The sequence below is a fragment of the Gossypium raimondii genome, chromosome 5 (assembly GCF_025698545.1).
Source record: "Gossypium raimondii isolate GPD5lz chromosome 5, ASM2569854v1, whole genome shotgun sequence".
NCBI lineage: Eukaryota > Viridiplantae > Streptophyta > Magnoliopsida > Malvales > Malvaceae > Gossypium > Gossypium raimondii.
The window spans coordinates 41,897,559-41,969,647 of NC_068569.1; the positions used below are offsets into that span (position 1 = coordinate 41,897,559).

At 33.4% G+C, this 72,089-nt stretch overlaps 3 protein-coding genes and 1 non-coding gene across 4 annotated transcripts; all 4 read right to left on the reverse strand.

Annotated features, from left to right (window-relative positions):
* Positions 1-7,325: 7,325 nt before the first annotated feature.
* On the reverse strand, positions 7,326-7,432 carry LOC128041425 (small nucleolar RNA R71). The gene has a single exon (XR_008196447.1). It is a non-coding gene; the product is annotated as a small nucleolar RNA R71 (small nucleolar RNA).
* A 25,964-nt stretch (positions 7,433-33,396) lies between these two features.
* On the reverse strand, positions 33,397-36,752 carry LOC105766119 (uncharacterized). Its single transcript, XM_012585444.2, has 7 exons — positions 36,229-36,752; positions 35,632-35,772; positions 35,180-35,545; positions 34,460-34,702; positions 34,210-34,302; positions 33,831-34,031; positions 33,397-33,744 (listed from the first exon to the last, which is right to left on the reverse strand). The coding sequence occupies exons 1-7, from the start codon at positions 36,553-36,555 to the stop codon at positions 33,532-33,534; spliced, it is 1,584 nt and encodes a 527-aa protein (XP_012440898.1). The 5' UTR covers positions 36,556-36,752; the 3' UTR covers positions 33,397-33,531.
* A 1,126-nt stretch (positions 36,753-37,878) lies between these two features.
* LOC105766121 (probable galacturonosyltransferase-like 9) lies at positions 37,879-40,661 on the reverse strand. Its single transcript, XM_012585447.2, has one exon. It carries the CDS (start codon positions 39,227-39,229, stop codon positions 38,132-38,134), a length of 1,098 nt encoding a protein of 365 aa, XP_012440901.1. The 5' UTR covers positions 39,230-40,661; the 3' UTR covers positions 37,879-38,131.
* A 132-nt stretch (positions 40,662-40,793) lies between these two features.
* LOC105766120 (pyruvate dehydrogenase E1 component subunit alpha, mitochondrial) lies at positions 40,794-46,691 on the reverse strand. Its single transcript, XM_012585445.2, has 8 exons — positions 45,902-46,691; positions 45,742-45,821; positions 45,171-45,248; positions 42,486-42,581; positions 42,303-42,374; positions 42,160-42,213; positions 41,962-42,027; positions 40,794-41,139 (listed from the first exon to the last, which is right to left on the reverse strand). The coding sequence occupies exons 1-8, from the start codon at positions 46,593-46,595 to the stop codon at positions 41,095-41,097; spliced, it is 1,185 nt and encodes a 394-aa protein (XP_012440899.1). The 5' UTR covers positions 46,596-46,691; the 3' UTR covers positions 40,794-41,094.
* Positions 46,692-72,089: the final 25,398 nt, after the last annotated feature.

Below are 72,089 nucleotides of genomic sequence, written 5' to 3' on the forward strand. Positions count from 1 at the left end.
AGCCTCAAGGACAAACCTTAAATCTACATTATCCCTAACTCCTGAATTTGAGCCTTACATTGTCCTTTCTTGATGAGCCTCTATGTTTGAAGCCTTAAATTGAAATTGAGTTCCATACTCAACCCTTTACAGTCCCTAAACTTTTTATTGCACTATCGAATGGACGTCAGGCCATGGACATAGAGGGTTAGGTAGGAACATTGCAGAGGTTTCTTACAAAAATTACTTGAGTGACTAGTGAAGAGGGGTTGATTTAGCTTGTAAGTGATTCTTATTAAGAATTGTACATAAAAAGAAATAAAAATGTGAAAGAAAGAAAAGTAAGGATCAAAAGCATTATTAGAGAAAAGAACAAGCAAATGAAAAATATCCTCAAACAAATAAATAAAAAAGAAATGAGCATAAAATTTATGTCTCAAAATCATAGTGCACAAAAAACGAGCTAATATCAACCCATCTCTTCAACATTGTTAGACAAATAAGAAAGGTGAGAGAATGAGAAATAAGGGGGTGAGATGAAATTATCACATTTGGGGGGAATTGGGAAGAATGTTGTGTTATACTGTTTATTGTGCTTGGACCGTTTCGAGATAACCTTTCTTTAAATTCGTACCAACCTAAGCCTTAGAACGTTACAAGCCACTACATTCTATGTGACCTTAGCGTCTCCTTTTACAAACCGAAACTTGTAGAAACTTATAGTAAATGAGTAAGTCGATTTCTCTGCTACGTAGATACATCATATATTCATGTCTTATTGTGATGGAATAATGTGTAAATTTTTATTTTCATAAGCTATCTTTACTTCTATTGTCTTCTATCTTTGATATACAATTTGCCAACATATTTCTATTGTCTTCTATCTTTGATATACAATTTGCCAACATATTTCTTTGCTACGGATACGTGGTATGTCGCCGACTGCCACTAGGTATATGCTTCTCCTTGTAGTAGAGAAACAACACATATTACACTTTCACGCGAGTTGCATTCAAGTTGTTGCAAGATGCGTTTAGTGGATTCAATCCAAACTTCAGCTGCGGAAGGATCAACACCTTTCAATCCTAAGAATTCGGTTGCACCGTATCTACGCAACTCTTTAATCAGAGCTCGACGAACAGTACTTGCAGATGCCGTAGCGGATGTGGTTCCAGCCACACAATGAAGAGCATCAGCAATAGCTCTAAGTAACTGTGAATCATCTCTTTCCTCAATATTACCTCGCTCAACGGTAGGTTATTGAGTACTAACTGGATTAACACTTGGTGTTACCGATTCGGTTCCATCTAACTCATTGGAGACATCATCTCTGATATACATCTCTTGATCAACATCGTCATTATAATCATTCGACATTTTCAACTATAAAACAAAAACAATATATGAGTATCCAAATCCCGACTCAATTCAACTAAATTATGGCATGTACCTCTAGACTCAATTCTGAGCTCGATTTAGTTTGAGAATTGGATAAACCTGTAAAGCTCTGATACCACTAAATGTAACACCTATAACTCGTATCCATCGCCAAAATAGGGTTTCAGAGCATTACTGAAGTTTACAGATCAAATAGACAGAAATTTCAAACATTTCATATCATATAATATTCAGGTCAGAAATCAATCAAACTCATACATACTGTCCCTTATTCGAGCCCTCGAGGCTCAAAATACGTGTTAGAAACAAGTTCGGACTAATTTGGAATCCTAGAGAATTTTTTCGGAATACATTAAAAATTTTCAAAGCTGCAGGGTTCACACGGCCGTGTGAAAGAGACAAGCCCGTGTCTTAGGCCATGTGGGCATTCGAAATAGAGACACGCGACCGTGTCTCAGCCCGTGTAACTCTCTAACTTGGGTCACAGGGCCAACCCACATGCCTGTGTTCCAGGCCATGTACCCTTTTGAAATGGCGCCGCACACTCGTGTGCTAGCCGTGCGTCTGGTCATGTGGAACTAAAATATGCCTTAAACAACAATTTTACCATTTCTTACAAGCTCGGCATTAAACAATTCAAAAACCATTCATTTAACCTGTTCAAAACACGATCAAACACATTCAAAACATGTCAAAACAATCATCCTAGGTGCCTAACCAAAGTACCCTCATTGGTACCACATTTATATCATCAAAACATATCATTAAAGCATCATTCAAATCCAAATTATTACTTTCCAAATTCAATACATTTTTGCCTAGTTCATAAGTACTTAAATAGTAACTTAAATTCACATGAACATATCTAGATTTGGTTCAACTTGCAATGCCATAATATGGCTTCAAACACAAACACATGTTTATATATATACCAAACCAATATTTCACTTATAACCTGATTTACAATCAATCCAAAAAATAACTATTATTTAGACACCCTAGGTACATGCCAACACAAAGGATAAACATCACCACATTTGAGTTTGGGATCATTGTTGGATGCTGAAACGGCAATCAAAAGAGAAGTACCTAATCTGCGCACAGAAAAACAAAATCGTACACTGAGTAGAACTCAGTGGTATTTCTATAATCTGAATATTTAAAGATAAGGTAATATAATATGCACATAATAATTATAAGCATAATTGAATATTTAAAACTACATTTATTCATACAATGGCGTTGGCCATTCAATACTCAATTCATAAATACAGCATTTCATACCATACTCAATTCTCATCACTTGCTATATAATAGCTTTTCACAATTTGATCTACATATCATTTAAACAGTAACATTATTCATTTCATATACAATTCATTAGTACATAATTCATGTATCTCATTTTCATATTTCAATTCACTATCCCATTTTCAATTCACATACAATATCATACAATATAAATCATAGTACCATTTTATTTAATCACCCCTATTAACACGACTCAGACTCGAACGGATACACAGATCCAACCAACACACCAGTTTAGCACCCAGTGCCTCATCGTATAAATCTAAAGTAATATGCACACAGCGCTATATACATTTGTCACCCAGTCTCTCGTCGGTTAAACCGAAGTAAATTGGCACCCAGTGCCTCATCGACTCGAAGTCGAAGAAATCCCTAAACATTTCCTATCCTATGGCATGCCATTTATATCTGACTCAACCTAATACAGTTAATAGGGTTCCAATTCACTTTCCAAATACAACCAATATCATATTTGCAGATATATATTCATAATATATGTAAATTCAATCCAATTCAATCAACTTTAATTCAATTCAATATCAAAGTACCAAATATATTTTTCATATAATTCTATGTGCACATGAAATCAATTCAATAATCAAAGTGCCAAATACTCACCTCAACACTTACCATAAGTATTAAATTTAATTATAAAAATTAACAACCAAGTTCGGATTATAGAAATACAAACTAGGAATTCCGAGCTATTCGACGTCGATTTTATCCTTCCCTTTTTTACTCGAGGATTCCGGTACGATGTTAGCTACGGAATTAAAACAATTAAAATTCATCAATATAACACAATTCAATTTCATATTGAATATTTCAATTTTTACTAAATATTTGCCTAAATTTCAATTTATTCCCTAAACCGAGACTAATTTTTGTTCTTCACATTTAATTCTATATTTTCATAAAATTCCACTTTAAAATAAATTTAACTCCATATTTTCACGTAAATCCCTAAATTTTGAATTTTTCACAATTTAGTCCCTACTACTCAAAATTTACAATTTATTCTACAATTTAATCCTTTTTATTTCTAGCTTAAAATCTATCAATTTAATCCTTAATACTAAAATAATTCAACATTAACAACATTTAAAAACTCAATCAATGTTAAAATTTGAACATGGGTCGGTAATACTTAACACCAAGTTTCCAAAATATACAAATTACAAGAAAAGGGACTAAATTGACTAAACAATTAAACTTTGAAAATTTTAGAGCCATTCTTTTCTCCTTTCTCGCTTTTCTTTCTTTCTTTTCCTAATTTGTATAGCTTTCTTTCCTCTTCTTTTTATTCATTCTTTTATTACTTTTGTTTTATTAGAATTATATAATATATATTCTTAATACTTAAGATAACTTTTATTATTATAATATATGTAATAAATTTACACATTTTTACCTAATGTCGTCCTACTAAAGAAACAATGGTATAATTGCTTCCTTATTCCCTTTAATTATTCTTTAATCTATAATTCAACCTAATTACTCTTAATTCAAGCAAATTCAGTTGCGAAACTTAATTAACTACACAACTATCTTCGTAAATATTTATTAAAAATATTTACGAGTCCGATTTACGGGAATAGAGTCTCGAGAATGCACTTTCTACCAACCCTGACTATCGAGTCGTTACAGGCCTTTTTTGGCAATGAAAATTCATTAGAAGATAACTCAAAACAGTGAAAATTGGCTGAGGAGGAGAGAGAGAGACATTAGCTTAGTTTTAGGTTTAGTGTTCTCTAGGTTTCTCTTAGTTTTTCTACAATTTTTCTAAGGTTTTCATTTTCTCTCCATCTTTCTTAGTTTAGACTTTATTTTTCTGCATTTACTTCTTGTTCTTGATGTTCTTAGTGTTAGTTAAGTTAACTATCACTGTAGCTAAGGTTTATGTACACTTTCAGTCCTTATACCTTGGTTTCAAGACACTTTAAGCTTTAGTTTAATGCATTTCGGTTTCTTGTACTTTAAATCTATTAAAGTGTGTTCCTTTTATGTTTATTGTTTTAGGTTTTCTTGTTAAGTGCTTTTAGTTTCAAGTTATTTAAGTTTTCTTGCATAAAAATCTCAACTTTCATATTTTTCTTAAGTTTACTTTCATGGCTGTTTTGTTTTCTATCTCCATGTTCATTTCTTTTACTTTCTGCATGAGTAGCTAAACCTCAAAGGGGGTTGGTTGATAGAGATGTGGGTAAATTGAAATCTTTGGACAAAAGACTAAATCGTAATAAATTAGACTAAATTGAATAGACCTAAAAACTTAGAAAGTGACACCCCTAAGGGAATATCGAGGCAAGTGAGAACGAAAGGTAATAATGTCGAGCACTTGTTCATTAGTCCCGAATTAACCGGTAAGATCAGAAGATAAATCAGAGTTAATTTGTCTAAGTTAGTAAAATTAAAATCCGAAGACAAAATGGAGCCACTTAGTAATTTACCCGATTTAAGTCTATTGTTTGAGGATCGGTGAACCACATCGAAATCAGCCAACCACCATTAGTTATTTACTAAATATTCCCTTATTTTTTTATTCTTTACAATTTAGTCCTTAGAGTAGCATATTTAATTTTCTTGCAATCTTTTCTTGATATGAATTTTTGTACTATAAAATCGTATCAATAGCCGCTAAGAATTTATAGTGTATGCTAGCTATTGCTCAATCGCCATCTCCCTTGGTTTCAATCCTTGGAATACTCTGGTGTTTTATTGTAAAATTATAAATATTACAATTGACCTATACGCTTGCAGTAAAACTGGGGTTTAAAATTTTTTTTATAAATTCATTGTTTTATCAAACATACGCAATGTTGGTCACTTTGCTCTTCTAAATAGTAATGGAAAACGTTCCTTACTATTAGGCATTTGTCCAGCCTCAGAGGATGCCCCATCCTTAAGCGGACATACTATGTTCTAGTGAGGTTTGAGACAATTGGCTGTCATTTAAGACAAATAGACTCATGAGGGATAGACCACCTTATAGGGAAGCCAAAGCTACCCTCAAGCTTCCTTCTCACTCGTATGAACTTATGGTGGTTTGAGTGGATAATTAAGGAGGTACTTTGAACGATAGACTCGTGGTCCTCGCGAGTGCAAAAGTAGACCATCCCAACTGATATCCTCCGGGTAATGACCTATAATTGATAAAAAAATGCTGAAACACGCCCAGGAATGGAGGCTCATAGTATAATGGGAGATGGAAGCTTGCCTCCAATAAGTATAACGGGGGGATGAACCCATTGCAGGAATCACTCAACTAGCAATCTCTAAGGTCGGATGACCTCTGCACATGCGTAGTAGAGGGCTCATTGCCATCCTGAGCCCTCTGATAAGCTATAAAAGTAACATTTTTTAATCTCATTCTTAATACATTTTTAGATGATTAATTATGCAAATTAGTGAATTTAACGCTTCTAATCCTTTAAATTCATGTTTCTATACCTAAGAGAGCATTTGGGTACGAAAGGAGTGAAAAAACGAGCAAAAATTAGACAAATAGAGCTGTTTTCAAGATCCACACGGCCGGGGCATTTTAGAACGACCTGGGCTCACACGGGCTGGCCACACATTTCGTACCCTGCTTCCCAAATAAGCAGAAAAACCCAATTTTTAGGCTTTCTAAGCATTCTAAAGTTTATAAATACCAATTAGAAGAAGACCTAAGGGAGCAATCAGAGAAGATCAAAGAAAACACTCGAAGAACACCATCAGAATCAACTCAGAAGTGGATCTCCATCAAAATCAAATATCTCCTTTTAATTTCTTTCGAAGTTTTATTGAGTTTCTTTATGTCCTGTGGTTATTCTGACTTTGAGATGTTTCTATTCAGGATTATGAACTAAATTCTATAGATACCTAGGGAAGATGAAACTTATGATGAAACCTTTTATTTAATATATGTGTTTACGCGATAAAGACTTGATTCTTGTTCTCAATTATGTATGCTTAATTCTGATTTTAATATTTTCAAAATATTAATTCCTGTTTAATTTGCTTAATTCAGTGGAGTAAAAGGCCCTATTTAAAAGTAGATCTAGCAAAATTGAGTGGTGTTGCATGCAATCGTAGAAATAGGACAACATAAATCTACCGGATTAGAGTTAAATCTAATAGGGGAATCCATATATCGAGTTAATACGACTATAAGGGTTTTAGTTAGAAAGAGATTTCAATTAATCAACCTAGAGTCAATGTTTCTTACCCTCGAAAGAGCTATTAACATGATTTAGGGATTTCTACTAATCAAGAAACAAGTGAATAAATCATTTAATTCATATTCATAATAATAGATGAAGTCTAGGTGGATTATTTCCAGGGTATTGTACAACCCACCATGCTGAAAATAATTTCAAATTGAAGTCTAACACTAATCAGATGATACAACAATTTTTTTAGTTCGATGGTTTACAAGACGAAGATCCAAAAACTCATTTGGCTAATTTTCTTAAAATCTGCGATACTTTCAAGATAACTGGCATCACTGACGACGCCATTCGCCTAAGGTTATTCCCTTTCTAGTTGAGAAATTAAGCTAAACAGTGGTTGAATTCTTTACCACGAGGTTCTGTCACCACATGGGCTCAAATGATGGAAAGTTTTTTCTGAAGTACTTCCCACCGGCTAAGACAGCCAAGTTGATGAACAACATCTCTTCCTTTGTACAGATCGATTTAGAGACGTTATATGATGCATGGGAGAGATATAAGGATTTATTGAGAAGGTGCCCTCACCATGTGTTACCTCTATGGCTACAAGTTCAAACCTTCTACAATGGTTTGAATCCTTCAAAGAGGCAGTTAATTGATGCAACAGTCGGTGGAACTCTGATTAATAAAACACCCGAAACAGCTTATGAATTTATAAAGGATGTGGCACTGAATAATTATCAATGGCAAGTCATGAGGACGAAGCTGATGAAAGCAGTCATTGTTTTTAACTTAGATGCGGTCACCATGTTATCAAATCAAGTAGAACTGTTAAATTAGAAAGCAGCCGAAGATGTTGACGAAGTTTATCTTGACGTCAGAAACCCGCTTTCAAAACATTGAGACAGTATTGAAAAATCAACAAGCATTGATTCAAGGGCTCGAGAAATAAATAGGTCAGTTGGCTAAGCTAATTTCAGAACGACCACAAGGTAGTTTGCCTAGCAATACCGAAACTAACCCAATGGAGCAGCTTCATGTAATTACTATTCGAGATGAAGAAGGGTTAGTTGGATCTGAACAAGAACTGAGGTACGATATTATGGTAAACAACAATAAGTTTAAGGTAAGCTAGAAAGAGAAAAAGTCGGTTGCCAAAGAATATAAAGCTCGAGTTCTATATTCTAAAGCGAAGAAGAGAGACCGCACGAATGAACAATTTGGTGAATTTCTTAAACTTCTGAAAAAATTACATATTAACTTACCGTTTATTGAAGCTCTATCACAGATGCCTAATTACGTCAAATTTTTAAAGAAGCTTTTGGCAAACAAAAGGAAGTTAGATGATTCGTCGACTAATGCAATTTGTTTGGCCATAGTGTAAAATAAACTGCCTAACATATTAAAAGATCTAGGGAGTTTTACTATTCCTTGCTTAATTGGTAGTTTGAATATTAATAATGCTTTAGCTGATTTAGGGGCTGGTATTAACGTCATGCCCTATAAAATGTTCAAGAAATTAGCTCGTGGGAAACCCAAACAAACTAGGATGAGTATTCAATTAGTAGATAGAACCATTAGGTTTCTCAAAGGTATTATTGAATATGTTCTTGTAAAAATTTATAACTTCTTATTCCTAGTTGATTTTGTTGCTTTAGACATGGATGAGGATAGTGAGGTAACTTTAATTTTAGGTCGGTCCTTTTTAGCAACTGCTAGAACTATAATTGATGTTGGTATGGGTGAATTAGTACTTCGTGTAGGTGACAAAAAGATTACTCTCCAAGCTCGTGATTCTGTTAAAAAATATAGTGATCGAGATGATTTTACAAGTGCTGTTAATGTGAGTAACCATGTGAGTCAACCTTCTTTGCAGGAAACCCCTCGAAAAAATGTAATGGAGCCACAATTCATTCCATGCGACAGAAACAGAACGACTTATGAAGAACAAATTTTACAAATTGATGAACTAGATGAATGGCAGACACATGTCAAGGAGAAACCGAAAAAGCACGATGAAAAGCCAGAGCGACACTATGATGAGAATAAGAACATGATGAACCAATTTAAGGTTGGGGACAAGGTACTGCTAGACAAAGTTGATCCATGAATTGCCACTTCAGAGCTTGATGCAAACGGATCAACCCTATGTATGGTACTGAATGTCTTTCCCTACGGTACAGTCGAGGTAACTCATTCTGAATTTGGCACATTTAAGGTAAATAGTACTCGTCTTAAACGTTGTTTTGATAATAGAATTGAGTACGAGAGAGGGGTGCTTCAGCACCACAAACCACCGTAATTGTGTGCGCAAGTAAGTCGAGCTTAGACTTTAGATAAGCGCTTCTTGGGAGGCAACCCGAGTGTCAACACTGCTAATTATTTTAATTTTATTTCATTTTATTTTAGAACTAATTAATTTTCAAACTAAATTGAAAATGTTTTTTGACCCACATAACCTGGACACACGGTCATGTCCTAGGCCGTGTGCACAATAAGGGGTTCGATAGTGAGTTACAAGGCCTGGGGACATGGCCATGTGACCTACACAGCCTGGACACATGGGTGTGTCCTTGGCCGTGTGGATCCTGAGACTTAATTTTTTTAAAAAATTCAAAGGTTACACGGTATAAATTAGTCCAGACGACCATGCAACACAACCGTGTGGCACACACGGCCTGGACACACGGGCATGTCCTACGCCATGTGAACTCTAAAGCTACTCTTTTTGATTTTATTCAAAGTCAAAAAGTTACATGGGCAAGCGACACGGCCGTGTGTGAGACACGGTCGAGCCACACGGGCATGTGGGGTCTCACACGGGTGTGGGAGAAGTGAAGGAACATAAACACAGCCTAGACACATGGGCGTGTTTGAGGCTATGTGAAGACTGGGTTCGTATTTTTTAACACACACGGGCTAAGAAGGAACCACACGAGCGTTTAACAAGGCCCTGTGGCCTAACACAGGCCCTTACATGAACATCTCACCCCTTTTATTCCTCAAACCTTAACTTGTTTTGTTTGTCTTCTTCTCACCCTAAAGTCCCACCTAGCTGTCGTTCACCCACAACCAGTCTTCTTTTCAGCCACCGACACCCCACGTCTATCTCTTCACGTTCATCGTCGACCACCCTCCCTTTTATTCCGTCGTCGAGCACCCATACACACCCCCTTCTCTTTCGTTTCCCCCTTCCTTCCCTATTCACTTAGTCACGCTAATCCTCCCTTTTCTGAGTCACCATCCACAACAGCCCCTCACCCTCACCTTAAGGCCACACACAAACCAGCTCTTCCCCATTTTCCTTTTCCCTCGTTGAGCCGACCACTTCCCCCCTCCCTCGTCGAGTAAACACGCGAAACCACCCCCTATTCCCTCTTTCAAACTGCCCTCACAACTAGCCCCTCACACTGCCCTCCCCTCTCTTCTTCCACGCCACACTACTACCTACCCCACTGCGAACACCCCATCCAACCGCCGTCCACCACCCCTATCGCGCCACGCTGACTACCAGTAGCTCCGGTTACCCCCTATTGTTTGCTTTCTTTATTTTATTTTATTTATTTAGTATTTTATTAATTATTTTATTATTATGCTTCATTTGATTTTTCTTTTATCTAATTTATGATATTTAGTTACTTTATTTAGTCTTATTTTATTCTTATCCGGCTTGTTACATTCGGTTTTCTTATTTCTATGACTATTACTTTTATTTTTAGTTAATATAGTTTGTTTAAAGTACTTCATTATTTTTATTATTTTTGCACTATCCTTTCTTGTTATGGAATTTATTAATTTCGTTTGATTCTTCTTATCATATTTTTTATACTGTTTATTTTTTCTTGTTTCATATTACGCCTTGTCTGCTTTTGGTATTCTTTTAGGATTATTATCTATATTATTTTCGTTATCAATTTTTTTGCTTTCGTCGAGTTGTTGCTAATTGACTTCAATTATTGCATGCGTTATTGGATTGTCTCTATTACGATTGGTTTGTCTATTTGCTTCATTTGGTTTTAATATTTGGTCATCTCTTTTGCAGATTCCTCATGATGAACACACGCAGCAAATCAAATGTCATCGTCCCCACTTCAAAAAAGCGGAAGACCCCTGGCACGAACTCCTCCTCGAGTGCTTCCGCCGAGGCTCGCCACCCATATATCTGATTTTCAGTGGATCCCCAAGAGGACTTATATCAGCTACTTCGACTGCGATTACTCGGTTTAGGCTGTTATATTGATTAGGCCACTTTGGAGTAGGTCTAGTTAACTAATCGTGTGCGCGCCATCATTGCCACAGCCCCGTGGGACCAATTCTTCTATATTATCGAGCCCACATACATGGAGCTCAGAAGAGTTTATGAGTGTCGAGAACTTCCTCCGCCTACATCGGCACATCCACTACTCGCCTTCTTTTTGTGGGATAGACCTTATGGTGAGTACGACATCTTATGACATGAGTTGCTCGAAGGCGACTTCTCTCCCTTCGGCCTTACGGTATATTCATGCCCTCTTCGCTCACACATTGATCGGTAAGAAAGAAAGCACCAGAGTCATCGGTACCACCGATGTGTATTTTCTATGGAGCATGGCCACGGGGTACATTTTTTATTTAGCCTACATCATCGCTCTCGCCTTCTGCCATCAGACAGACTGCAACAGGAAGGGTCCTATCTGTTTAGGCCCTTATGTAACTCACCTCACTCGACACTTCGGCCTCCTCGACACATCGGAGTAGTCCTTTTTGCTTAAACTCGTCGGCCAGATGTCCCCATAGGAAATATCGAGCATAACCCATATGAGGGTGATCGAGCTACTTCGTGGAGTGGATCCTCTTCAGTACCAATTATCTCATTTTGACCCTCAGGATGAGCCCGAGGACTTCACTGATAATGTCCCTTTCCATCACAAGTACCCACCTCATCCTCCATAATTCGAGTCACTGTCCTGTTTCCTCTGCTGCTACCTTAAAAAACCTCTCCGGGTGGTTCACTCACTTCGAGCAACAATGCTTTCAGAGGTTCAACAGTATTGACGTGACATTGCAGTAGATCTGTCGACATCTCCATATCTCCTCTTCAGCACCGACGACTCACGACACTGACACTTCTGATGATGAGGACCATTATGTTTATTTGTTTTCTTTTTATTTTTTTATTTTATGTTTATGTTTATTTTTATTTTTAGTTTTTATTGTTATTTTCGTGGACTTATTTTGTTTATTATCTTTTGAACTATATATTTATCTTTATGGTTATTCCTAATCGAGTTAGTAACCTCTTAACCTTCTTCATTATTTGTGTTTATTTTCTTATTAGTTTGCTCCTAATCATGTACTACATATAGATTTGTCTACAATTCCGCTTTTCACCATTCTAACAATTTCATCCAATATTCGAGGCGCTTTAAGTTTTCTCCCTCTTATGATACTTTGTTTATACTGTGATTATATATTTTTGTACATTCAGGACAATGTACATCTTATGTGTGGGGAGGTTATTTATATAATTATTAGAAAATCTCTCAATTATGTCTTGTATATAAGTAATTTTCTCATACTTCCATTAGAATGAATTTTTGTCGATTTGAAATTTTTGTTAATGTGTTTTAGATTAATTTGTCAATAGTTGTGTATTGGTTGATTTAAACTTGAAGACATGAAAGAATCAAGCATGATAAGTTATTTTTCAAAAATTAAAAATTTTAGTTTGTTTCCCTAAATTGAAGTATTATCTTTAAGTTTGAGATTTGCAAGTTTGACATCAAAAACCACTATTTTTTGTGAGATTTTGAGCCTTAAGAGCATACATTTTTCTTGCTTATTTTATTATTGGTTTTGAGAATGTCAATTTGATTTTTTATTTTAAAACTTGCTTCATTATACATGTCGAGACCACACCTTTTGATTTGATATACTGAGATGATAAAGGCACTTAGGTTTTAACCCACTTATCTCATAAAATGCCTACCTACATAATTAACCCTTAGTGAACCAGGTAAGTTCATACGATATGTTTGTGTTAAATTGTTATGCATTTAGAATTATAATTGTAATGACGTTTAATTGTTTATGATTCGGTATAAAAGGTAAGATAAAGAATTAAATTGAATACGATGAATTGCAAATTCAAATAATGGAATTGAACTTAAATTAGACTAAAATAGGATATGTTATGTGATGAGGTGAGGTGATGATTTAATGAAATGAGCTAACTTGATTTGATTTAGGTTGGTTGATAGTGATAAGGACTAACTTGAATATATAAGAAAAATATGTATGTATATATATGTGTGTAATTGAATGCATATAGATATGATTGATGATGTCATGAGTATGGATGAATGATTTAGTGATGAAAATATATGTGAGTTAAGATGTTGATAGATAATAAATTGAGTAATGAATACCCTATTAACTGTTCGGGTAGAGTTGGATATAGTTGGCATGCCATAGGATAGGAAAATTTTAAGATTACTTCGACTACGAGTCTATGAAGCACTAGGTGCCAATTTGCTTCGGTTGTACCGATGAGACACTAGGTGTCAAACTTATTGATAGCACTGGACGCAAGTATTTGCTTCGGATTTATCCGATGAGGCACTGTGTGCCAAACTAGTGTGTTGATTGGATCCGTGTATCCGCCTGAGTCTGAGTTTTGTTAATAGGGAAATAAATGGTAAAAACGAAATATTTGATATTTGAAATGGAAAATGACGTGAAATGGATTATGAAATTGTGAAATGAGTGGGGAACATTGATTGATTATGTTCATTGAATCCATGAATTTGGAAATTGAGATAGAACATTATCGCGTTGTAACATTTTAGTCACTGAACTGTTAATTGTCATTAATGGTGTAACGGTAAGCTGACATGGCATGTTAAATCATCATTTCTAACAAAAATTTTAGGTTAATTTATACAATCGGTCCCCATATTTTTTTTCGTTTTAAGCAATTTAATTTTTTTCTTTTATGTTCTTTTAACTTTCCTTTTTCTTCTCTATTGTCCATTATCTTCTGCTTCTCTCTGTGTTTTCCTCCCTTATTCATTTCTTTTAACGTAGTTTTCTATATTTTCTATTTGTTAAAACTAGTTCTTATACTTTTATTTTTTAAAACAACTTAATTTTTTCGAGTGAGGCAAGCTTGTGGACTAATTTTAACAAATGAAAATATAGAAAACTACGTTAAAAGAAATGAAGAAGGAGAAATAGAAGAGAATGGAAAAAAGTTAAAAGAACATAAAAGAAAAAAATTGCTCAAAATGAAAAGTGTAAGGACCAATTGTATAATTTAACCTAAAATTTTCGTTTGAAATTATGATTTAACGTGCCATATCAAGTACCATTACACCATTAACGAAAATTAATGACTCAATGATTAAAATGTTACAACACGATAATGTAAGTAATTAAAACGTAACATTTCAAACATAAGTGACTAAAATGTAACTCAAGTAAACAAAAAGACTATTTTGATAGTTTGCCCTTTTAATATTACTCTTTCACCCATAAATTCCTCTTACACGTAAGGTTTCAAAACATGGTATGGAGGCTTCATTTCATTTGATTGATATTTCTTTAGGGTATGATTGGTATACTAAAAATAGTATAATTTTTTTTTAGAAAAAGTGATATTTTTTGGTATTTAAATAATTTTACGTAAAATAGAGATAACGAAACATATCCCTAACAAATAATGAGAATGCATCTTTCAAGAATGGATTTGAGGCATAAACTTTGAGAGTTGTGATTTCAAAACCTTTCCTCAGTGTGGAGGAGATACTTGACATAAACCACAAGGCTTAACATGATTAACACAAATTCTAAAGTTAACCCAAGACATTCCTTTGTTTTTTTTTTGGTATTTCAATCAAATTGCTCAAGCAAGTTATTAGAAAAATTATGCTTTTCCTGTTCAATTATTGCATGCAATATACATGCCAAAAGGAACCCTTTCAGAAGAACAAAACAGCCTACAGCCTATTGGTACGCTTATTAAACAACTTTTTTTTCTCGTAGATAGAATTCTTCAAAAAAAATTACACACGAAATGTTGGAAAATGTGGATAATACATATATAGTAATATTATTACTATCATTAAAGATTAGTTCAGATTAAAAGTGATCTAATTTGGTTAATTTTTATTCGCTTTAGTTATTAAAAAAATATGAGCTAAATATGTGTAGATACTCTAGTAACTAATTTCTAATTAATGATGAACTGATTAGAAATTAAGGTTAATCTGCAAGAGTTATATATATTAAGGTTATAGTCTTCAAATTACACATACATAACTTTTCTAATATCTCATCTTTAAAAAAGAGAGAGTCACCTTCTCAGAATTACTTATGTGCTAATTTGAGAGATCAAAACCATAAGATCTGAAGATTTCAAGAAATTGATGGATTCAGGTACGCTTCCACATCTAGTTTTATTCATAATTTACTCTTGATGATATGACATGATAGATACTGGTTTATTAAGTTTTATATCATATCTTATTTTACGGTTTCTAACAAATGACATCTAAGTCTCCTCATGGCGAACTATGGAGAATAAATTAATTTTCTATTATTTTGAATCGATACGTTTTTTCGGATTTTATGATTTTGATTTGGTATTTCGATTAATTTATGTTAAATCTTTAATTTTGGTATCGAAAATTTTAGAGTTTTAAATGCTTTTAATAATATAATTTTATTATATTTAAATTTGTATCAATCAAAGTTTCCATTCTCAAAGTGACAAGATAACTACTTCAAAACCGTAGAAATCTTGATTATGACATGTTGAAGATCCGATATTTATTGAACATATTAGGTATTGGTTTTGGGCAACAACAATTGAATTTCGTAATGGCAAGCGGTGATGCTTTTTTATTTTTTATTTTATATATTTGAGTTTTTTATGAAGTTAAGAATTTTTTCCTTTTCTTAAACAAAAATGAAAAGGGCGTGGTCCTTAAAGAATGAGATGGTCAAGTTTTGACCAATTTATTTTCATTAAAAATTGTGTAAAGTTTTTTTTCCTTCTAAGGATAGATCTCTTCCCGTGAAATTTTGGTTATAAATGTTCAAATTGTTATAATTTTGTGTATTATATTTAGTTAAGATATAAAAATATATGTTTATGCATTAAACTCTACTGTTGACTTGAGTGCATGATTTACCGAATAATGCATGATTATATTATACATCAATTGAATGTTAGTGAATATAATATATATATATATATATATATATATATGGTTTTAAGTTTTTGTGTATTTATGTTTAAATTATTGATAAATTATTGAAGTTGTTATGTTTCTGGAAATATATTCAAATTTTATGTAAACTCATGAGTATTAAGTTGAATCTTATAAAATTTGATTTTGAATTTTATTATATAATTTTAATAGCTGCTTGTAATTCATCAAAGATTAAGGTATTTGATTTCTCATTCAACAATGAGACAACCTTATTTTGGGTTATTATTATGAACATTTTAAATTTGAATATTGATATGTTGTCAAAATGACCTTTGTTATTGAAATTATTTTATTTTAAAATATAAAAGGTTGTGTGCATGTAACTTAAGCTATGTTAATATTGATTGACCCAAAAGAATGCTAATATTTAACAAAACTACATGTGCAAATGTGGTAATAAACATGTGACGATTATTCAATTTTACATGTACGCAATAAATTGGCCCAAATGAAGATTTATTATTCAATATTTTTTATTGTCATCTTTGATTACTACAATAAGATATCACTTACAAGTTAATATTTTTGTCCAAAGATGAAATATTAATGGAATGTCGATATCTTGAGATGAGATTTACCTTTATTCAAATTATTTTGGTTTAAATTTGGAATATTTTGAAACAAATAAATTCAGATTTTGGCTTTAGGATTTAATTAAGGATGTCTAATATTTTAAATAAATGGATTAGTTGAAACAAAATGTCACCAAAGTGACCTCTTTTATGTAGATTAGTTTATTTAAAATATCAAGATGATTATATATTTTGTGATTCACGCGTTTATTAATTGACCCAAAGGTAAGTTAATATTTAGCGAATTTCAATGACATCTATGGTGATAGATGTGTGACAATTATAAGGTACTCTATGTGAGCAATAAGTTAGTCTAAAGATTGATTCATTGTTTGATAGAATTTATTGTCAATGTTTGATTGCTACAACAATAGTACTATTTTCTATTAATATTACTATCCAAAGACTTGATATTAATGTTGTGTTTGGTATCTTGAGATGAGATTAGCCACTATCTTGAATTTATTGTTTACTTATGAATATTCATGTGAGCTTGTTTTTATCTATTTTGTTCTATATTAAGCTAGTTCATCTTCTACTGCAACAATATCTGCTAATATAAATTCTATACCCATGCTTAATGGGACTAATTTCAAGGAATGAAAAAGGCACTTACTTATAGTGCTTGGTTGTATGGACATAGACCTTACACTAAGGGAGGAACAACCTGCACCTCTCATTGCAGTATAGAAGGGATTTTGAGAGGTGAGATCGTTCAAACTGCATGAGTCTAATGATCATGAGTACAACATTTCAGAAGCCTTTAGGGGCACAAAATTTGAAGAGATTACTCAGGCCAAGGATTCCTTGACGAAATTAAGAAACATTTTTTCCAAAAAAAATAAGGTTGAAATGACATCACTTCAAACTTCTTTGATATCAATGAAGTATAAGGGTCAAGAAAATGTAAGGGAGTACATTATGAAGATGTTCCATGTTGCTTCAAGATTAAAGGAACTTAAGATCAAACTTTCTAAGGAATTGATTGTTCTTATGGTTTTGGTATCGCTTCCTACACAATTTAACCAATTTAAAATTAGTTACAACTGTTAAAAGGAAAAATGGACTCTAAATGAGCTCATTTCTCATTATGTGCAAGAGGAAGAAATGTTGAAACATGATAAGTCTAAAAGTGCTCATTTGGCCAGTGCCTCTAAAGATAGCAACTTATATTTCGAATAGATTACCCACTAAAATAGCTGCAAAAACACCTTATAAGCTTTGGATAAGTCGAAAGCCTAGTTTGAAGCACTTTCACATTTAAGGATGTTTAGTTGACGCAAGACCTTATAAGCCACATGAAAAGAAATTGGACTCCAAAATAGTGAGCACCTACTTTATTGGTTATTCTAAGTGATCTAAGGGCTATAAGTTTTATGGTCCCACAACCAGGAATATTTTTGAGACGGGAATTGTAACATTTTTGAGGATGTTGATAAATAAAAACACATACTTCTATTTTGTTATCATATTTATCTTAATTTTTACTCTTTTTATTTTTTATTTTATAACATGTTATCAATGCGATATTCTAAGAAAAATCCCCTTAGAAAATAATTGAATCCATGCAACAAAGTATTTTTCCACTTTACCTTAACCATCCGCCTAACGTCGATGGAAGGTTTTGATCTCGCACTTAACCTTCGTCTCTAACCAATCAACTATTGTAGCATTCTTAACATTAAATGCCAAATTTTTTTTATATAAAAGTATATATGGTATGTTTTTTTCATAATTTTTTTATTTTGGGTAGAAATGCTCCTTTTTAAGGTTTCTTTTAGATTAGGTTATATTATGCATAATATTTGAATGCTTAAAGGTTTGATTATTGAATTTTCATTACTAAATATGCTTAAAACTTGAAATTTGATTGAAATTGTATTTGAATTTTGATGGGCTTGAAACTTTGATTTATGATATTGAATTTGATTGGCAAAGAAAATAACATAAAGTTCAATATCAATGTAATTACTTCTAATTATTTGAATTTGTTGTATAAAAATCTTGTAGTAGATAAGAATTTATACTCTCGATGCATTGGTTGATATATATTGGAAGTCTATTACAGATCTAGATAAACTACAATGATTTTAAAGTTGTAGATATGCATGTTAGAATGATAATTGTGGCAAGTGTTATATGAAAAATTGAATTGATTGTGATCATTTCCATGATCTTCCTTCACCATAATCTCCATAAAGGATTGAAAGCATAATATTTGATGTATAGTATCTACTTGAATTATGGAATAATTTTAAGAGAAATATTTGACCATTGGAATATGATAATTCTATCTAAAGCTCATTATGATTGGATGCACTTGAAGTTGCAATATCTAAAATTGAGAAGTGAGTATAACTTTGTAGTATTTAGAATAAGTTCTCAATTAAAATTATGTGGAGGAGAATATCACTGAAGAGAACTTGTTAGAGAAAATTTTTTTAACCTTTCATGCTTCAAATGTGCTCCTACACTAGCACTACCATGAAAAAAGTTTTAAGATATATTCTGAGTTGATATCATGTTATGACGAGCTAGTAAATGAAAAATCATAAATGTCTTACTAAATTTGCTTCATTCCTTGAAGTGAATAGAACAATGTATAATAAATTCTAAAGACGTAATCTTGGACGTAGATGTAGTAAATGGGTCTATAATAGTAAAAAAAAAAGGAGTGATCATAATAATCTTTCTCACCACTAGAAGTGAAAAAATGAAAATAATACGAAGACTGAGAATAAGATTGATGTTGGAATTCAGATTAATAGCTCCATAGTAAGTTTCAACTTTTAATTTTTGTGCATTTAAGGTATGCTCATACTCTTTGCTTAATTTTGCACATATATATGTGCAAAGAAATAATTCATTTGTGTGCATTTTGAAAATTGATAAATTTTATTTGCAACAAATGTATGTGTCTTCCACTTTTATTTTATTGTATTGAGGCTAATGTACTATATTTGGCTGCTTCAAATATAACATTCAAGAATTTTTCTATTTGACATTTATAATTACCTCCAGACTTATTAATTTGATATTTTCTTCAATACAATACTAGTATATTTGTTTGCATAGTATTGCCCTATAACACCCTATACCTGACCCGATCACCAGATTCGGGTACTAGATGCTACACCAAATGAAATGACTTAAACGGTACTTCTATTTCGGATTTAATTACATACTTTAATAACTCAAAATTTTGAGAGCCTAAATAATACAAAACTCGCACACAACTAGTGAGTAATCCTTACAACCCTAATTCCAACATTTATTTACAATATTTGGATTTATACTCGAATATGGACATAATCGACTTAAACCCTAAGGCAAGACCTTTATGGGCGCCCCTCTATATAATGTGAACAACTACAACACACCACTTATTTCAGCAGAAACAGGCTTGGTCCCTCTTGATGCCCATATCTTTACCTAATTCTGCACTAAAGTAATAATTTCATAAGGTCAAAAGAATTTAGTGAGATCTGCACATAGCTTCTTGTTAAAAAGGAAAGTAGATTAATTTAAGATATTCTAGTTGTAAGATTATTGTAATTATATAATAATTAACTTGTATAGATTAGGAAATGATTAAATTACTCCTAGATTGTTGTGCTGCTATTACCTATATATAAGTGTTGTATCACAATTGTAAAAAGATAAGAGATAACATTATTTTCTTATTTCCCATCTAGTTTCTATTTGGTATTAGAGCTGGATTTTTTTCCTAGCTCTTATAAAACCCTAAAAATATTTTTAGCAATTCTTAGCCATGTCAACAACTTCATTAAACTCTACTTTCTCATCTGCCCAACCAAAATATATTAGAAATCATGTTTCCAACTCTAAATCGCATTTTATTCAAATCACCAATATCAAATTAAATGGTGATAATTTTTTGCATTGGTATCGATCCATCCGAATGTATATTCGAGGGTGAGGAAAGATTGGCTACCTGATAGGAGATAAGGAAGCACCAACAAAGGAGAACCCCTCTTATGCTTTTTGGGACGTTAAAAATTCCATGATTATAACATGGCTTGTAAATTCCATGGAGGAAGATATCAGTTCCAACTATATGTGCTATTCTACAGCCAAAGAACTCTGGGATAATGTTAATCAGATGTATTATGATTTGGGAAATCAATCCCAAATTTATGAGTTGACTATAAAACTTGGAGAGATTCATCAAGGAGAGGACACCGTTACCAAATGTTTCAATTCATTAAAATGATTATGGAAAAATTTGGATTTGTTTAATGATTATGAATGAAAGTCTCTAGAAGATTGCAAAAACTATAAAAATATGGTAGAAGATCATTGCATTTACAAATTTCTTGCCAGATTAAATGTTGAATTTGATAAAGTAAGAGGGAGAATTATAGGTCGGCAGACTCTATCTCCCATTGGTGAAGTATTTGTAGAAGTTAAAAGAGAAGAAAGTCACAGAAACATGATGCTTGGAAAAAGGGAGACTATTGTACCATTTGAGAGGTCAACCCTAATGATTTTTGATGCTAATAAAGCCCAACTAAGGTAGCAAGGACAAAAGTCTTAAGTGTGGTGTGATTTCTACAAAAAAAACCACGGCATACTCAAGAAAGCTGCTGAAAAATTCTTGGAAAACCAACAAATTGAAAGAGTAAAAGATCCAGCGATAAGCCTAATAGTGCTTTTTCCTCTACAAGTGAAGCTGAGACAGGTCTGTTCAATAAAGAGCAACTAAATCAACTTCTAAAACTGCTAAAATCCAACTCCTTATCTGGCATTCCTAGTGCTTCTCTCGTTCATACAGGTAGCAACTCTAATGCTCTATCTTGAAGTCAAAATTTTTTGCCATGGATCATTGATTCAGGAGCTTTTGATCACATGACTTCTCTGTCACACTTGTTTGATACCTATTCACCTTATTCTATGAAAGAAAAAGTTAGAGTTGCAGACAATAATTTTTCGTCTATTGATGGAAAAGAAAGATAAAAATTTCAAAGGATAAACATATTCAATTTGTTCTGAATGTTCCTAATTTTTCTAGCAACCTATTATCAGTCAACAAATTAACTAAAAATTCTAATTGTTATGTTGTTTTATTTTATTCTTATTGTGAGGTTTGGGACCGAAACTCGGGGAGGATGATTGGCAGTGCTATCGCATATATTATTTTGATGATTATTGTTCTATGAATAAAACAAATCAAGGCTTGAGTGGTATTAGCTCAAGTTCTGTTCATGACCAAATTATGCTTTGGCATCATAGATTAGGACATCCTAGTTTTTCCTATCTAAAATACTTGTTTCCAGATTTGTTTAAAAATTTGAATTGTTCTTATTTTCAACGTGAGAGTTGTGTTTTATCTAAAAGTCATCATGCAACTTATCTTACAAAACCATATTCTGCATCAAAACCATTTTACCTAATTCATAGCGATGCATGGGGACCTTCCAAGGTTAACACCATGTCTGGAAAAAAATGGTTTATAAATTTTATTGATGATCATACTTGCCTATGTTGGGTCTACTTGATTCATGAAAAATCAAAAGTAAAGAATGTGTTTTAAGAATTTTATAAAATGATTGAAAACCAATTTTAGTCTAAAAGCAACATTCTTCATTCTGGTAATGGAACTAAATATTTCAATGATTTTTTGGGAAATTCTTTTTAAAAAAAAAGACATTTTACATCATTCTACTTATCGTGATACTCCTCAACAGAATGGAATTGCAGAAAGAAAAAATAAAAATTTACTTGAAGTGGCTCGTGCCATTATGTTTTCTATGCAAGTTCCAAAATATTTGTGGGGAGAAGCTATTTTGACTGCATCATATCTTATCAATAGGTTGCCTACTTGTGTTCTAAAATTTTTCACACTTTAGATCATTTTAAAAGTTTTTTCTCCTGTGTGTAGAATATATTCAAATTTACCATTAAAAATATTTGGCTGTACTGTTTTTGTTCACATACCTAACATGTTTAGCTCTAAACTTGATTCGAGAACAGAAAAATGTGTTTTCATTGGGTATGCTCCAAACAAGAAAGGTTATAAATGTTGCAATCCAGTAACTAAATATTTTTTTGTAAGCATGGATGTCACATTTTTTGAAAACCAACCTTATTTTCCTACAGAAATTTTTCAGGGGTAGCAAGAAAGAGAAGTGAAAAATTTTTGAGAAAATTCTATACTCTTGCCAAATCCTATTTTTAATGATTTATCATCATCTCTAGAAAGAGGAAATCAAGATGTTAGGCATAAGGAACATCCTAATCTATTACATAAGTCATGAACAGGGGAAGAAATACTACAAAAGGACAAAATCTATTCTGAACCTGAGCTCTTGGTTTATTCACGGAAAAAGACAAAAAAAGGGTTATGAGTTGTTGATTATTCTACCACAAAACCATTCAAAATCCTTGGGGGAAAGTTCTACACTTGATTTTTGTAATCTTGATCCTATTGCGACTTCTCCACCTTTTCTGTTTCTGTCTCTAATTCTGATTCATCTATTTCTATCAAACATTTTGATCTTAACATCCCTATAACCCTTAGAAAGGGAACTCGAACATGTACCCTACATCCTATTAGTAATTATTTATCCTACCGTAGGCTTTCAACTCGTCATAGTGCATTGTTAGTAAATTGTCTAACGTGCTTGTTCCAAGAACAATTTTGGAGGATTTAGATGATTCAAATTTGAAGTTAGCAATTATGGAGGAAATGAATGCTTTGAAGAATAATGGTACTTGAGAGATAGTAAATTTACCCAAAGATAAACAAATTGTGGGATGTAAATGGGTATTCAACGTGAAATGCAATGCTGATGGAAATGTAGAAAGGTATAAGGCGAGGCTCATTGCTAAAGGGTTCACCCAAATCTTTGGCCTTGATTATCAAGAAACTTTTGCTCCCGTTGCGAAACTCATTTCAATTCGAGTTTTATTGTGCTTGGCTGTGAATCAAAGTTGGCCCTTAAACCAATTGGATATTAAGAATGCTTTTCTAAATGGGGATTTAGAAGAAGAAGTCTACATGAGTTTACCCTTGGGTTTTGATAAAGGGTCAGAAGAAAATAAGGTTTGCCAGTTAAGAAAGTCTTTATATGGACTCAAATAGTCACCTAGAGCCTACTTATTGTTGAAGTCAAGTAGATCATACGATGTTTTACAAGCATTCAATTATAGGAAAAATATATATTTTTATTATGTATCTAGATGACATAATTTTGATAGGCGATGATCATATTAAACTAAAGAAGGCAAAGAAAGGATTGGCTAAACAATTTGAGATAAAAGACCCGAGAGCACTCAAATATTTCCTTGGGATGGATTTCTCTCAATCTAAAGAAGGTATTTTTGTTTCTCAACACAAATATATTCTTAACTTGCTTAAGGAGACAGGTTGCTTGGATTTAAACCAGCTGAAACCCTATTTGAACCCACCTTAAAATTGGAGCATGCTGAAGGTGAAAATGTGGTGAATGTTGACAAGTTTCAGAGACTCGTTGTGAGGTTACTTTACTTATCCCATACATGTCTAGATATTACATTTATTGTAAGTAAATTAATTCAGTACATGCATTCACCAAGACAAGATCATTTTGAAGCTGTATACAAAATTCTAAGATATCTAAAGGGGACTACTGGTAAGGGGTTGTTGTTTAAAAGGCATGAACATTTTTTGGTCGAAGTCTACACTTATGCAGATTGGGCTTGAAGCACTATTTATTGAAAGTCTACATCAGGTTATTGTACTTTCGTTAGAGGAAATTTAATCACTTGGAGAAGTAAAAAGCAAAATGTGGTAGCTAGAAGTAGTGTCGAAGCTGAATTTAGAACAGTTGCCCATGGTATTTGTGAAATTTTGTGGATTAAAAAGCTAATGGAAGATTTAAGAATTCCATGTTCTTTTCCCATAAAAGTCTACCGCGATAACAAGGCTGCAATTTTAATTTCTCACAACCTTGTTCTTCATTATCGAACGAAACATGTAGAAATTGATAAGCATTTTATCAAAGAAAAACTTAAAAAGGGACTGGTTTGTATGTCATAAGTATCAATGACTAAACAAATTCCAGACATACTTACAAATGGATTGCACAATAAGCAATTTGATCACTTAATTGGCAAGCTGGCAATGGAAGATATTTTTAAACCAGCTTGAAGGGGAGTGTTAAAAAGGAAAGTAGATTAATTTAAGATATGCTACTTGTAAGATTATTGTAATTATTGAATACTTAACTTGTATAGATTAGGAAATGATTAAATTACTCCTAAATTGTTGTGCTGCTATTACCTATATATAGGTATTGTATCACAATTGTAAAAAGATAAAATACTATTCTTTTATTATTTCCCATCTAGTTTCTATTCTTGTAAGTCTATACCTACATAGTTCTTGAGAAAATAAAGCATCTGGCTTAAAATCAAGCTCCCTAGTTTTCATAGGAGAATTTGCCATCTCATTTAGTAAGACCAGTGCCTTCATTACCCTAAGCCATTTATTGGTGGGCAGGATCCTTGATACTCATATGTATTACTCCAGACTAGCGATACTCAACATTTTTCAATAATTGCTGAAACATGAGTCTTTGCCAAAACATGATCTATACTCAACATTCTCTTCTCCTCGGGACACTGATGCCTACAACACTTTTTCAGTCCCTTTCTTATGGGGGTTTCATTAGACTTGCAGCTCTAGCTTGGGGTAAATAATCAAAATCATTATAACTTTTCATGGTCTTGATGGACTCTCGCCCTTCACCAGCCTTGGCGGACTCCATTAGTCATTCAACCTTGGGTTGACACTTTCTTCCCAGAAGACTCTGGTAGGTTTTCCCAAACTCATGTTTACTTGGTGGTTGACCTAATATTTTGCCCAATTTCACATCCCCTCAAACAGTGTGGGATCCGCATCTCTCTTGGTAGTTTAAACTGAACATAATATGTATACCTCCCTACCGAGGAGTCACTTCCTCTTTTTAACGTTTTTACTTTGAGACATTTTTGAACCATTCTTATCATCGTCTTTGGAAAATTTTTTATTGGTATACTTATCTGTGGAATTTCCTAGTGTAACCCCGTGTTTTTTATCCCGGTGGTCTACCCCGTTTTTATTATCTTGACGGACTACTCCGCGTTTATTGTTTTGGCAGACTTTATTGGTCGCCATAACTGAGATATGGTTTTACAACTTTAACCTATTGGAGGTGTCACCCCAAAAGGACTTTACCGCCCTCACAGCGTCGCCTCATAGAGCCTGTTAACTGCCGTAGTGGTGTTGGTCTATGAAACCTTATAACTATCGAAATTGATTCATCTCGTATCTATCTTGATACACGAACACCGAAGTGTCCCTTACACAAGGCCTAGAGCTTCACACATCACGGTTTGATCCCAACAATTTCAAATTGCGAAATCTTAACGGAATCACCTTATTTTTCCATCCTAGCTTCATTTAATCTTGTCAATCATTTTCCCTACACCAAGCATATCAAGAAAATTATCATTCTATGTTCGACATGCTAGCTACTAATTATCAACCTTTTATTATTGAGCAATCAACAAACAAACGACAACCTCACACAGAAATTTGCACATGCACAACCTACTACTTCTTCAAGTACATACACATAAGTGGTGCTAGTAAATCACAAAACATCATCTATCATCCAGAGGTAAGGTACATAAACTCACCTTGCTTCCTTATGCTTAACAACTTAGTTTTTCCCAAATGCCAAGGCCTCTTTTGTCTTGGCAGTTAAGTATAACAACCACTTATCGATTATCTTGAAGGCATTCAAACCTTAAAAACTCAGAATTCATCATTGTAGGAAACTTTTAAGAGTTCGTACCCTATATCTTTCTTTAATCCATAAGTACAGAGAGGTAAAGAAACTTACCAGTTCCCCAATTTCTCTACTACAAATCTTCAATTCACACGACTGATGTGGCATGCAAAGTTGCCTTTAGCTAAATCTTCTCCGTCTTTAGAGCAACTGAAGAAGATGGTGCTACGAGAAGGAAGATGTGTAGGCAAAATTGAGAAGTTCTATCTCCACACTCACAAACACATATATTCATGATCCTTTGGTACGATCTTTATCAATCGCCACAACCATTCATTCTTAATCATTTTTCTCCCACTATAGAACCAACTAGTTCCATTCTAACTGAACCAAAATTGAGATCCAATATTCACAATTTAGCTTCTGAATTATTTTGAAGTTTCCAGTGGAGTTCAGAGATTTTCTAATCCTTCTAATTTACCCCTAACTTCCTTGAAATTTGGGTCAGTAGAAATAACCGGGTGTTATAACTCCCATTCCATTAAAGAAAATTTCGTCTTAAAAAATTCCTCTCCTACTTATGTTTTGAAATGGGATCCAAATTAACTCTCCTTTTCTCTTAAATAATTTCTTGCATTCCTAGAGGCAGACACCCCCACCATTCCAAACGATCTTGTCATTAACCTATCGTGAATTCTCCTAACATTTATAGTGTCATTTTGAGCTACTTTTGCTCAAATGGGAAATGGGGGGGTTATCATTTCTCCGTATAGGGTGAATAATTACTCAATAATTTTCGCACAACTATTTTAGGTAGATTCCTAGTTTGACATACATCATTTGGTGAGCATTCTCGCTTTCTGGTCACCGAAGGGTTTAAGAAATCCCTCTCGATAACTAATAGGTGTCAACCCCTGGTTAGGAGACCAGAACCATTTCTTGAAATTTGAAATTTAACTTCCTACGAACGTTTGGACACTTAAAATTCTGGTATACAAAGAAAAGGAACTTTATTTCACTATATTTCAGGCTTCCTCTCCTGAATCTTCATGTTAATCTAGTTCCTCTTTAAAACCTTTAGCTGTCTTTCTTCCCTTCCTCCTCTTGCCTCCTACAACTTCCTCACTCAAGTTTACATCTCTAAGGCATTACCTACCTTCCAAGTGACTTTTCCTTAATCCTTTTCATCTTCTATAGCTTATGACAACCTCATCATGTCTCGATTTAGGTCATCTTTAGGAGGAAGAAGAATGGACTACCATGATTGGAGTCAGAGGGTGATGGTCACTAAACTAACTATAAATACGACAAAGGCAAGTGCACCTATCGAACAATAGTATAGCTATGGTGAGTAGGGAATATCGTATCCACGAGGACTAAAAGTTCTAGTAATTATCGTCTTCTTATTATCTAGCTGACAAATTAGGGTGATGTATTTTAATCTAAAATTACTAAACTTATTTATCTAAGAGCACAACAGAGAATAAGTCAAGGAAATAATTGAATAATAACTGATAAGATAGACAATACCCAGGAAATAATCCACCTAGACTTTACCTATTATTATGAATCTGAATTAAAAGATTTATTTACTTGTGTCTTGATCTGTAGAAATCACTAAATTATGTTAATATCTCTTTCGAGAGTAAGAACAACTGACCCTAGGTTGATTAATTGAAATATCTTTCTAAGTAAATCCCCTATCATTGCATTAACTCGATCTATGGATTCCCCTATTAGATTTAACTCTAATATGGTAGATTTATGTCATCCTATTTCTACGATTGCATGCAACTCCACTGAATTATGCTAGATGTACTCTTAAACAGGGCCTTTTGCTCCATTGTATTAAGTACATTAAACATGAATTAATATCCCAGAAATATTAAAACAAGAATTAAGCATACATAATTGAGAACAAGAATCAAGTATTTATCGCGTAAAAATAGATATTAAATAAAAAGATTCATCATAGGTTTCATCTTCCCTAGGTATCTAGGGAATTTAGTTCATAATCCTGAATAGAAGCATCTCAAGGTCAAAATAAACACAGGACATAAAGAAACTCAATAAAACTTCGAAAGAAATTAAAAGGAGATCTTCGATCTTGATGGAGATCCGCTTCTAAGTTGATTCCAATGGTGTTCTTCGAGTGTTTTCTTTGATCTTTTCTGATTGCTCTCTTAGGTCCTCTTCTAATTGGTATTTATAGGCTTTAGAATGCTCAGAAAGCCTATAAATTGGGTTTTTCAGCGTATTTATGAAGCAGGTGCGAAATCAACACGAGCTAGCACAAGGGTGTGTGGCTCATAAAAATAGCTCTATTTGTCCAATTTTATCTAGTTTTTTGCTCCTTTCGCTCCCAAATGCTCTCCTAAGTATAGAAACATGAATTTAGAGGATTAGGAGAATCAAATTCACTAATTTTCATAATTAATCATCCAAAAATGCATTAATAATGAGATTAAAATATGTTACTTTTATAGCTTATCAAATATCCCCACACTTAAGAGTTCGCTTGTCCTCAAGAAAAATCCTCAACTCACATTAAAATTAATTTTTCTCAACTTGTAATTCAATCAATAATGTCTCAAAATAATTCATAAATAATCATGCATTGACAATTCAACTAAAAGAGCACTAAAGTCAAACAATCCAAGCTAACATTTTTAAACACGAAAACATAGGTATCTCCTCTTTTCTAAGTAATTACCTTTAATTTAAAATAAAAAAGAATCAACATTCTCACTAAAGATTCACTCAAATCACTAAAAGTGTTTAAGGTTCAAGAATAAACACTCAATAGTCAAATAAGAAAAGTCATTACCATAGGCTTTCATGAAAATCAAGTCTCCACCACTATAAAATGATATTGTACACAAATCAAAAGGTTTTTTAAAGGTTGTAATGGGGCTTAGGTTAAGGGTGTGAAGAAAGGCCAAAAAAACTTGGTTATAATCGAGATCGAATTGAATTACGAAACTAGAAAAAAAATAAACAAATGCTGAATTAAAAATAAGTGCATAAATGAAGAACTATTCAAGAATAAAAATGAGGTTCTTTTCAAAATATGAATTTAACTGTTAAAACTCAATCAACATAGAACTAAATAATAATCAATATATATTTTTTGATTTTCTTCTTCTTTTCTTTTTTTACAAGAACAATAAGAAATAATTCAGTAGATCAACCAGAAAAGCATAGCTAGGCAATTAACCAAACCAAATCTCGACAACAATCAAACAACTCTCTAAGGACTGATCATCAATTTGTCATTTCCTCTATTTTCACCAATTTGGTCCAATTTCCGATCTATTAATAATAAATCAATTCAATTTATCAATTCTAAGTATCTTATCTCATCCTATTATAAGTATATATAAGTTTAATTTTATTATTTTAATGCCCCTAAACTTTTGCATTTTTTCAATTTAGTCTCTAAAACCGAACTTATTATATCTTCCAAATTTGAACTTCAAATTTTAAACCCGCTTCAATTCTGTCCATATAGAGCCTCCTATTATCACAATTTACAAAATTTTCATATCAATTTCAATATATTCACAATTTAGTCCTTAACTCAAAACTAATCAAATTTACTTAACAAATTAATCCTATTTCATTTCTATGCTCTAAAATCTACCATAAATTTTTTTTAAAACTTCAAATAACGTCAATGATAATTTTTTAAATCTTTGACAATTTTGAAAACAGAAATATGGATTAACTGAACCTAGTTGCAACATTCTCAAAAATATAAAATTTACTAAAAATGAACTTTAAATTAGCTTACATGCACGGCTTTAAAGCTTGAAGAAATTAGGATATGGCTTCTTCTATTCTTTCTTTCTTCGAATGTTGAAAACAAAGGGGTGGGGAAGATGACAAAAATGTTGTTGTGTTTAACATATATTATAATAACTTTTATTTAATTAATTAAACACATATTTTAGCTTAAATTAATGCCAACCGTCCCACTTTCTATCACTTTAATCCCTTAACTAAACTTAATTAATCCCTTGATCAAATAAAATTCCATAAAAAATTAAATTTTTACAATTTTTAAAATTTAGTCTTTTTTCCTCAATTACTAACCATTCACTAAAATTTTAGGACCAAACTTCAATTCACCTATATAAAAGCTCCTTAAATATTTAATAAAAATATTTACGACTCGATTTATAAAAACGAGGTCCCAATACCTCATTTTCCAAAACCACTTGACTTTCGGTACGCACCACTTATACCTTAACTAATTAATCAATTAATAAAATTTATTAAATCACGATTCACTATATTTAACTCATAAATATTAATTAAATATATCTATAAATTCTCTCATCAAAATTGTGGCCCAAAACTACTGTTTCAACACCACTAAAAAATAAATTATTATAAAATATATACTACATGTTTTGGACAGCCAAAGAGGGATGTTGTCCATTCGGATTATTCTTTGAATTTGTACATTTATGAATATTGGAGTGCATGTACGACACTATTCTAGAAGCATCATTAATTATCATTTGTGGTCATTGGTTTACTTGGTTTATCCTATAAATAGTGCTTCATTGTAAGATTTTATAGACCCTTTGACAAAATTATAATATTGTGAGAATTATTCTCTTTGTTCTTTGGAATATACATTCGAATTTATTAAGACTTTGTCTCGTGGCATTTAAACTATCTTGATCTTATCATTCCCCTTCTCATCTCTATTTAGAGTGTGGCGATCAATTATACCGACGGTTCCTAACTCTTTATAGTTAGAGGGTCTCAGTATTATGTTTTTATAATTTTTCGATTCCTTTGCAACTTTATAGAAAATGGGTCATGATCTTCTATATCGTTGGTTCTTTTTTGAGTTCATTATGTGTCGAAGGTCCTACCTTTAGTTATCTAATTACTTTAATTTTTGTTTTTACTTATTTTCATATATGTTAGAAACGGTTGGGCACACAAGTGATCTTGTAATCACCCAACGGTTATGAGCTCACATCATTTCTTGATATCATCTTTTGGCAATACTCTCACTCACCTCGATATTTCATTTACTAGTTTCTTTCCTATGGGTTTAGTTAGATGATCGGCAAAATTTAAATTTGACTTCACATAATCAATTGATATTGCTCCATCTTTTTATAGTCGCTTGATCATATCATGCCTTAGACAAATATGTCTATTTTTACCATTGAAAGTTTTATTCTTTACAATGACTATTATCGATTGACAATCACAATGCATGGAAATAAAAGTTGTTGGCTTTGTGCCCAATGGAATATTTTCTAAGAAGGTTTTCAACCACTGTGTCTCATTACTAGCCAACTTCAGAGCAATAAACTTTGACTCCATGGTAGAGTTTCCTATAATAGTTTGTTTGACCCCAAGCTTGAGCATTGAATGTTCGAGTCAAAATATGACTTGTATTTTAAACGGGTCTTTTTTTTTACCGTAGCCTATTTTTCAAGTTGAATATTTTTATCCAAACTCTCTCAAAGTTCGAGTCGGCCTTTGAACTTGATCGAATAACCTGACCCATGAATAGATCTACATTTGATAAAGAGATTTTTTTTTTAAAATGAACTTTTTGTTCTATTATTTTTCCCTCATTATATTTTTATTCCTAATAATGAGATTTGTATTGGATTTTAATATTCATTTAACTCACTATATATCAATCTAAATTTCATTACAATCAAAATTAACAGTTTCTTAAAAAAATTAAAATAATTTGTTAGAAAATGTATATAAATGTGTGTATTTCATAATATACTACAGAATATTTTCAATTTTTCCGATTCATCAACAAGGATGATGCCTTCAATAACCTTGAGCTCCCCCTCCTTTTGAATTTTCACATTTTTTTGTTGAATTTTATGTAATTTTTAAAATTATATTATTTTATGGTTTCAGCCCGGACTATAAGAGTTGTTTTAACTTAGCAATATGTCATGTTTTATGTGTTTTAAAAATAATTTAAAATTTTATTTTTACATTTTTTAAATTTCCTCCTTTATCGATTTTTTGTATTTTTAAAATAAATGTACCTTTAGGGCAAATTGAATTTTAAAATTTTAGAATTTTAAAATTTCTGTTTCTGGTTTTTTTTTGTTATTTTAAAATTTTCCATCTTCCTTATTTGCACCTTTAGAGGCAAATTGAAGCAAAAAATATTGAAGAATTAAAGTGGTAATTAGATACAACTTTGAAGGCTAAATCAGCATTTAACTTATTTGGGTTTTTGAACTTCAAAAGAACGGATCATATATGAATTTGACATAGATTTGTTTTGGTTAATTAATTTGAATTGAGTTATACAATTGGTTGTAATGGTAAATTGTTGATATAGTTTTAACTTAAAAAAAATACTAATAGGTGATTGGAAGAAGATGAGTGGAGTTTAACTCAAATGATGATTTCCATGTAAATAGATCCGATTTTTCGGGCTGAACAATACCGTATCTTATATCTAAAACAAGAACATGTCTTAATCAACAATATGCCAGAAGGTAGACTCGATTCAATTTTAGATTAAACCGACTTGATTTTTGAAAACATTATGTGAAAGAATTTAAATCAGACGTGTACTCCAATTACAAGTTCAAACTCCGCCTTTTTCTAATATTGTAATATCTTATTTATTATTTTTATTACATAAAATTTAACAGATTTAAAACTGAAAAACAAAATTGGACATATTTTTGAACTGAGCCTAGCTTGGAAATTTTGACACATCAATAACGTATTCCAACCCATAAATACCTCTGATATTCTTTAAATTCTTTATTTAACGACTGGCATGAGAAATGAGCAACTCAATTTCAAGAGTTTGCTCAATTGTGATAACTCCAGATATTGGGCAGAACACAATATGGGCCCGGGCTTCAAAGATTTTAGGGGCCAATTTGCGACTACCTCCATCACACAAATTATGTTACTAACACTGAAAGTACTATTTACAGAAATTGAGTGGCCGCATATATAATATATAGTGCAGGTACAGTGAGGATTTTTCCAGAAAGGCGTCTTTGCATTTAATACAAGCATGAGTGGGAGAGCGATAAACGACAAATAGATTGCTATCAGACTTTTAACATCTCGTAGGCCTATCATAAATGGGAGGTAAGGATGGGCAATTTTCATTCATATTGGCATATGGTTCTAAGCTGTTATAAAATGGCAACTCCATCCAATACTCGCCCAGAATCTGACAGAATGGGAGCCGGCCATCCCCATTGTTACACCAACTAGGCAGGTTCGTTTGGTTGTTCTCAAATATCTTAAGCATGTACGCATCACGGATCTGTAAATAATAACTCATGTCAAACCTTATCAGTTCAAGTCAAAAGAATATCGACATGGAAAGATGACCAAACTGCTGATACTTACAGTGAATTCAGTTACTTGAATCGAGTTTGAAAGGGGACCGAAGACCCCAGCCTCTTTATACATCTCAAGAATAAAGGCAACACATGTTGTTGATTTCCCATCACTGTAGACCCATTCATCTTGTTCCGGGATAGTGAGTAATTGATCAAAGGTTATCCCGCGCCTTTCAGTCTCCTCTAATATTCTATACAGATCCAAATCCTACAATTCCACCATAAAAGATTATATCTAATGTACTTATATCTTCCTATGTCATACTTCACTAGAAGTCCAAAATCATTTATTAGAGAGACTAAGAAAGAGAGCAGGAAAAGAGGAATCACTATTTCTCAGAGTATAGTTATAAATTTATAAAAGGAAGGACAATTATGCACAATACCTCAGTCCCTAACCGCTTATTCAACGCTTCATTCCACATATTTGCAGCATATGCTGGCTGCACTCTAGTCCACATAGACATGACAGAAATGACCTGCAATAAAAAATCTTGTTAGGACTTGCTAAACAAGTCATTTAGCAAGCTCAGTATCTCAATGTTTTTTGGCAGTAAAACCATCTGCTGCTTATCCTGAATACGACTATGGAAGAGCATCGTCAGGATGTGCAGAATGATCAGAGAAGATGCCTACCAAGTGAGCATCAAGAGGTGGAGGATAGTTGTCAGCTACAGTGTCTATCCAACTAAATATCATGTTGTGATAACCATATGGCTTGCCTGACATGCTCCGAGCATACTCCCATGCTGCGGTGGAGTTGAACTTTGCACGTATATCTGGATGTAAAGGAAGCAAGGCTATCTGTGGATTAGAATTGTCCTTCAGTGACAGCTCCCACCATTCATCCCATGGAATAACCACTATAATTTCTTCACCCTGCAAAATTCATGCAAGCTAATGGCATAAGGAAGAAATCCCAACTTTGTATTTTTAATTCTGGTATCTTCATAAATCTTCCTTCCTGGGCATTAAATACGCTACAAAATCATACTAACATCTCAGGACCTCCCACCATTCTAATCGAAAACAGTCCCAACATACCCTTAACCCAACCAAAGGAAGAAGGGGATTGATCAGAGCAAAATGTTAACTTGAACAGTGCGATCAAAACCTGACAATAGTTACAAGGTGATGATACATCATAAAATAACAAGGTGTTAAAACCATAAGTTATTGAACCCAGGACAACATTTAAATACTTTTAAATTCAATAACTTTCTTTGGTTGAGCAGTATATGCATAATTTTTTTCTGACTAGACATTGTAAGACTAATGAAGAGAAAAGGAAGCAAAGCACAACAAATAAATAGAAGTTATTAACAATCGGCAATCAATGTGTTATTTATAGCATACCTTTTCATTTTCATGCCCTGATTCAGCAACCCATAGATTACCCATGTCATCCTTCAAGCAAACCGCAGTATGACCAGCAAATGCTCCAGTCACCCATTTTTCTAATGTCTCAAATCCTCCCCACCTACCACGGATCTTTGACACAACCAAAAAGTCACCAGAATGCACATCTTCTGGATTTACCACTGTGCGCCATGGCTTAGGACGCTTTTCAAATGAAGCACCCATGTGTGTTTTCAAAAAAGCGAGATTGGCATTCTGACCCCAGACAGTATTTGAAAACAGAGGCAATACATCAACTAAAGAAAGCAATGTGCCAAGCATTCCAGATGGCATTAGAAATACTGAGATTCCATGCTCCTTTACCTGAAAAAAAATATAATCAGACTGTCATTTCCATGCATTAAACAAGTTTTCAGCGATACTCAAAGACCAACTTAATCGAAACATACATATTCCAATTCAGCAGCTTCTTCCCAAGAATCAAATTTCAATGTGTGCTCTCGAGCAGAAAAGTAGTAATCCCAAGTAATCCTATAAGGTGTTGCAAAGACATAAAGATCCATACAAGTCCAGCTGTGCGCTTCAGATGTCTGTAAAAGAAAATTTTTACAGTTCAAGCGAAAATCAGAAAGCCAAAATTAACCATAGTATGTAAAATAATCACCCTCGTCTCTGAACCAAGACTAAAGAGAAGAGATACCGACCAGAATTTCAATTTGGGGTTTTTAGTCTACTAAGGAAAATTAAAGGATTTCAAGTTTAAATAAACAACTTAAAGTTGCTAAAACTTATTCAAATACCAGCACCTATAGTCTACTAAACATAAACAAGTAGCCTTAAATAAACTCCATAACTCATAACTAGGAAGAAACACAAAGGAAATTGATTCAAGTGAATATTCTAAAGCAACTAAACTAAATGTAATTAAACTCAAACAACAACAATAAACTGAGGATTAATGACACGAAAATAAGTAACTAACTTGTCAATAAAGAGGCTTCAATTACAACCACAGTCATAATGATCAACAGGTCAAAAATACGAACCGTGAGGTGAAGCACACCACCGCCCAATCCCGAATCGTCGCGATCGCTATTGGTGAACTCGAGACGAGCCTCGTTTCCATGAAAGCAAGATCCTTTCCAATCAATTGAGCCATTGTTCGGGGTCACGGAGCCGACAAAAGCCGGCAACAAGTCAACGGCGGAATGAAGAGTGTTCAAGACCGGCCAAGATACCTGGCGCGGAAGCACCGGGAGAACATCATTGACCCTAAAGGGGACTTTGAAAGCTTGACCGAAATCAACGCCAAACCCTAACCCTAAAACACAGAAAAATAAGGATAAGAGGAAAGGATTGAAGAATCGAGGCATGGGAAAGAAAGAAGGGATGATGGGGTTGGGGTTGGGGTTGGGATTGGGATTGGGATTGGGATTAAGGATGGCAGAGAGATAGAGAGATGAAATTTGCCCTAAAATTTGAGAGCCATTAGAGTTGGATATTGAGGGAGAAAGGTCCGTTTTGGTGGTTGGGGGAATTATTGAGGTAGCATTTTAACTTTGACTTTTGTTTTGGTTGACGACGATGAGGAATAAGGAGAAACGGGATACGTTTCGTTTTACCCACGGTTTTACGCTAACGTGGCGAAAGGATATAAGAGCCTTTACAAACAATAACAAAATATCCTAAATCGATTTCCAAACGGAATTTTCATTATTTTGTTTTTTTCTTCTTTTTGCCGTTTCCAATTTCCAGCCTGAAAATACGAATTTGAGCATTATCTCAACTTTTCTTTATACTATTTTTTATAATTAATTGCAATTAGATTGATTTTATTTATTAATAAAAAACATATTAGGATAATTTTTTATTTATGAAAATATGAATATCATTATCAAAAATCTATGTTTACATAAAATGTCTTTAAGTGTAATGAGTGAAAGGTTAAGATAGGTCGAGTAATTTGTCCAAGTCCAAAGGTTTTTTCGAAAAGTGAAGAGGTAGGTTTGAAAAATTAGTTTGACAAAAAAAAAAAGCTCATTTCTAAAGGGGACAGATCTCGAGCAGAATTTTTTAGCTCAAATCCGACCCCATTCGAATCACATGGATATATTTTTTTTGTAATTTTAATTTGTTGGGAAAGATTTATTTTAATATTTTTAAAATTTTTAATGTTTTATATTTTTTAATTTCATTTTTACATAAAAAAAAATTGTTACGGTCGGATCGGGTCGAGTCGAATTCGGATTTAACATTTTTAATATAAATCAGATATAAATAAAATTTTAAGCTCATTTTTTAGACCGAATTTATTGAACCTCGACCTAAAAAATAAGCCTAAAATTTTGCATCTAACCCTAGTTAGAATCATAATTATTAAACCAAAAACTAGTACTACCGCCATTCCTAAGTCCTTGGTTTTACTAGAGTCAATATGTTTGGCTTTCATTCCCTTCAATTTGTTCTGATATCCCAATTAACTTTGCAAATATTGTTTGGTAATTTGTATTGATTGTGTCAATATCTTATTGCCTGAAAAAAAAAAAGATTTATTGAGATTGAGGAGGCCGGACTAGTAGATGAAGATGGGTTCAATCACATTGACTCGTTTCTTGAAATACCCAAACTGAAATCCATATGACTATTCCATCTTCCCCAGCGCACTAGGGTCCGTGCAAACCTATTAGCCTCCCATCTGTACCTAATTTTCCAAGAAACCATTCATTCGATGAAATCCAAGAAAGGAAATGCTTTGAATTAGAAAAGCTCTGATTTTCTTCAATTTTCCTTTTCACCCAAGAAAAGCTGCAGGAAATTGAAATTCAGAAAAAATTCAAAGGGAAACTAAGGAGGTAGGGTTATTCATCTCTCGCTCAGTTCGATTATGTACAACAAACAAATATAAATCACGGAAATCACCATTGTTTCTAGAAGTGAAAAAATGAGAAATCAAAACAAATAACTGGGGTATTCAAAGAAATTGGCAAAAGCAGAAGGAAAAGATTGGTGTTTGATTAAATTCCCTTTGTAAAGATCATAGGATTCCCAAATATGATCAAGAGGGCATGGGCTTCCACCATCCAGTCGAACCCATGGCTTCCCTTTCCCACTCCAATGCAACAAGCTGACCGGACCCGGATGCAACGAACGACATGAACCTCGTATATTGTCCCCTCCAAGCCCATGTTGGTTCCATCTATGATCAATGCCTTCTACATTCCCAGCAAATACCAGCAAATAGGGTGGCAATGAGCCCAACTCGTATATCTTTTTTTTCCTTTGTATTTCCATCCAATTCTCTATTCTTTTCCTGTAATTCCCTTCTCTCCAACGCACTAAATCCATTACCATTACTCCCGTGTTGAAATAACACGGCTTTCTCGACCGGAAAACCCGGGATATTACCGGGTCCGACCAAAACCCGGCCGTGAAATACTTGGTGAAGTTTGCATGGCAGTATTCGGGTGCGCCGATGACTCGAGAATTGGTCAACGTTGTGTTCCAGAGTTTGAGGATGTCATCGACGAGGACCAGGTCTGAGTCGAGATAAATGACTCGGCCTACTTGGAGATCCAACATGTCCCCGAGGTAGTTCCGAGCGTAGTTCAGTGGGTTCTCGAGGGCTTGCCGGATTGAAGAAGAGATCAAGTTGATCACTGTGTCTTCACGGAAGATGTAGATTCTGAAGTTGAGTGAAGGGAATGTGGAGCGAACGAGTTTGCTCAAGACTCTTGGACTCGCGGGGTCGAACTCGGCGGCAATGAAGTGAAAGAAGATGTTTTCAGGACACGAAGCGTGGCGGACGACGGAGTGGACGGCGGCGATCGAACCACGCAAGTATTCAAAGTCTAAAGTCATTGCCACTTGGACTAAATTGCGGTCGCCGGAGGAAACTGGACACTCCACTCCGTTACGGTAATACGGTGCCTCCGGAAACCGGAACCCCAACCCATCTCCTCCGACTGTGGTCCGAATAGCAAGACAAAACGATACCGTGAGCAAGAAATGAAGAAGTAAAAGGGCGGCCGCATATAAAATAAAACGCATTATTCTTCAAAAAAGAAAAAACCCAAGAAAAAGAGAGACCGTTTCTTTCTCAACTTTCAGTCGAAAAATAAGAAGATTATGGTCTTCGGCTTCATTGTAAGCGAAAACGTAGCTTATTGAAGGATCATTATTATTACCCAAAAGGAGTGTTTGGAATTTTTTCCTGCCCAAGGGTTGGGTCTTTTGTGTTTTAAATGACAAATGCGGAAACTGGTGATGGAAGCAAAGAATGGGATGTTGCACCATCGGAGATTTCTTCAAATATTCTTTTTTATGCTTTGTTTCGGAATATGTAGATTTGGGCAAATATTTTTCATTCTTTTTTTAAATCAAGATTCTGTTGGTTGGGACGTTGATGGCCTTTTAAAATGAGATAATTTTTTTAACAAACGTTTTTTTTCCCTCTTCCATTCTGTTATCCTTCAAGTGTTCATATATCTGCATTTTGCTAAATGGGACCTCCCCTCGTCAACCTAAAAGCAAGGAGGTTGGGGTTAATCAAGCCGTTTTAGTTTAAAAAGGATACTTGGCGCCAACAGGATTCCCTATCAGTAAAACCCAAACTGAGCCGTTCGATCTTTGCGTAAAGAGGTCTAGAGTGGCAGGCAGCTATGGAATGGGGTTCAGGCAAAGTACAAACTTATCATTTCTTACACACCTACGCTCAAGCAGTCAAGCTTCCTCTTTTTCTGTGGAAATTAAGCCTTCCTTTGGATTTAAACAGAACACAGTGCGTTGAAACGTTTCACCGTGTTGGAGCTGACTAGAGCTTTTAGCACCAGTGGAGATAAAGCTGTCCAACGCAGCAAAAACGTCTCACTGTGCTGGAAGCAAGACATCCAAACAGCCAAGCAATTCACTGTGGTGCAGTGAAATTGAAAATTAAGGTAAAAATTTTCAACGCATCGTGTTGTGCTTGAATCCAAAGGAAGAACGCATTGTGTTGTGTTTGAATCCAAATGAAGCCTAAGTAATAACTATCTTCCCAGTAAAGACCAGGATATATTAATACTAGATGTGCTGTGCCAACAGAGCTGTGAGACCTATGATCACATTCACATGTTCACGGACCGCATCTTTGCCCAGCTTGTTTGGTGCGCTGCTAAATTAGAACTTGGGATTGATGGTTTCTCCATATTCCAAAATTGGATCCCATGAGAACAATTTTTCGACTAGCTACTGGCTTGTATTCAAATCCGTCGAGGAGTTAGTGACCACTTGTGAGAAAGACTTCTTCAGCACTAACCAACCCCCTGGTGATCTCTATCAATCATGAGATTAACAGCACGCCCGGTTTGATACTCACCTTACAGGAACATAAGAAGCTACGGAGGTATATGGCAACTCAAGCCAACCGGGGACCGCCTCTGCTTATAGTAGTGAATGTTCGTATCTTTGATGACTGTTAAGACTTGTAAAATCGGGAAACATTATATTAAAAGATTCCTCGTTGATTCAATTTTCATGGAGCGACATGGATCATTAATTTCAGGTAAAGTTAATAAAGAATGAATCTGACGAAACTTACCTTTGAGCTATAAATGAGAGCATAAAAGCTCCTCCATTTGAAGAAAAGAATATTTATGCATTGCTTCTCTCAGAAATGCAACCTATTTAATCAAATCATAGGTAATGTAAAACCGTGGGATAAACCACAACATTTACACATAACAACTCAGTCCATAATCTATAGAGAGGAACCAAATAAAGTACTCTATACAAATACAAATAGAAGTGCAAAATCAAATTGATAGCCGGGAAATCAGATCACCTTCCCTAGCTGCTTTATTTCTTTTCAGTCTTGCAAGATTGATTGGTGGGCAACGAGTTAAAAATTAATGAACTCACTCCAGAGAAGTCTCAAACTATGGAAGTGTAGCTCTTACTTCTTTCCTATCTGCTCCAAATGACTGCGGACGAAACAAAATGATAATAATAATATTAAATCAGACTGAGACCATTCCAGTGACCTTTGGATCATTCATTCATTTATTGAACAGGTTGAATCAGATTATTCAGTTACAAAATAATATTAAATATGAATATTCATGCATTGCTTCTCTCACAAATGCAACCTATTTATTGAACATTTAGTCGCTGAACTTTTTCTTGGTCCATATTAGTCTTGAAACTTAAAATTTTTTCCCAATTTGTCCCTGAACTTGGATTCGAAATCATGTCACATCATTGCCTAAACTTTTTTTAAAAACATTTAAAACATTTTATATTTTTTTAATAATTATCTTTGTGCTTTTTCAAGATTTTATATATATTTTTAAAAATTTTCAAGTAATGTTCTCAGAGTATCATGTCATCACTTTAATGGAATATAAGTTTGGGGACCAAATTGGGAAGAGTTATCAAGTTCCGGGACTAATGATTCAAGGATCAAATTGTGAAAAATTACAAGTTAAGAGACTAAATGTTGCTTTATTCCTAAATAAGTATTTAATTTAATAAATATGGGTACCAAGAAGTTACAAGTTCAAATTTAATCACTTACAAAAATAATTTTAATTAAAAATCAATTTCTTATCATTCTTTTTCAAATTATTATCAGTTGAATGGACTTGCTAGAAGGATACGGTTCTTATCTCACAGTAAGCAATCATTTAAGCAACATTCATTCAATATAGAAATTCAAAATTTACTGACGAATTAAGAAACCTTAGCGAAGATAATGATAGGCAAATAATATAAATGTATTTATATCTTAAGCAAATGATTCTGACCTCAACACCCAAACCTTTCGCATACACGTTTGTGAAGAGTTCAGAAGGTTCAGGCATTGGACTTTCCTGAAAAAGAAAAAAGAAGAATTTTAGTATCCACAAATAACTAAACAAAACTTCAAAATAACAATAGTAAACATAAAATACAAATAAACTCATTAAAAAAACTCAGAATGAAAGCAGCAAAAAATTTCTAACCTTAGCTTGAGCAATTGCATCATCTACTTCTTTTCTCACTTCCTTTTCAACATCCTGAAATTTTTTCCATATTTTGATATTTTCACTACCCATAACAATACATAACATTTTAATGCTGATAGTTCCAAAAGTGACTCAAATACCTTCAACTCTTTTTCAGTAGCTAGATCATGAGACAATATCAGCTTCCTGATTCTTTCAATTGGATCACGCTCCTAGAAACATACATCAATGTCAGTTTTGTATTACTTGATTAAATTACAAGAATAAATGTTTAATATTTAACAAATAAGTCCTTGAGAAAGTAACATGAATTGTGTATCAACCTGTCTAACACCACTAATCTCATCACGTGTTCGATAGGTGCTTCCAGGATCAGACATGGAGTGGCCATGATACCTGTATGTGTCCATTTCAAGAATCTGCATACAAGCAACAGAAATCAAAATATGTCAATTATGCAATGAAATATTGAAAGTAGCATGAAATTTCCAACAGGAAGTAGAAGCAAATAAACATGCCTCGTCATTACTAAAAACATTCTTGAACTTCAGAATCATATATCTTTGGTATAAAGTGAATTTTTCACAACTTTAAACCTATGTCATTCAGACTCGGGTATGTGTCTGACATGTTTATGTTGAATTTTGAAGTTTCTCTATATATTTTGCGGGCCCTTGGAGGGTCATATCCTCATAAGTCATATCTATTCACAAATAAGCATTGAAAATGGGCATCGGCAATAAGTACTTCAAGAAAAATGAAGAGTTTAAGCAATATAGCTTTAAACACATTTGTGAGTTACAGGAGTAAGGACCTAAAATTCCAGTTGATGATAATTTACAGCATCTTCTTGCTTTGAATTACAAGTCACTAGCATTTATTTTTCTGAAAAAGAGAAGGGGGAAAGAACTGAAAATGACTAATTAATACCCAGCCAAAAACCAGGTACAGATGCCCCATTAATTAAGAATAGAGAGCCACAGAATAATTTCCCATGGCAAGCACCTAATGTACTTTTCTGTCTAGCAAGCATATTTGAAGTTACTGATTTATCCTATAAGCATCAATTAATTTTAGGATACTGCTACTTTTAGCTTTTATATGCGGGAATGAAAAAACAAATCCCATAACACAAATTCCATAACAGTTATGCCTCAAAATATTCTTTTTTCTCAGACAAACAGGTTGTCCCTGCAAACAACTTTTCATCAGATATAAGCATCAAAGTCGTCTTATCATCCAATCAGTGACTGCCATACCATAATCTCCTTGTGGCATCATAAAGAAGCTGTTGACAGTAAGCATCTGACATTGGAATGCATGATTCCCATAAAACTCGTGTAACATGACATTGCTACTTATCCTTTCTATAAAAGTTTCCAAGTTAAGCTTGCCATTGACCACAAATTTAGACCCATTTTTTAGGTGTCATGAAGATTTCTCAAGCAACTTTACAGCCAGGAAAACTTCTCCAGAAATTCTCTGATGTTTGTTCCGGATAAGCACTGCAGAGTTTCAGCTCACCTAAAACGCTATTCATCTAGAACCAGGTTAAATATAACCAACATGCAGGTAAAAAGATGACTTCTGGCAATTCAGTGCCACAATCGAGATCCATAAGTTAACCAGGCTTCAGAAAATTCCTCTAAGCCTATAAATGGTGGGATTTGCACATACTAGCCAAAATAGATAAGTTTTGGCTTACTCTTTTGTAGAGATAAACTTTCTAATTTAAGTAGGATTAGTTTAACCTTCCAGGTTACAACTCTGACAGCATGTACATCTACAAAGCTCCAATAGCTACAAAACAAAGATTTTTCCTCCTTAATACTACTTATCCGAAAGGCTTCGGATAAAGCACGTCATTAATAAGACCAGTGAGAGAAATGGAAAGCAAATAAGAGAAGGTTATTAAGTCCATCTTTATAGAAAATCCTAAAAGGAGAAGATAAGCTAACTATCAACTTGATCCACTTTTAAAATCTCTCCAAGTATATGCCTAATCCATAGCCAAAAAGTGGTCATATTTCTTTAATTGTAATTTCATCTCATTTTTCTCTCACTTCTCTCAATATGTAAATAACTGAAGGACATAGAAATTTGCTTGTTTCAGTTTCCATTTTCTCTCTTAGGCTCTCCAAATAACTTACAACCAAACTTCTGCTTCATTTCCCTTACCTATTCCTCCCTTGAGAAACCAAACATGTTATTATTAAAACAGGACAGTACCATTAGATAGGCACTCATACCCACCCCAGTTTAACAAGTGCTTTGCATAGGTCTATTCTGTTATGTGCTGATATCTTGTATTTTAGCCCTCTTGAAATTCAATCTCAAGGAGTGACCTTCCCATCTTAAGGCTTGGTATATGATACAAGCATTCATGTTGCACTATCTGTCAGGATTAAACTACTAGAAAGCTGATATCTTGTGTTTTAGCACTCTTCCAATCAAGTCTCAATGAGTGCCCTTTTTCCCATCTTAAGGCTTCGGATGTGATACAAGCATTCATTTTGCATTACATAAAGATGAAACTTATTAGCACTCTGAATCTTAAAGATGTTATGTAGGACTGTTGCAAGAAGAAAATAGTTTGAAGTAAGCAAAATTTCCCAAGGAAGAGTTTTACTCCCAGCTTGCTCTTCGTAGGTAATAAACTAAAAGATTGATTGATCGGAAAAAGGTTTCTAAATGAAACATGTGACTTCTCAGTCGAAGTGAGCATATTAACCATAGAGGAACTAAGACTTCTATTATAATGTAAATCATGTAGGAGAAATAGAACTTGCTTGCTACATAGTAGAGAAATTTGATTATTTAAAAGCAGTAAGTGTAAACAAGATAATACAAATTGAACAAATATTAAGATCTTACAAAAAGTAAAGAGTAAAAAAGAAATTCAAAGTTTCTCTGAAGCAGAAGTGGTCAAATTCACACCATTATGAAAAATGGCCGGCACAAGAAACTGAAAACAATAAAAAAGTCAGGAGCTGGATGAATAAACTTACAATTGGTCCATTCTTCAAGGCATGCTCTTTGGCAAACTTGCAAGCTTGCTTCACAGCAAGGGCATCCATGCCATCCACCTATAGGATAAGAAGCATATGACAACTAGAACTAAAGTGCAATATCACAAAATACATTTATTGTCTATCATCCAGGAAAGGAACTTCAAACATATATTACCTCAAGTCTACAAATAAAATATAAAATAAAAAATTACATCCTTATAGCTGAAAAAGGTTTTCTCTCAGTAGGTCTACTAGAAAACTCTCTGTTTGCATCAAACCCTGAACTTTAGAAGAAAACAAACTTTTATATTAAGAACCAAATAGTATAACTATCTAAGCAGTAAAAAGCCCTTGAGATCCCATTTAAGTTCTAATCTAAAAGGATTATCAAAACAAAGCCATAGACCTCCGTTTTAAATCAGCATAAGTACTTTCACGTAGCGCAAAATCACAACTATCACAGTTTTTCCGCATACAGTACTACGACATCTACAGTTTCACATAGCTCAAGAACCAACAAATTGCAACTTAACAAAACCATTGTCTCAACAAACCAACTAATTCTCACCTTCAAACCAGGAACATAATCCCCACGTTTGTAGTACGCTGGACTCTTCGCGGCTCTCCACTCTGCTGTCCCCATACCATCTGTACATTACAATTAAATAAGAAAATCTACCAAAAAACTGAATATCATAAATCAAAAATATTGCATTTCAATTGCTCACAGTGATTGTTCTCGCAGACTAGAATTGCAGGCAGATCCCAAAGCGCAGAGATATTCAATGCCTCAAACAACTGCCCTTGATTAGCGGCCCCATCACCGTACAAAGCAAAAGTCACGGTTTCGTCTTTAGAATACTTTTGCGCAAAAGCCAAGCCACATCCTAACGGAACCTGAGCTCCAACAATCCCGTGACCGCCATAAAAATTCGAATCCTTCTTGTAAAAATGCATCGAACCTCCTTTGCCTTTAGAGCAACCAGCCTGGCGTCCCATCAGCTCAGCAAAAACTTCCAGCAGGGTTCCACCGCGACTGACGAACGTGCAGTGGTCGCGGTAGGCAGTTATGATGCAGTCCTTTTTGGTAATGGCGGCTTCCATGCCAACGGCGACGGCTTCTTGCCCGTCGTATAGATGACAGAAACCACGGATAAGCTTAGCCTTGTAGAGTGAATCGGCAGCGATCTCCATCCGACGCATCAGCGCCATGTCTCGGAAAAAGGTAAGGAGCTCCTTCGGATTGGTCTCGACGGAACGTGAGGGAGCTTCGCACTGGTGAGAGGTGAAAGGGACAGAGGTCTCGACGGTCAAGGGAGAGTTATCGCCGGAGATAGGGCGTCGGAGGGAAAGAGCCGACGAGAGGGGTTTAAGAAGACTAGAGGAGCGGGAAGCAGAAGCGCCGAGGTGTGATAGAGCCATCTCGACCGTCGGATTAGGAGACGTAGGTTGGTCCAAACTAAGGATGCGAGTGGTATTTAAGGAATACAGAGAGAGCAAAGAAGATGAAGGCTATAAAATAAAGAAAATTGTTCTTTCAATTGTTCTTATATAACTATTATGGTCTTATTCTTCTCTCAGTCCTTATACGCTTTGGATATTTGAAATTTAGTCTTCTAACCTAGGATAATATGGTTTAATTCGGTCGGTTTTTAATTTCTTAACTATTCATCATAATCCAGTTCGACTAATTCAGTTCTCTATTTTTCATATTAATTTTTATTTCGAATTTTTAAGTTTATTTTAATAAAATGTGTTTTGTTTTAAGATTTTTAATACTATTTGACAAAATTTTAAAGTCTTTTCATAAATATTTCTAAAAACAATACTTTTTCAAGAACTTTTAAATTATTTTTATTATTTTAAATATAAAATATTTTTATATCATAAAACTAAAACTAATTATATATTAAATAAAAATGAAATTTGATTCGGTTTGATTTGATTTGATTTAATGATAATATTTAGAATTCTTTAGTGATAATATTTAGGATTATTTAGTGATAATATTTAGGATTATCTTTCGCATTTAATAAATTCTCTCTTTTTTTTTCCTCCTACGTCTTTGCCATTCAATTATGTTGTTTCATCCTTTCTTCTCTTTTGATTTCAACCTTTTGGTTTAATTGCCTTCCAAGGCCTTGTCCCTTCCCACTTTCCACAATTCTATTTAAACTATTTATTTTCAAGTATGATTCTTTTCATGATTAACTAAATCCTTTTTAGCCTTAGTCCGGTTATCACTTCGACAAAATAATCGTGAGATATGAGCCCACACTAAATACTTCGCAACTTGGTATTCACTATCATTTCGGTATATGGGATAGTATAAATTCGTCCCTCAAAGTTGATTTGATTTCAATTCAAAAAGCGTGCGTTAGGTTAGAATCGTTTAACGTACAGTTGGGAAATTGAGTTGGCGATGCTATATTCAAAATTCCGCTAACAAATTAGCGTGTTCAATTGGAAAAAGCTAATTGGATTTCGTCAAGGGAGACAGTGATCAAATTCAAACGACCCATACGGTTAAAGTCGTTAATTTGAATTGAGATTTTGAGAGTGCAAGGCTGTCGAAGTCTTAAATTACGGATACGTGCAACGTGGTTGGAAATTTGACAAGGGTTCATTTGCAGCTGATACCGGGATTGACTACGAGAGGAAGAGTTGGCGGTTTGAAGAGAATCTATTTCAAGGATCAATTCAAGATTGGAGTACACCGAGGCTAAGGCTAAACTTAAAATATTTTATTTCCTTAAATTTATTTTTTTTTACAACTTTGAACTTGTTTTTATTTTATTTTATTACACTTCGTATTTCCTTATTATCTTAATCAATTTAAACCCCCCATTTTTATTTCTTTTTTTTAGCACTACTACGCACAGGTCGTGGGCACGACTGTGATCGCAACAGCAAATTTGGTCACAAGAAAAGGCGAAATTAAATAATTAGTCCCTATGGATTCGACCCTATTGCTCTATATTTCATTTCACTATTATATTTGTCATAGAAATTTATATTTGGTCGTTTGATGCCCATCAATCATTTTACATAAAAAGTAATAAATATCAATACTAAGGTATTTTTGTTTTTCATGTTTTCAATAAAAACATTTTATACAAAGTAACAAATATTTTCTAAGCAATGTTATTAGAGTTAATTACACCAAACATCCCTAAACTATGAGTTTCATTTTAAATTGGTTCCTAAACTTTAAATCATTCTAATTACATCCCTAAATTATTGAAGTCATATGAATTAAGTCCTTTGTTATTCAAAGTGACTATTAAATAACACTCAGATCTTATGTGGCATAATTTAAAATAAAAATTTAAGAAAAATGAATATTGTAAATAGATGTTTTAAAAGTCTTAGTTTTGAGGTTTACAAAATTTGTACGAAAACTTTATAGTTCACTCTTTTTGTTTAGTTTTACCTTATTTTTAGTTTTTACTTTTGAAATTTATGCGACAATGTTCTATATCTTTAAATTTTTATTTTAAATTTAGTTACGTAAAATCGACGTGTCATTAAGTCATTTAATGATTTAATTAACAATTTTAATAACAAAAGGGCTCGATTGATATAACAACACTAATTTGGAGATGTAATTAAACGTTTTGAAGTTTGAGGATTAATTTAGAATGAGAAGCATAGTTTGAGAATGCCTAGTGCAATTAACTCATGCTATTATATAACTATTATGGTTTAATTTTTCTCTCGGTCCTTATACTCTTTAGATTTTTTAAATTTAATCTTTTCACTTTCAATTTCAAAAATCTAGTCTCATTCTATTTTGTGATTTAAAATTGAAGACTAATTAACAACAATGTTAATTGGTTTCTACTAAATTTCAATTATGTTATAATTAGAACTTTGTGAAAAGATTTAACAAATATATTTATTAAAATTCATATAAAATTTGATTCTTTAGTTATAATAGTAAAGTTAATTATTTATCATACATCGTGTTTTTGAGATCAAATATCATTATGATCAATTTTTATAGATTTATTATATTTAAAAACAATAATACTCTTAAATTTATATGAGATAATATTTTAATAAATTCATAATTGAGTTAGTGCTCATTGACCCGTAACATCAACTCAAGAAAATATTTAGAGTAAATTTAGATAAATATTATATATTTAATTTAATAAAAATATAGTAACAACTGTAGCAATTAGACTTTTAATTTTTAAATTAAAAGTAGTGAGAAAATAAAATATTAACAGGAGTTAAACATGAAAGAAAAAAGAAGTCTAGAAAGGCAACAGGCAATTGGCGAATGAAGATGTTGAATTTATTTATTTAAATTTGAATGAGAGTGAGTTTAGTGATGCCATTCGCTGCTGGCTGCTGCACCATGGCACATCTATCACTCTAAAATCCTTTTAATCATTGAACCAACTAGAGCAGAGTGGTGGGTCTGAGCAACTCCATCTTTTATATTTTCTTTTTCCAATTCGAGCATAATATTAGGCTTAGCTGGGTCTATTTGAATTATTCGGTTCTAATATAAACCTTTTTTTTTTCTTTTTTGGAGAAGCTTTATTGATTAGGTAATGTTTAATACCATTTCATTAGATTCCAATGAATAGTAGAAGGGTAATCTTCCACTATGACTTGGCAGCAACATGGTTAATTTGTCTTCTACCATAACCCCGTTCCAATGCTTTGTTTGCTGCAAGTGTCTCTCGGCCGTGCATGCATCTATAGCTTCATCTATTTTTGAGATTGCAATAGCCATCACAAATCCTTCATAGTATTTGATAAACTACCATCAGGGCGAAACCAGGGGGCTGGCAGGGCCCCGGCCCCCTGAAATAGAAAAATTTCTATTTAAGCCTTTAGAAATTTTTAAAATTTTAAATTAGTAAAGGTAAAATTGCACTTTGGCCCCTTTAAAAATGATAAAAATTTGATTTAATCCTTTAAAAATTATAAACATAGAGGCTATTAAAATGGTGAAATTGTATTTTTACTATCGTAAAACTTACAATTTAATTTCGCCCCCCTCGAAAAAAATTTTCTAGCTTCACCCCTAACTCCAGTACCACGTAATCTTGTATTTAGATAAAAAGCCGCATTGAAATTCTTGTCGGAGGCAGCTCCTGTTAGTGTTAGTTGCATCGCTCATTATAGTTCACTTTGGATCTAGATATTAAGCAAAACTGCTTTACATGTTGGCATATTTTGACCAAAAAATCTTATTAGTTTCTTTCATCTCTTTGAAGATTTTGAGCAGCAATATGCGATATTAAAATTGGTTTGTGATTGGTAAAGATACATGATCAAGTAAGAATATTTTCAAAGACTTCTAGTGAGATCCAACATCCATATTTGAAGAGATGTTATTTCTATAGAAGTTCTATTGCTAAAGATCTCTTCTTCTTGTATGCCTTAAGAAAATCAATTGGAGCACAGTTACATTGCTACCTTTTGATTACACTAATTAGGGGATTATAAATCTACAATTGCCTATTTAAAGAAGACTTGTTTATATGTCTATGTACGAATTAGAAAGAACACTTATTTGTTCATTATAAGAATTTGTATTAAGGTTAAATTGATCGTAAACAAACAATTTTGATGTTCAATTTGTAACTAAGCTTTTAAGGGGAAAGTCTTAGTGGGAAAAATGATTTTAGTGGATGCATAGGAGTAAGGTTGCAACTTAGTGAGTAGGTTGAACTTAGATTACAACCTGCACTATTGATTCATATTGTATTATATTCTCTAGACAAGGCCCCATAGATGTAGGAAAGGGTTCCTGACCGCATACTAATGTACAACACCGATAAGAGAATTAGCACAAAATATAGAGATTTAAAAGCGGCTTTGACTACAAGTATGACATGTCAGTTGTAATATTTGTAAGTGTACAATGGGACACTTGTAATATTTGTAAATGTACAATGAAACACTTAGAGCAGTCCAAGGATCGAACCCAAAGGAGATCGGGTGATAAGGTGAATGGACAACAATTAAGCATGCTAATGACTAAGTAGTATATTACGACAATCCATAAAATGAGGTGAATTAAGCTAAATTATATTTAAAATAACTAAATCAAATAAATACTAAAATCACAAAAGTATTAACCAGATAAAATAGTGTAGTTGATTAATATCAATGTTGATAATTAACTCTCGTATTAGGGATCTAAATTTCTCAAACTCCTAATTGGTCCAATTTTATCTCTCAAACACCATTTTACCCAATTATATAATTTAGTCCAATTTATCTCTTGACCTCATTAGACTAAATCAGGAATATCAAAGTTGTTCACAATAAGATCTCTTCTAAGTATCACCTATCTAAATGTTCCCTTAGATTCATCAATTCAAGGTTTTGAAGTTTATTGATTTAATCTAATTTTCACAATCTAGTTCCTAACCCTAAAATTAATCATTCAACATTTCAGTCAATCAACCACAATAAAGTTTAGTTCCTACTCATCATCAAAACATAAAACCCTAACCAAGTTCATGCTCAAATGAATCATCAAATAATCACAAAAAAGATAAGGGTTAAGAAATGCTTAGTAAATCTTGAAGAGGTTTTTGATGGAATTGATGACAGGCAAGAATAATCCATAATTCAAATTAATACTTTTTGCAACTTTGAATAACCAAAACATTTAAATCTATCAAATACCATGAAGAAAAACCCAAAATGACACAAGAGGCCCTTGTACCTTTTTTATTTAAAGAAAAGTGCAAAAAAATAAAGAAAATGGCAAAATAGATCTAACCTAGAAAAGGAAAAACCTAGGAATCTAAAATGATTGAAGGAACAAAAAGATGATGATAGGAATATTGAATGTCTAGATTTTTGTGCCATAAAGAGGCTTTAAATAACCTGACACTACAACCCTCATATTGACAAAATTGCCTTTCAAAATGTGATGACTTAAGCTTGTTTGGAAAAATAATTGCCCTAGCAAATTTTCACTTGTTAGGCTTTAGTGTCACGACACCCAAGCTTTAGTGTCTTGACCTTTACAACAATTGACTCAAAGAAGGCTTGAAGCGTACTTAGTGTCGTGACATTGGCTAGTTGGTGTCACAACCTGGACCACAATCTACTTGATCCCCTTCATTTTGATGTTTGGCTTGAAATTGCAACCTTGAAAGCTTGAAGTCATGACCTTAAGGCACAATGTCGCAACATCTACAACTGTAACACCCCAAAATATGACCTACGAGTTTTAGGGATATTTTAGGAATTTTAGTCTTAGAGTGTTCAAAATTTTGCGACAATGTATATCGGTAATGTTTTCGTCTATGGCTTTTAAAAAATTAAATCAATTTCTAAAAATTAGTTTTAAATACCTTTAATTTTGAAAAAAAAACTGATTTGTAAAAGAGTCAAAACTTAGAGTTTTTAAAAGGCAATTAGACCAGATTTTAAAATCCAACCTAAAAACCCCATTTATAGTTTTTTTTTCACGTTAGTCTTCTTCTCCTCTTATACTTGTGCCATCCATAGTTCTCCCAACTTTCCCAATTGATTTTGAATTCCAAATTCTAATTCCTTTTGATTTATATCATCTCTTAAGTTATAAATCCCCATAGAAGTTAAGAAAAACACCCAAAACACCATAGTTTTCTCCATTGTTAAGCTTTCGAATTTTCGCTCAAACTCTTAGATTTTCGTCAACTAAGGTAAAGATTCGATTCCTTGTGAGTTTCTAATGTTATCTAGCCTTTAAAATTGAATTTTTAGCCATTAAATTGTATGTTTTGAATAAAAGCTGAAAATTGAGTCGTTAATAGTGGATTTCAAGATTTTGAGTAAAAATGTGGTTTCAAAGTGTTTTTCAATTAGTTTTGACATGATTAAGAGGTTTCTAAACTTTTTTTGAAGTTTCATTAAATATTTCTTGAGTTTTAATGAATTTTCAAAAAATAGCCATAAACATGTCGAAAAAGCCGATACTATGAACTGAGTAGTTTTGTGTAGTTTAAAAGTTGGGAATTAGTTGTAGGTGAATTATAAGATGAACGAATTTTGTTTTAGGTGAAAAGATTGAGTATAGACCGAGATATTCAAATTTAAAGTTTGTTATGTTAAAGGTTTCAATTACATGAGAACTTAGTTTAGACTTTTGTTTTTTATTGCTTGTGGTAAGTCTTTGGCTGATTTTTGAATGTATATCGTGTGGTTATTATGTATGAAGCATTAGAACCATTAGAGCCTTCTACGAGTAAGGCAAAAGGGGTAAGGAAAAACTAGTTTAAGCTTTCGGCAATTAGGCGAAAGCATGATCAGTGAGTGTTTGGAATCGCTGCTAGTAGACACGATTCATAGTGTTAAATGGGAGCTTAGGAATAGCCTAAACCTTTATCCTAAGTTTTGAGTGTAAAATTTCTATTTCCCTTATTTTATTTTGGTAAATTATGTGATTATAAGAATATTTATGGATTGGTTATTATGATACGATATTGCGATATGAGAAATGTGTGATGACTATTATGAATTGTATTGTGTTGTGGGCATATTAAATATGCCAAACAATAGTGATGATATTGTGTTAGCAATATAAATGTGCAGTGAAAGTGTGCATAAATCGGTAAATATGTATGTGTTGAATTATGAAATGTGATGCTAATGTAGCAAGTTATGTATGTGATAAATTGATTTTAATGCACTCATATGTGGTTGGATACGTGATGGCTCAATGAGCATTATTGTGGCACTTTAAGTGAAATTAAATGTGAATTAGATAAGCATTCATTGTGGATATGTTGGAGAGTGTTAGCTTTATGCTTCACTTTTTGGATATGTTTGACGTTATGAGTCATTTGGTGTGTTGGATATCCATGTATCTGATGTGTGATGATAGAGTCCACTTTTATGTTTCATAGCCTCAAGTGCCAAATTATCGTTTAAATGTGATCTTATTTATTGTGATAATGCGATGGGTGATGGATGCAAAAACATGTGAATAATATGCTAAATAAGTTTATTAAAGTTTCATGAAAATGCTATTATGTTCTCATAGTAAATTGTGTATGTAATTGTAGTTTCGGTTGTTTTCATTTAACTTATGAATACTTTTGAGTATCTAAACTAGACTTGTGAGTTATTTAAGTATGTAAACATTGTTTAGTCTTGATGAATTATTGTTAAATGAATTATATATATATAAGCGAGTTGAGTGTAATTGCATGTAGGAGTATATGTTAGTTTTATGATTTAATGAAACGTGAACATATTAATTTGACTTGATTAGAATCGTTGTGAGTGTATTATAGTATGCTTTTGTTTAACCTTTGATTTTGTGTGTACATTGTGGTTATTTTGAGCATTCTTTGAGCTTGTTAAGCTCAACCACTCCTTTTAAACCCTTGCAGAGTAGTTAAGTGTCAGTGTGAGCGGTGTGGTTCCAAGGGGTGATCCAAGCAAGTCCTTTTTCTATTATTTCGTAGGTGTTATTATTATTTGTTTTCGTTTTGGGAATAAGGCAGTGTGGTAGAATTTTACTGATATTTTCCATGATGTTTTGGATGCCTCCATAGACTATTTATTCCTAAGTTTATGATATTCATTTCGTATTATGTTGATTATTGCTCAGACTTACTTTCGATGTTTGAGATTGTTATTATGGTCGTTTTGATGTTTATTTGATGATGGTATGATAGCATGATGAATTGGTACAAGTTGGAATGGCTTATGTGCTCAAAAATATTGTATTTTTCTAGTCTGAAGTAGAGGTGTCAATATTCGTGTTGTAAAAAATGATACCTCTATGATTTTGAAATGTGCAGGAAGTCAAAATTATAAATTAGTATCGATATCATATCACGAGTATCGATACTCAGGGTAATTTTATCGATACTTTTGCAAAGGTACCGATGTTTTTTGAGACTTTGATTTTTGACAAAAAATAGAATACTGATTTGGTACTGGTTTTACAAACGATATCAATACTGTACCAAGAAAATATTGATACCATTGTCCTAGTATTGATACCTACGTGACATGCTTTGATATTTTGCTAAGTCGTCCTAATGCATGTTTAATTATTATTACAAGTTTATTTAAAGTATGTTTGGCATGTTCTAATTGTAACACCCCTAACCCGTATCTGTTGCCGAATTAGGGTTATGGAGTACTACCAATCAATTAGAAACCTTTAAACATCATAACATTCAATAAATTCAAAAATATCATAAACCATTCATTCTCATACATTTCATCCATAAACCGAGCCCTTGAGGCCTTAAAAATATTTTGGGAGCAATTCGGGACTAATTTGAAACAAAATCAGAAATTCAAGAAAAAGAAGCAAAATCTGAAAACAGAGGACACACGACTATGTGGCTAGGCCGTGTGTGATACGAACTCGCTCGAGGACTCAGCCAATTCCAAACGAGATCCACTTGAGCTGCCAATTGGACCAATCACTCGAGCACGAGCTAAACGATTTAAAGAGTCAATATTGGTTTTAGTTGATCGAGTTTGGAAGGAAACCATAAATGGATTCGTCAATCAAGTGTTGGACGATCCAACAAGGGACTTTTACAATTTATTCGAAGCTGAATTCAACTTAGCTAGCTAATTCAGTTGCTAAGATTTAGACATTTTAAATATTTAGCTTGTTTAATTAAATTTTAGTTTCCTACAGATTTAATTACATGCTTGATGGTTTTTGATGATTGAATCTATTAATTTTGTCATTCGGCCTTTATTATGTCCTAGCATGCTACATATTTAATTCATGTTCTTTGTTTGTCTATTAACTGTCTTTCGTTTTTGGACAGACTTAATGTGTGCTATTAAGTTAAATTCTTAAATATGTCTTAGTTTAATACATAATTATTTGTGTGTTTAAATGGTCTTGTTAATGCTTTAACTGGGTGTTTCATTTGTCTTGGCGGGTAACTAAACATGCGAATGGATTGCATGCATATGCAGCTGGACGTACATGCACCATGCTGATTCATTGAAGCTCATTCATTAATGTGGAGCATGCACCCGATTGTGCATGAATTTCAGGAGCTATTTTTCAGTTGGACATTCATGTATCTTTCAGATTCAATGAAGCTACTTTAATGAAGAACATGCATCTGATTGTGCATGAATGTTGGGAGCTGTTTTTAGCTGGACATACATGTATCTTCCAGATTCAACGAAGCTACTTTAAAGAAGAACATGCACCCGATTGTGCATGTATGTTGAGAGCTTGTTGGTACATTCATTCAGCTAAATTATTCATGAATTTCAACCAACAGTTGTGAGTTGATCAGCTAACATATCAAGAGACCATTTGGTGCTTACTGTTCACACTCCAAGTCTCTTCATAATCGAGTTTTCACACCCAAAGGCCATTAGGCTGCCCTCAAATACATTCACCAGCTGACTCCTTATTCTGTGCACCACCAGCCATAAACTTCATTCACCAAGCAAAGCTTCTTTCAGCTCATTCATTAAAGCTATAAACCAAGGTTGTTCGACACCTCAATTGATTGAGTTCATTGGATTGTTTTAGCTGGTTATTAAGTTATCTTAGCTAAATTCCTTTGCATTTAATTTATGTCTATTCGGCTGGATAACCATCTACCTATAAATAGTTCCTTTGTAAACATTTTGTAAGTTAGTTGATTTTGACATTTTATGAAATATATAAACTTTATGAGTTGTTCACTCTCATTATTCTTCGAGATTCAATTTGACTTATCTAGTTTAGCTAGTGGCGTCAAACTTGTTTCTTTCTTGAACTTATCACTCTCCGAGTGTGGCGTTAAACCTTATACCGTTTGGTTCCTATCTTGCTAGATAGTGGGTCACGGTCCTATCCAACTATCCATCATCCACCTTAAGACTTATAAGAATTGAGTCCCTAATCACTATTACGGGTTCATTCTTGTTTTAAGTTCGTTGAAAACATCCTTCCATCATTCTATCTTTACTTTTATCTGTTGTTTTAAACTATCTTCTTTAAAATATAACCTTTGGTTAAACCGAAACGAAAACTACTTAATTTTACGATCGGGTATTTCAATGACTCAATTACATCTCGTAAGCGAGTTCGTATCAGTGTAGAACCTCCCAGGCCGGGTAAATTTTGAGCAAGGGATACACGGCCGTGTCCCAACCCGTGTAACTCTCTAAGTAGGGTCACACGGCTGTGTCACACGCCCATGTGCCAGGCCGTGTAACTCCCTGAGTTGCTCCACACACCCATGTGCCAGGTCATGTGTTAGACTATGTAACTCACTAACTTGCATACAAAGGACTATCAGTTGACACACGGTCATGTCGTAAGGCCGTGTGCCTCACACGGCTGAGTCACACGCCCGTGTCTCAGGCTGTGTGAACCCAAAATGAACTATTTCTTGCTCAATTTCACTCCCTTTTTGCATAGGTACCTACCCACTTCAAATACACATATGGAAAGTGCAATTCAACTTCAAACACACTCTAACATAATCACATATTCACTCTATGCATTAAACATTTAGCAACCTTGACACCTTAATGTGTTCCATCACAATTCATTCCCAACTTGTAGCTACAAGCACTTCTATATCTATAAACATACATCCATTTCATTATAAGCTCATGTTGACTCATAGCATACCATTTTACACTATGACCTTTCAAACACATTTAAGTAATAATAGTTCACAAGTTGATCAAGTGCATAACATATCATAACATATACCAAAACCGAGAAATTAAGTCTACCAAGATTCCCAGATAGTGTGATTCCTAGCATTGACCCGTTCTTCTTAGCCATCAAAATGTGATCTAAAAAATGAACAAATTATAGGTAAGCTTAAATGAAATGTGATCTACAACCCTTAAATTGATAAAAATTCCTTTCAAAATATGGATGACTTGAGCTTGTTTGGAAAAATAATTGCCCTAGCAAATTTTCACTCGTTAGGCTTTAGTGTCGCGACACCCAAGCTTTGGTGTATAGACCTCTACAACAATTGACTCAAAGAAGGCTTGAAGAGCACTTAGTGTTGTGACATTGGCTAGTTGGTGTCACGACCTGAACCCCAATCTACTTGATCCCCTTCATTTTGATGTTTGTCTTGAAGTTGCAACCTTGAAAGATTGAAGTCACGACCTTAAGGCACAATGTCGCGACATCTACAATAATCCACTTCAAGTTGAGATTTGGTGAAGTCCAACTCCTTCATGGTAATGGAAAGGTTAGTGTCGCGACACATAGGCTCCACTATCGTGACCTCGGCCATAGTAAAGGTCCTTATTGATGCTTTGCCTGAATCACCTCCCTATACAAGCTCGAATTAACTATTAGACTTCTAATGGCATAGTTTTGACGGTTTAGTTCTCAAAAGTGATAAAATGTAATAAAAGCTAACATTGAAACTAAAATCTAAGAATCGATAAAAAGCATTAAAAAAACTTTTAAACTACTTGAAAACAAGTTCATTAAGTATATGAAAAAGCCTAATTTGACGTATCAAATTTTGATAGGTCAGTTCCAAACTATGTAACTAATTCTTGTGTTTATCTCTTTTACTTTACTATTTGATTTTGACTCTCATACTCCTCATCATTGTCTCCAATACCCTTTTTGGGATAGGATCGACCACTTGGAGATGTTAGGCTTATTGAATGTGTTAGAAGAATTCTCATATCACTATTTGGTTTTGGACTAGAATGACGCCTCTCGATCCTACCCTCTAGGTCCTACTGACTCTGTAGCATCAATGAAGCCTCGAGGCAACTTCTAGCGATATGAATCCATCTTCCTTTAAACATTCATGACTTTAACCCAATTCAACCGTAAATCATCATGTTATGTTGTTATCTCATATTTTAATATTAATGAGCATTACCGCAGATGTGCTAGGAAAATGAATTCTTCCAATCATGACTACCAAAAGTTCATATACCTATTACACATATACAACAATTTACTACAACTTTCAGATTTAAGATCCATTTTTAAAATCATATTCACAGAACCCAATATTACACTTATCTCAGGCACAAGCCATAATAACTCAAAATTGCTAAGATAATTTCTTATGTATTAAATAGATTCTATACAAGTACAATTTTTTCAAAAGTCTGCTCCAAGTAACAAGGTCTTAACATTACTCCATCACTATTCACAGATCTTAAACTTTTCCCTTCTATCCCTATGCATAATCACACTTGAGTAGTAGTGTAAATTTAAGTCTTGCAAGGCTACACACTATCATGGATTGTATTCACACACCCAAACTTGTCACATACGACAAATCACATAGTTCCTTCTCAATGTTCTACACACTTAGTTACAAGTTTTCTAGCTCAAGAGGTGCCTCTTGGTGCATTTCATAATCACCAAATGTGTTTTGAACATCAATTGTTTCAACAGGTGTTCTCATATTGCCATTTTGATGTGGCCAATACTCCTTTACTGAAAACATTTTTCTTATTATTTTAACTGAAAGATTGAATATCTAAGAATAAAGGAAAATATTTAAAATAAAATAAAATATTACAACAGGCTTGTTACAACTCATTACAATATAAAAGTTGGTTAAAGATAGACTCTTAAGGCGTAACCCTAAACTATGCCATTATCCCACTGTATGCAATAATCCACTTTGCTGCTACCTTGGCATGTTCTTAGCCTATCCCTCACAACGAATTCAAACAACTTCCAAACCTGAAAACAAACACAAATCTTGTATGTTTAAGATAACTTAGTGAGCTTTATTACAAAAATACCTTGGAAGATTGTTTATAAGATTGAAAGAACATCAGTGCGCCAGCTACTCTTCTAGACCACTTACTTCCATTTCAAGCTGAAACTATCACAGTTTCGGCATACACTTACACGCCAATTATCATACTCTTAACATACCAATTCTTTCTTAACTGTCTAATTCAAAATCCTTCTAAAAGTTTCATAAATCATAGGTACTTCTCAAGAGAACTATACCTTCAGAGCCCAATTCATACAGACCATCTCTTAGCACACACACTTACTCCAGAATAGTTATGCACATATATTAATCGCTGGAGGATACATACACATTTTAGCAAATACTTCTGTAGATCTGAATACCATCAAACTCACAATGATAATATACCACATAGATAATTTAGATGAATTCGACAATAACTTTATCACAAGACCCCAAATACAAAGGATAACAATAACTCAGATTTAATTCAATTTCAGAAAAAGGGCATAATACAACTCAGATATGGCAGATTCCAGATAACTTAGATTTAATTATTACATAACATAGATGAACTCACATTAACAATTTCTTATGTTTCTTATAACTATGAATATGCCTAATTCGACAATAACTTTATCACAAGACCCCAAATACAAAGGATAACAATAACTCAGATTTAATTAAATTTCAGAAAAAGGGCATAATACAACTCAGATATGGCAGATTCCAGATAACTTAGATTTAATTATTACATAACATAGATGAACTCACATTAACAATTTCTTATGTTTCTTATAACTATGAATACGCCTAATTTTAACACTAACAGAATATCACTGTAGACACCCTTTTTAAACACACAGAAACATACTTCTTTCTAAGAACTTTCTTAACTTATTCGATTACTTCACAGATCTAATTCAACCAAAATAACCTCAGGCATATCATAACCTTATCTTAGCAATATTTATTACAAAGTGATCAAAATTATCCATAACTTACCAAAAGAGCAGATTATTATGTCTTACCAAACTGACTTAGCTGAGCATGCCACAAGGGTCAACTAAAATAAGCCATAAAGGCTTCATACAGGATAACATGTTTACTATCTCGGTGGACTATCATAGAAGGTGCCATGGGTTTCTTCCTCATGGACTTAAACATAATTTCATGTATCGTGATCTGTCATTTCGATTCATACATTATCAAAGGCTACACCATGAACCTACATACAAACATATCTTGCCATGGGTCTTTGCCACATGGACTTATACACAAATTCATGTATCGTGATATGCCATTCCAGTCTTCATCTTATTGGAGGCTACACCATGACTGATTCCAAATCATATTAAGATGCCATAGGTCTGAACATCATGGTCATACTCTTGTTTTCATAACGTGATTTGACAGTCTAGTTTGCAATATAACTGCCCTACCAGAGGCATCACAAAGGAACATTTGCTCAGTACTCACTTACCTAGATGATCACATTTTTTTTGGTTTATACAACTCATCTATTAGACCTTACTTGCGTGCTTACCAGACATTATTCTTTTAACAAAACCTTATACATATCATCATTTCACTTTTCTCATCTTTACTAAACTCATACTCTTACCAATTTTTGTAGACATCATCATTCCATATATATATTTCTTATTTGAACAATTCATATGAAAGAGTCAAAATAGAGACTCACTTGACACTCACCTACTGTGGTTCAAAACTCTAGACTCAACCATCCTTCTCGAACTAGTAGCAAAAAATACTTACATAATATAGGATTAAAACTCATTTACATACAAATTACCATCATCTTAATCATTGATAACCCCTATGCAAAACTTTATACTTACAACTTACTGTTTATATACCACATATAGACTTACTCTTTCAAAACATCTAAAATGTAGAGCTATAATACTTAATTAGAGATGGAATGATCATTGATAAAACCAAGAATTCTCAACTTCTAGCTTAATGAGGAAAAGATATCATTGGATTTAAAGAAAAAGAATCAAAAAATAGCATTGAAGGAAGAAGAAGAACCCTTCTCACACATATATATGATCCATCCTATTTAGTGGAACTTAACAAGTGTCACATCTTCAGAATTTGTCTTTCTTAATGGCCTACAATTTTCAAGAGAAACATAAATGAGAATCCTACATTTACAAATATCATACTAATCTATCCAGTTGATTCCTAACTAGGTTACTTTTCAACCTAACACAGTACTTTAGAAAAATAAGGTATACTATACCGTTGGGAATAACTCATATCATACTTACCCCTTTTCGCTTAACACAATCTTTTCCTTTAAATAGAAAAATATCCTGAAATAAAATCTTCACTTACTTATATGGCGGTTACTATACGCCTACACGTATACGCAAAAGTAAGTAATTTGGCAGATTATACTTTGCCAAACAAATTATTTTACTAGAATATGCCTAAATCTTGGACTCGCTAGACTTGGGATGTGACAAGTAGGTAGGTTTCTTAGTCATGTCAATTATGATATACACTTATCAAACCATGTCATACTTGTTGGGATCTAATGCCCTTAATGTAATGACCATCATATATGTGCGTTGAAATAAACAATATATATAAATTAAAAGTGTGGTTTTACTGCAAGTTTATAGGTCAAGTTGTAATATAGAAATTTTCAATGATAGACAGAAGTATTCTAAGGACCGTACCCAAGGGATTGTCAAATTGGTAAATGCGATCGTCCAATTAATTATTAATAGAGTAATTATTAATTTAATTGATTCGAGAATTATTAATGCAGTCAAATAGAATATTGTATTAAGACTAATTCTAAATTAACAACTAAAAAAATACTAATCTAACTTTCTTCTTTCTTGCTTAAAACTATGCAAATAATGAAACAATGGTCGATTGATTTGTCAATTGCTAAATAAGCCAAAAACCTAACCCGATCATATTGTTTGCCATTCCTAACTAAGAATATCCTCTCGGTCTCATCCTAACTAGGAATTACCACCTAAGTTCTCGTCTCGGTCTCACCTAGGCATGTACGTCTACTCTTGGTCTCACTACTCGGCACAATCATACCAAAATATCTAATGATAAACTCTCTTTTTGGTCTAGTTTATCTAAATATTCCACTATAGGCGTCAATTCTAGTGTATTGAGCATTTCAGTATAAAAAATCAACCAAGCAATCAAGCCTAGTCATTAACTTAATTTAAAAACTAACTCATTAATTGACCAATAAGCATATTAGCTCATAATCAAACTCTAATTTCAAACAAGCATTTTATCAAACATATGATAAGCATACTATCAAAAATAAAAGTTGAGAAAATGCTCATTAATCGATGTGAATCCAATGTAGTTCAAGAGTTTGATCGATCTTTGATACGGCCACGCCCCGGAAACGTCCTTGGTTCAGCTCACTTGAGCTCAAGTCAGTTCATTCGAGCTCAAGTCAGCTCATTCGAGCTCGTTATTAGCTCTTTAGCTCAATTAATTTTAATTGCTGGAATTTTGGGCATTTAAATTAAGCATTTATTTAAGTTTACTACAGCTCATAAGTGTGGCCTAAATTAGTACAAGTATTTAATATGTTATGTTTAGCTGAATTGAATGTGTCTAGATTTCATTAAGTTTGTTTGAATGTAATACATGTTTTAATTATGCCTAGCCGAATTAATGTGTCTTGTTTAGTTATAAATTAATTTGTTCCAATGTTAATTAGTATGTTCACATTATGTTTTAAATTAGTTCAGCTGAATTTGTTTAATTTAATTAAGTTCATGTGTGTTGTTTTGGTGCAGCCGAATTTGAAGATACATTGGACAGATTCATACATATAGATTCATGCATAGGAAGATGTATTTGCAGCTGGTACATTTCATGCATTGAAGCTGATTAATTTTGGCACTCTCCAAGGCAACCATTCGGCCAAGAGTCAGCAAGCTTTAACTCTCCAAAGGCTTGGTCGATTCTCTTTCCAAAACAGCATCAATTGTTTTCACACCAGCTGTTCACACCATGGCTGTTCGGTTCAGTTTGTTCACACCATGAGGCTTTCCAAAACCGTCCATTCACACCTAAAATGGCTGCTCAAGTGCCCTCTTTAGTTCTGGTAATTTTTCAGCAAGAGTTGCTTATTGAATGCCCCATTTAAGCCATCAGCCGAATGTAGATGCTGTTATGAATTTCTTAAATTCATTTACTTAGTTTGGAAGTTATTCATTGGTCCCCATTCAGCCGAACCTTGACCAGCTCATTCATGAATTCAAGCTGAAGATTAGTTAATTGTTTTGCTTAGTTTTTAAGCTTTGAATTGTCCATTCGGCTACTAGACATTAGGCTATAAATAGTTGTTGTTTTTCATTGTAAAAGAAATTTTTGGCCAGAGTATTGAATGAACTTTGTTTAAAGAGTGAGTTTTCTCCTCTCTAAATTCGTACGAGTTTCAATCTGACTTATCTAGCGAGCTAGTGGTGTCTATCATTCTCTTCTTGAACTTATCACCTTATTTTGGTGTGGCGTTCAACCCTTCTACAATTTCGCAAATCCACCTTAACCAAATAGAAACCGGGGTGACACTCTTTAGTGTTGAATTGTTTCTGGAGTTAAGTCCATTTTTCCATTCCCACAAATTATCCCAAATTAACTATCCTTTGATTCCTTTATTAAACCGAACCTACATCTTTCTAAACCTTCTATCATTACAAAATTCACTTTGTAAGCTTCCGCAAAATTTTAAAACAAATTTACACCTTTTTTGCTGCTAGAACTTCTCTTCGTCGACGATCGGGCAAACTTTGTGAAACGACTCGATTATCCCGGGCCAGATCGCATCATTTGGTATCAGGGCTTGCAAAACAAGGAGCACCGACGTTCGTGTTAATCCCAGAGTAGGTTCGTACCGTGAAAAAAATCAAATAAAATCAAGTTGTAATTTTTTTTTCTCTTTGTATATCATCTATTGTAATTGAAAAAAAGAAGAGAGGAAATTACGAAAAAAATTGAGAATAAAAAAAAAGAGTACGAAGTAAAAAACATAAATTTGAAGTATAAGAAAAAAAAAGTGAAAATTTTGCACCTTTTTGGCTGCTAGAACTTCTCCTTGTCGACGATCGGGCAAGCTTTGTGAAACGACTCGATTATCCCGGCCCGGATCGCATCAATCTCTATTCACAAAGCTTCTACAAAAGAGAAGAAATAAAAGTCTACAACAAAAACAAAACAAAAAAAAAATAAAGAAATATAACTCTAGTACTAAAGTAAGAAAAGTAAAAATAAAACTGTCTAATTGTCTACTATAATCTAATTATTGTTGGCTGATAAAATGTGATATATAAAGTAGAAATATATTAAAATGATTAATTACACAAATTCCCCTAGTAATACATCCATTAAGGCAAGCTTGACCAACTTTTCCCCTTGATTTCCCTTCATTATTTCAGCAGATTTTCTTAGTTACAAGCTTGATGTCACGACACTAAGGGTAGGAAGTCGTAGTGCTCCTACTCAAAAAGCTTGGGATCGTGAGACTCCATAGCTCCGAGGTTGCAACATTGGGTTTCTCCTTGGCAACTTCTTGGCATGGTGGAAGGGTAGAGGTTGTAGTACAACTAGGTGATGTCGTGAAACTACAAAACAGAAGACTTGGTGTTGTGACATTAGAATCTTGAGGTTGTAATGCCGAAGCTGCTCACTAGTGTCCTACCATTTTCTTCCCCATTTGAACCCCTACAAGTGCCTTAGCAACACGTTAAGCTCGAATGGACAAATAATTGATGTCTTTATTCAAAATAACATAAAAATAACTAAAAAGTTCATTCAACATAAATTCTAAATGAAGTATGAAAAAGTGACAAAAAGACTCAAAACATCTCTCGAAAGCAAGCTCATTAGGTATGAAAAGCGCTTAATTTGTCATATCAAAATACGATGTATCATGTAGTAATTTCGTCTATATGTACTTTTATTTTTTGAAAATATTGGTTAATTAAAATATCCATTAGTTTCATTAACATCTTTGTATCCTACCCTCCACAAGTTTTACATTCAAAGTAAAATGAAAATAAATATTGGCTCACTAATTATCTAACGTTTAACTAATACAAAAAGACGACTTATATTAGTAAATAATTTAAACATGTCCTTAGTCTAATCGAAATTGAGCAAATCGATTGAAAGACTAATAAGTCGTCTATCAAGTTCAATTGGGGAGATACCTTGTCTTGGGTATTAGAGTGGATGACTCCCAAAAGATAAAGACATTGATGTCACTAACAGGACTGACAGTACATCGGACGAGACGCAAGTAGAATAGATCCTAAATTCATTTATGGATTTATTCACTTGTGACGTTCATAGTGTGTCATACCTTAATCCTAAGTGGATGATGTGCTATGTATGTGTGACTCATATACTTTGATGTAAATAAAAACCTGAGTTCAAATAGATAAGGAATCAAAAGCTGGTACATTAGATATACAATTTTACAATATGTAGCATAAGTTCACAATAGTGGAACTCATATCGCAATAAAGGGTAAATGATATCCTCTAATCGGTATTACATGAAAGATGAAAGTAAATGTAGTCACTGGTGATTTATCTTTGTGATAAATGATTTGATTACTATTTGATAGTACAAGACATTTCATGAAGGAAGGTGTAATGATTACCATGAGATAAAATAGGATCATATTAGGAGAACAAATTTATCCCAAAGAGATTAATGATGTTTTATGAGGGTAATGGTGAGTCCTCATCATATGATTATTTGGGGCTATATCTTACTTACATATGCTTAGTTTCTTGAGTATTTTTTTTATATATTTTAGATTCATTTTAGTTTGCTTGAGTTTTTTATGTTTGATGTGGCGCCCGAAACCCGATCAAAATAAACCAACCCGAATTCAGAATGTCACATTAAACACACAATAAAACCAACCATCACACCATCAAATCATGCTTAATCAAGTACTTTGAAACATGCAAGCCTAAATCATGCTTCAACTAACACAACTTACAATTTAGGGTAAAACCGTCATTTTGCACACCATAAGCAAAAACTCATAATTCATGGAATTTAGTCCTATTAGTGTCTTTGGCATTTAGTTTTAAACCATTTTGATAAAATTCAGCTTAAAACAACCCTTAAACTCATTTAATTGCAAATCGAAGTTTAAGGACTAAATCGTAAAATTTATAAAATATCAAAATAAAACATTTTAAGAAATTGGAGTTACCATACTGAAATTAAATGTACAAAACCAAGTCATGTAAATTTTCAAAACATTTTGTGTTGTTTAAAACCTCCAATTTTATTATTTAAAATTTAAGACTTATTAGCAAAGGTTTCAAAACATGCCCAGACCACTCAGCAGCCATGTTGAGACGACACGAAAAACCAGGTTACAACGTCACCTGGGAATGATTGCTCGTCTCGACGATGCGATAAATGGCACCCTGACGTCGGCTTCACGTCACAACGACATTGTGGCTCGTCACGATGAGACATTGTAGTTTATTGCAGAAAAATTGCAACATATGCATTTGATATTTTGACACTCAACTAGACATACCATTTTGAGATTTCATGTTAGTAGAATCATGTTTGGGAATTGGGAGAGAGTGCTCATGCCCTAATTTTTGAGATTATCTATGCGTTTTTGAGAAAAAAATGAGGTATTGGTTTGTTGGTTAAGTGTTAGTGAAATGTTCCTTGAAACCGAAGTTCAAATCCCTTCTCTCTCACCATTTTTATGATTTTGCAAATTTTGCCTTAAAACCTAGTATGTGACATGCCTTGTTTTTAAACTAAATATTGCAAAATTATTTCAAGAATGAGGAAGAAGCCTAATGGTTAAAAGAAATATGAGAAAGCATGTAAATTAAATGAGGTCCCAAGTTCGAATCCTTTCTCTTCCAAAATAATTCAATTTTGCAAATCCCCTTTTTATTTTATGTGTGCGCCATCCATACCCTTGAACCCTAAGTATCAATACAAATTTTTATTTTATTTTTCAGCCTTTAATTTAATTGTTCCCTACCCTAGCCGTTCACCCTCTTCTTCTCCTCTTTTCTCTTCAAATTTTCTTTCTTTCTCCCATTGTTGTGGTTGCCTACACCTCTCATTTTACCATCTCTTTATTCTTATTTTGCATCAAGATTGTGGACCATATCCTTTACTATGTTGCTTCCATTTATCCTCATCTAAATCAACCCCAAATCTGAAATCTTGAACCCCAAGATTGATCCCAAACATTGCCATGAAAGTTTCATTGTTGTTTCTCTCAACTAGCTTGGGTAAGATCTCTTTTCTCTTCAATTTCTTGAATAATATTTTCAATTAAAAACCAAAATTTCAATATCTTGAATTTGGTGGATTTTAAATTATTTCAAATTTATTTTTTCAGATTTTAATGACATCTCAAACCTTTTAAAACTTTAGCCCCAATTTTGGCCACCATGGGTGGTGGTGCGTGCGCCTGTGTGTAAGAAAGGGGGCTATTTTTTTCTTGGGTCTTCCCCATATTTTTCCAACTTTAATTTGTGTTCTTTAATCCTCCTAATCAGCCTTTAATCACATGTTAATTAGGATGATCAATTAGCCAATCGGATCCCACAAATCGTGAAGCGTAAGTGCAATTAAGGATAACTAGTTTATTATTTCGACATAGTTGTTGGGTAAATGTTATTAATTGATTAAATGAAGGAATTTAATAATTAATTAGATAATAATTTTCTAGTATATTATTGAATTATGTGCTGACCTAGATGCCCCAAATCATCTGTAAAGGCGAAGAACGATTGTACGTACGGTTCGCATCGATACAGTGTAAGGAATCTAACTAGTTTGGATTCATAAAATAGTTATAATTTCAATGATTGGTTTGAACTCATAAGTGGGTGTTGGAGGGCTTATTTAGTGGTAAATTAATTTAATTTATACTGAATTTTGGTTTAGGTTCATTTAAGGAATTATTAAGAAAAATTGGAAGATTCGCTAGTGTGCTGCGAGGAAGCGAAAATTAAGGTGTTGGTCCTAAACTCATAAAATTGTTTGAAAATGTTAAATAGCATGTTATATTTGATAAATTAGATTGCTGATTGGATTGGATTAATAGCCAAGTTATCGATTTTTTGAGTGGCCGAACCAGGTATGTTTCGAGCCTTAAAAGATTGACATGTTGGCAAAATTGCTAGTTTGAGAGTATGAATGTTTGATTGAGTTTGTAATTGCATATTTGAGTTATGAGATATGAGAATGTTTGACTGAATGATATAATGTATTGAGATATTAAACTTATGTATGATTTAAATGCATGAGATATTTTTTATATTGTGTACTGAAAAGGGTGCTATCTATGCACAATGAAAATCTGTAAAGTATGTGAAGTTGAATGATAATCCTTGATACCAACACAATGGTAATTTGAAAGATTGGAACACTGTTTCCATTTACTGAAAGTATGTGATTATTGAGGACATGCTGAGAATATCAAATTAATGTGAAAAGTATTGAGATATGATTATTTATGAGATTGTGTGACATATTACATATGCATTGGGTTGGGATTTTATGGTTGACGGAGGAGTTCCGTGGAGTACCGGCGGCATATTAAGTCTGCATTATTCGTAGTCAGTGCACTGCACCTGGAGTATTGAGGGGAATGGTGATTTATCGCATTTTTATTGGCAGCTTGTCTACATTTTTATTGGCATAATTTTTTGCATATTGTTATCGGTGGTTTTAACCACAATGGGCTTAAGCCCATAATGTTTTGGAGTTCGGATGATGAGTTTTGGGGAAGTCGTAGTGTGTAGTGGATGGTATGGGTAGGAACCTCTTTGCATTGCATCATGCTCACGACATATATGAAGATTATTGATTTATGATATGTGTTGTATTGTGTTGTATTGAATGTTATCAAAATTAATGATTCTTACTCGAATGAATGATGTCCCATGCTCATACACCGTTTGTCATCAATTTGATAATGGCTATGTAATGTTTTGAAATTCCTATGATGGTTCTGTTTTTTTTTCTGTTAATGCTAATATGTTTCACTATATTCAATACTTATGTTTTTGTCCATTTAAATAATTGCTCGACTCACATTGAGCTTTTCATAAGCTCACCCCCAATAGTGCTTAACTTTTCAGGTAAACCTTGAAATTAGGATCGAACTCGGTATACAGAGAATCTCCTTGGACCTCAGACTATTCTTAATAAGTATTATTAAGTCTTTATTGGTTTTGATTTGTAATTTTTAATTATTTTTGGTCTGTGGCTTGGTAACTTTTTTTGGGGATTTTTGCATGTATGGATTACTCAAGCATAATAACCGGATAATGCATGATATCAGACTTAAGTAAATTTTGATATTGTTACCTAGTTTCCACTGCATTGCAAAGGAACCATTTTTGAAAAACAAATCGATAAGCCAACTAAGTTTCCAAAATCACTTGAAAAATGGATTTTCCACTGCATTAGTTTAACATCGAGTTTTTTTCTTAAAGAAGAGTGACAAGGAAAGGGTTTTTCTAAAACAACACTATTAACAATAAAATGAATCTTGAGTATACACGACTTAATGAATGAATGCTTCTAAGCTAACTCAAAGTACAACTACGGTTTTCTTTAAAATGAGTTTATTTTAGGTCTTAAAAAGTAACGTAAATTAGCTTAGCCATTTCGGTGGCTAATGTAGCCTTTGCAATCAAGCCATAACGTCTAGGCTGGGTTAAGGAGGTTACATTTCATGCCAATTTCCTTATTCTAACATGTCATATAGCATACATAATACACATAATTCATGCTCAAACATATAAGATAATTTGCTTATAAAACAATTTGAAGTGCAATAGAGGTACATACCATGCCATTTGGTCATTTTGCACATGTCCAAGCCTTCAACTTATCATTTAAGCCATTTTAACAAAAAATCAATGAACTAAATGCATGCTACTCAACTATTAAACAAAGCATTCATCTAGCATACATCATGCAATCATCCAAGCGATTAAAACATACACCAAAATAGTTATAAAAGTCCTTAAACAGTCTATGGAAAGTCCATTTACAAATTCAAAACAAAAGTAAAGTCTAAACCCTTAATATAAACCCACATTACCATCCCTTATTAACCATAACCATCTCACATGCACAAGTAAAAAGTTTTTGCCCTTGGATCACCAACTTGCTCACTTCACCACTCCACAAAAGTTATGTCTTTGCAAAAATAGACACAGAGGAGTGTGAGCTTAACCAAGCTCAATATTCAAGATGCTACAATAAACCACAAACACAAGAGTTAAAACAAGCATGCTAACATCACTTATTACATAGCCTCATCAAATATTATATTAATTGATACATTGGCAACTCATGAGGATGAAAATGCATATAGAAGGATCTTATTAGATATACGGATCACCATCACACCATGACTCAAAAGAGTCTACATGTCCCAAGTTCATGTAGCATGAAGCAACACTCTCCAACACACCAAAATGGGACATGTCCCAATAACAAAGCGTTTAAATGAATACTCAAATCCTATAGCATGCCAACTATATCAAATGTTTTCAAAGGTTCACAAGGCCAATATATCCATAACACATATACATTTTCTGGTTTATGCACACTCATACTTATCATCTTTTACCATATTCAAACATTTAACACATGTCATTGAGCCAAATTCACTTTCATATAAAAGGTGTGTGCATAATACCAATTGTCCACAAGGCACATTCAGCCACATTCAAGATATATATAATCACATCACACACTTAAGCATTTCACAACACAAGTAATCTTGCTTATCAAATAATCAAAGCTCAAGTTAGAACAATTACTTCTAAGACTTAGATTGGATGATTTTGATCACCTAAGCCTCCTTTAACTCACTGTTTTGTGCATTAATTATAGCACACAAGATCACTCACCTTAGCAACTAGCTTCTACAACAAGCTCAAGTGAGCTTTTGTTTGCCTTTGTCTTTGCTTGTTGAGGCTCGCAAATGAGTTGGCACTTTACATACACATCAAACACAATGCAAAGGCATTACAAGCAACAGCAAACAAGATTAAATCACTCTAAAATCACAGATTAAAGCCTCTAGATCTTTATACTAAAAGCTGAGCTAGTTTTGCCGAAAATACAATTTCACCACTCAAACTTTGTTTCTAAACCTTAATTTCGATCTTAATATTCCTAAATATAATCTAATTAC

What these genes read in the sequence shown, in the direction of transcription:
- LOC105766119 (XM_012585444.2), bottom strand. Translation starts at nt 36,555, where the DNA reads ATGCCTCGATTCTTCAATCCTTTCCTCTTATCCTTATTTTTCTGTGTT. An exon ending in AAGCTGCTGAATTGGAATAT is followed by an intron (nt 35,546 to 35,631) that starts GTATGTTTCGAT and finishes ATTTTTTTTCAG; the next exon opens with GTAAAGGAGCATGGAATCTC. An exon ending in TTCAAGTAACTGAATTCACT is followed by an intron (nt 33,745 to 33,830) that starts GTAAGTATCAGC and finishes TATTATTTACAG; the next exon opens with ATCCGTGATGCGTACATGCT.
- LOC105766121 (XM_012585447.2), bottom strand. Translation starts at nt 39,229, where the DNA reads ATGCGTTTTATTTTATATGCGGCCGCCCTTTTACTTCTTCATTTCTTG.
- LOC105766120 (XM_012585445.2), bottom strand. Translation starts at nt 46,595, where the DNA reads ATGGCTCTATCACACCTCGGCGCTTCTGCTTCCCGCTCCTCTAGTCTT. An exon ending in CCTTGAAGAATGGACCAATT is followed by an intron (nt 42,582 to 45,170) that starts GTAAGTTTATTC and finishes GCTTGTATGCAG; the next exon opens with ATTCTTGAAATGGACACATA. An exon ending in ATGCAATTGCTCAAGCTAAG is followed by an intron (nt 42,028 to 42,159) that starts GTTAGAAATTTT and finishes TTTCTTTTTCAG; the next exon opens with GAAAGTCCAATGCCTGAACC.